The sequence below is a fragment of the Miscanthus floridulus genome, chromosome 6 (genome assembly GCF_019320115.1).
Source record: "Miscanthus floridulus cultivar M001 chromosome 6, ASM1932011v1, whole genome shotgun sequence".
In the NCBI taxonomy this organism is placed as follows: Eukaryota; Viridiplantae; Streptophyta; class Magnoliopsida; order Poales; family Poaceae; genus Miscanthus; species Miscanthus floridulus.
In genome coordinates this window covers 143228823-143297118 of record NC_089585.1, presented here as the reverse complement: position 1 = coordinate 143297118, position 68296 = coordinate 143228823, and the positions used below count along the sequence as shown (strand labels likewise).

At 45.5% G+C, this 68296-nt stretch overlaps 3 protein-coding genes, 4 long non-coding RNA genes and 1 pseudogene across 16 annotated transcripts; 2 read left to right on the top strand and 6 right to left on the bottom strand.

Annotated features, from left to right (window-relative positions):
* Nucleotides 1–11057: 11057 nt before the first annotated feature.
* LOC136460024 (uncharacterized) lies at nucleotides 11058–17135 on the bottom strand. Its single transcript, XM_066459868.1, has 8 exons — nucleotides 16883–17135; nucleotides 15686–15770; nucleotides 15535–15603; nucleotides 15005–15117; nucleotides 14210–14321; nucleotides 13961–14104; nucleotides 11525–11699; nucleotides 11058–11439 (listed from the first exon to the last, which is right to left on the bottom strand). The coding sequence occupies exons 1-8, from the start codon at nucleotides 16932–16934 to the stop codon at nucleotides 11290–11292; spliced, it is 900 nt and encodes a 299-aa protein (XP_066315965.1). The 5' UTR covers nucleotides 16935–17135; the 3' UTR covers nucleotides 11058–11289.
* A 4228-nt stretch (nucleotides 17136–21363) lies between these two features.
* LOC136460023 (uncharacterized) lies at nucleotides 21364–23313 on the top strand. Of its 3 annotated transcripts, none has more exons than XR_010760306.1 (4): nucleotides 21364–21587; nucleotides 22095–22308; nucleotides 22403–22625; nucleotides 22707–23313. It is a non-coding gene; the product is annotated as an uncharacterized lncRNA (long non-coding RNA). The 3 variants fall into 3 exon arrangements; XR_010760308.1 differs by having other exon boundaries at nucleotides 21861–22308; XR_010760307.1 differs by having other exon boundaries at nucleotides 21696–22308.
* A 5304-nt stretch (nucleotides 23314–28617) lies between these two features.
* LOC136457216 (PH, RCC1 and FYVE domains-containing protein 1-like) lies at nucleotides 28618–36772 on the top strand. Its single transcript, XM_066457271.1, has 9 exons — nucleotides 28618–29005; nucleotides 30832–30918; nucleotides 31016–31105; nucleotides 31519–31599; nucleotides 31731–31925; nucleotides 32312–34435; nucleotides 34864–35010; nucleotides 35771–36126; nucleotides 36263–36772. The coding sequence occupies exons 1-9, from the start codon at nucleotides 28940–28942 to the stop codon at nucleotides 36393–36395; spliced, it is 3279 nt and encodes a 1092-aa protein (XP_066313368.1). The 5' UTR covers nucleotides 28618–28939; the 3' UTR covers nucleotides 36396–36772.
* Nucleotides 36773–37250: 478 nt separating this feature from the next.
* LOC136457215 (F-box protein At3g54460-like) lies at nucleotides 37251–44546 on the bottom strand (annotated as a pseudogene).
* Nucleotides 44547–55287: 10741 nt separating this feature from the next.
* Nucleotides 55288–56425, bottom strand: LOC136460022 (germin-like protein 1-4). Its single transcript, XM_066459867.1, has 2 exons — nucleotides 56157–56425; nucleotides 55288–56069 (listed from the first exon to the last, which is right to left on the bottom strand). The coding sequence occupies exons 1-2, from the start codon at nucleotides 56311–56313 to the stop codon at nucleotides 55498–55500; spliced, it is 729 nt and encodes a 242-aa protein (XP_066315964.1). The 5' UTR covers nucleotides 56314–56425; the 3' UTR covers nucleotides 55288–55497.
* Nucleotides 56426–58745: 2320 nt separating this feature from the next.
* LOC136460021 (uncharacterized) lies at nucleotides 58746–59837 on the bottom strand. Of its 6 annotated transcripts, none has more exons than XR_010760305.1 (5): nucleotides 59742–59837; nucleotides 59538–59616; nucleotides 59205–59474; nucleotides 58872–59071; nucleotides 58746–58780 (listed from the first exon to the last, which is right to left on the bottom strand). It is a non-coding gene; the product is annotated as an uncharacterized lncRNA (long non-coding RNA). The 6 variants fall into 6 exon arrangements; XR_010760304.1 differs by having other exon boundaries at nucleotides 58775–58789; XR_010760302.1 differs by lacking the exon at nucleotides 58746–58780 and having other exon boundaries at nucleotides 58787–59071; nucleotides 59530–59616.
* A 749-nt stretch (nucleotides 59838–60586) lies between these two features.
* Nucleotides 60587–62767, bottom strand: LOC136460020 (uncharacterized). 2 transcript variants are annotated; one of them, XR_010760298.1, is made up of 3 exons: nucleotides 62655–62767; nucleotides 62393–62566; nucleotides 60587–61150 (listed from the first exon to the last, which is right to left on the bottom strand). It is a non-coding gene; the product is annotated as an uncharacterized lncRNA (long non-coding RNA). The 2 variants fall into 2 exon arrangements; XR_010760299.1 differs by having other exon boundaries at nucleotides 62393–62559.
* Nucleotides 62768–63564: 797 nt separating this feature from the next.
* Nucleotides 63565–64305, bottom strand: LOC136460019 (uncharacterized). Of its 2 annotated transcripts, none has more exons than XR_010760297.1 (3): nucleotides 64023–64305; nucleotides 63748–63951; nucleotides 63565–63667 (listed from the first exon to the last, which is right to left on the bottom strand). It is a non-coding gene; the product is annotated as an uncharacterized lncRNA (long non-coding RNA). The 2 variants fall into 2 exon arrangements; XR_010760296.1 differs by having other exon boundaries at nucleotides 64127–64305.
* Between the last annotated feature and the right edge of the window lie 3991 nt (nucleotides 64306–68296).

Below are 68296 nucleotides of genomic sequence, written 5' to 3'. Positions count from 1 at the left end.
ATCGGAGGTGGCCTAGCACTCAATGACACATAGTTTATACTGGTTCAGGCAACATGTCATACGTCCAGTTTAAGTCGGTCGGTGACTTTATTCCTGAGCATAGGTGCTCAAAGTTTACAGTAGGGTTACAAACGAGAAGGAGAAAGATAGAGTGTATAAGAGGTTCGGTCGGCTCCGGTCGAAAGGGCCCAGGGTGACAGGAACTCCGCTATGAGCTAAGTGTTTAAGCGTGTGCTTAAGGTCCGAACCTGACGATTCTGTGGTTGTGAACTAGTGAACTTGATCGATCTGGGTTAACTTGAATCCACTTGAATTAACTGTCTTTCTTAGGAGAGAGCGCATCCCCTTTTATAGATGAAGGGGGTGGCCTTACAAGTGAGAGGGAGAGAGTTCGTATGCTTCTAAGTCTTGTTGCCCACGTCGGTGGGTATAGGATGATGGTAGACGTCCACAACACCGTTGGATGTCAGATGCACATGGAAGGTTACGTCGTCTTTGTTCGGGTATGGTAGATGTTGGTACCTGCAAATACCGTTGATGCGCAGAGGCATGTGAGGAGTTTCACCATGTCCGCTCGGTACGGTAAATCCCGGCGCCCACAACACTGTCGATGTTCAGAGGCATGTGGGGGCCTTACCGTATGGGAGTTAATCGACGCCCATAATACTGTAGAGGAAAATATCAGCGCCTGCAACACTGTTTGTGTCAGGGCGGTTGTAGAGTACTGTTCCTGCAGGTGGGTACGGTCCCTGATATCATGGTTTGATTTGAGCGCCTTGCCTTGCTTTCTCTGTTCGTTCCCTGATCCTTTTCGGGCGGGCGTCCCCGGTCGGTTGGTCCTAGTCGACTTTGGTTGCGCCAGTCGAAAAAGAGCGGTGAGCAGGGCTTCTGCGTACCCCGGTCAGAGACGCGGGGTCAAAGTCGGAAGTAGTGCTTTGGCCAGGCCTTGGTCGGAGAGGCTGTCCGGAGGCGGCTGGAGTCGAGCGAGCGCTCTGGTCGGTGAGGTGGGTCAGAGGCGGAAAACGGGTGCCGCTCCTCCTCGGCCAGACCTTCCGGTCGATGATTGGATCATCCTCCTGGCCTGTTTGTTCAGATACTTGGGCCGGCCCATGAGTTGCTCGCTGTCTGCTTGGGCCGGACCTTTTGTTGGGAAGCCGGTCTATGAGGGACCCCGGGTTTATGAACCTGACAGGAGCCCCCGAGCCCCCATGCGGTTTGGACAGAACCGTCTGGGGGGTTTTCGTGTTGTCAGCGTGAGAGATTTTCGTTTCGTTGGTGGGTGCACGTAAGCGCACCCGCGGGTGTAGCCCCCGAGCCCTCGAGCGGTTCGGACAGATCCGTCTGGGGAGTGTTTGTTAGCGATCGTGTGTGCGTGTTTTTCAGTTGAGATGGAGTTGTTTAACCAAGGCTTAAAGGATCAAGATGCTTAAGAGGAGGTGAATTGTGGTAATTATAAATTTCTTTCAATAATTAAATTCTATTGTTAGCCCAATTAACCCCTTATGCCTAGAAAGTGTTTCTAAAGTTCTATCGCACAAAAAGTCTTGCAACCTAAGTTCCAATCCTACTCTAGCATGACAATTCTATGAATATAAAGACAAGTATTAAATTTCTTAAAGTAAATACTCAAAGTAAAGAAAGAAGGAGAAATGCGGTGATATTTTGCCGAGATATCGGAGAGTCGCCACTACCCACTAGTCCTCGTTGAAGCACCCGCGCAAGGGTGTAGCTCCCCCTTGATCCGCGCAAGGATCAAGTGCTCTCTACGGGTTAATTCTTCGACACTCTATCGCGGTGAATCACCCACAACCGCTCACAACTCGAGTTGGGTCATCCACAAGCTCCGTCGGATGATCACCAAGCTCTCAATCACCACCAAACCGTCTAGGTGATGGCGACCACCAAGAGTAATAAGCACGAACTCTCACTTGACCACAACAAGCCTAATGAGAAGGGTGGATGCATACTTTGCTACTCTTGATTTTACTAATGAGGGTTCTCTTTGGAATTCTTAAATCTCAATCACCTCACTAGGATCTTGCTCTTCTTGACACTCTCAAAGGTGTTTTTTAGCTGTTGAAATGAGCAAAAGTACCCTCACACACAAATGGAGAAAGTATTTATAACATGGGCTGAAAAATAAACCGTTATATGCCTCTGCGGGGTGACCGGACGCTCCGGTCATGCTGACCGGACGCGCCGATCAGTTCACCCTGAACTCCAGTGTTTAAAGCATGATCGGACGCGTCCAGTCGAGATTTTCCTTCTCTAGAACCTTACTGGAGTCGACTGGATGCTAGCCCTCAGCGTCCGATCACTTCACCTCTCAGCATCCGGTCACTTCCAGACGACTTCACCTTGATCAAATAAACTGACCAGACTCTACGTCAGCATCCAGTCACACCAAAGCCAGCGTCTGGTCAATATTATATCCTTCATTCACTTCCAACTTTCGAACGTACGTGAATGAAGTTTGCTCCAATGTATCTAAAAGCTTTTTAGGAGCTACCTAGTGCTAGGTTTAGCAAGTGTGCACCACACCTAACCCATTAGACTCACCTAGGTCAAGCTACCCGTCTATACCCTCTTAATAGTACGATCAAAGGAAAAATAAAGTCCTAAACTACTCTAAGTGTCTCTTCAACACCAAACGACACTTAGAACTAGTCCATCATTAATCTTGTCGTCCATCCTTTAAAAATCGAAACGATTTCCATAATAGAGGCATGACCACCATGATAGCTCAATCGTTCTCTATTACCATGACCTAACTTAATTGCCTCTACAAAATACACGTTAGTCATAGTAATCATATATTATCATTAATCATCGAAACCTAACTAGGGGCCTAGATGCTTTTAATCGCCCCTTTTTTGGTGATTGATGACAATACCACCTCGAGTATGTGAAAGAGTTAAGATTTTTAATATGCTTGGTTCATATAAGGTTTTGACAATAAGAACAAGAGAGTTAGGGAAGCTTATATGACCCAAGCCAACATGATGTACTCAAAAGATATGAAATAAGCATGAGTACAAGTAATAAAGCTCATTTGCATCGGAGTGAAACACGAAAGCAAAGCAAATGAGCATAGCACAAGTGATATGATATATAAATAATTCAAAGTAGAGAGCACACATGTCATATAGCACGATTACATAGATATCACTATCACATAGATATAATTTGATGCATAAAAGTAAATACATGAATGCATAATAATGTATCACACATAAAATTCTAAATGTAATAGATAATCTAATAGATAAACTAAGCTCTCCCTAAATATGTCACTCCCCCTAAGATTAACATACTCGATCCCTCTCCCTCTTTGACGTCAAACACCAAAACCTAAGGGTCGATCGGTGGGACTGCAGCGGACGAGTCAGGCGTTAAGGTACGAGGAGCAAGCTGGAACTGAGTGCCATCATCAACTAACCCAGAGCTCTGAGCTGTCTGGCCCTCTATAGCTAGAAGGGATGCTGAAGCGGTCTAGATCAGATCAACAACTAGAACTGTTGTAGACTGTGCAGGTATGACAGGAGCAGCCGGCTCTGACGATGCCACTGAGGAAGGGAGCATCTCTATAGTCACGGTAATAGGTGTAGCTATAGAAGGACCTGGGACATGTAAATATGGTGGAGTAGGCTATCCTGTCAACTCACTGAAAGTCACTCCAAGACTCCTAGAGACTGAAGTGTCTAGCACTAGTAGCAAGGAAGTCTGAGCCGGTGTGAAGCCCGTCTAGAGAGGTGTGAACTGTGGAGCTAACATAGGTGAAGCAAACCACTGGGACACTTGCTCTGTAGGTGAAGCAAACTATGCTGGTGGCTGTCCCTGACTCTGAAGCCCACTAGACTGTAACTCTGGAGTCATAGAAGTGGTGGTAGTCTGACCAAGCTAGGGTGAAGGCTATGGCGGTTGGTCCCAGTCAGCTCTGGTTGCGCTAGTCGGAGAAGAGCGGTGAGCAGGGCTTCTGCGTACCCTGGTCGGAGACGTGGGGTCGAAGTCAGAAGTAGTGCTTTGGCCAGACCTTCCGGTCGGAGAGGCTGTCCAGAGGCGACCGGAGTCGGAGCGAGCGCTCCGGTCGGTGAGGTGGCCCGAAGACAGAAAACGGGTGCCGCACCTCCTCGACCAGACCTTCCGGTCGGTGATTGGATCGCCCTCCTGGCCTGTTTGTTCAGATACTTGGGTCGGCCCATGAGTTGCTCGTTGTCTACTTGAGCCGAGCCTTTTGTTGGAAAACCGGTCTGCGAGGGACCCCGAGTTTATGAATCCGACACACGCGCTCGAGCAAGCTCGAACCATGACCGGTGGCCTCCACTCCTGGAGAGCTCACCAATCGAGCTACGGTTCGGTCCTCAAGTTCGTTCCGCGTGGTTGTTCCAAGACAGTGTGTCTAAAATGATTTTTTTTCAAAAAAAATGTTATGTGCACCATTATTGCATCTTTTTTTTAATTTTTCTTCTCCTTTTCCCATTGGGGCCGGCCAAGGGATTAATTCTGAAAGAGAAGATATCGTTGTTAACTCCATTATATTCTTCAAAGGCTGCCCTGCCTCTACACAACTTATTCGTCAAAGGAGACCTTTTCTCTTGAGCAAATGATGTGCCTTTGGGAGACGAAGATGATGGCGAGAAGGAATGTGTTATCGAGAACCTTAAAAAGTCAGGGTCAGCACTAATCCTCGGTATCATTTTTCTGGCCTACTAGACCAGATTCCCCTGCCTGCATTTTCGCCGGTTATTTAATTGCTCACATCAATGTGATTGTGATTTGTGAAGGTGTTTAGAGGAGCAAAACTGCAAAGCGACGAGGTGAAGGCCAGACATGGTTGATGCAAAGTAAGAGGCTTGGTGCCCTGTAACCATCATCCAGGGTGCCTAATGAACTGGGTTGTTTACTTTCACTCATCAAAAATGATATAGCGCATGTTTATGAGTTATGCATGGTTAATTGTTAGCTTCGACTTTAAATTAAGTACCTCCCTCCGTCCTAAATATAGTGCATTTTAGAGGTTTTATGATATTTTTGAGAATATAAAAGATGTATATGCCCTCACTTTATTTTCTAATAAGACGCTATCATCATTAATATGATTAATAGAGGTTGTTTGATAAATGACTACCAAGTTTGTGCAACTATTTAGTACATTACATAATTGTTTTATGTCTCCTAAAATTCCTTATATTTGGGTATATTTTTTTTATTATTTATATGCACTATGTTATAGGATGAAGAGAGTAATTAGCTACTCCCTCCGTCTTGATCCAAGTTTGTCCTAAAACAAACTATGTTAACTTTGGCCAAAATTATAGAAAAAATATGGTTACAATGAACATCAAACTAGTATCATTGGACACATTATGAAATATATTTTTATAGTTTACATTTGATGTAATAACTATATATAGTTTGCTCTAAGATAATTACGATTTATGAAAATTTATAAGTTTGACTTTTAGAAAAGAGCAAGTTTGGTTAAAATCCTGATTTCACGCATGGATGTGCGTACATGTGTTTGGCCAACCATGCTTATATAAGTTACAAGTTGTGGCCTATCTGTCCGTTTTAGACTTTTAGGTCAACTGCTATGGTTCATTGGCTTTATTATTTTTATGTGTCGGGTCAATTATCTAATAGGTACTACACCAAATTCCCTTCCGTAGCCAAATTGGATTTTGAGGTGGAGTTTTGTTTTTTGAGTCTGTTGATGCTTGAGCAGCTAGCGTCCGATGTATAGGTCACTTACATAAGTGTGGACTAATTCTTCTTATATTTAATTAATTATTAAAGAGGACGAAGCACAGGAACCCTGCATATTTTCTTCATCATCTGCTAGCATATGTATTCAGAATTCAGTAAATGTAAGTGGATGGAATTTTAAGTCAAAACCACCGTGGTGGTTTGACTTTGGGGTGTGGTAGTAACCTAAAACAGTTGCTTAGCTGCTAGTGCTGACGATCCCTGATGGGTATGATCGATCCCACACTTGCTCCAAGGACAAGCTTGTTCCTAGTTATGTATCCTCCAGTGGATGCCTGCATGGATGTGATTGAACTAGTTTATGTTCCTGTAGCAGTGGCCGGCCCTTGGTTTTTTTTTTTCCGAAAGGACGGCAAAAACTTTGCCGTGATTTCTATTAGATGATGAAAGAAAAAAAAAAGTCAAATGTCTACCTAGTTTTTTTAGCGAAAACTAGGTCAAAAAAAACCATACAACTCAGAAGAGTGCTCCACTCGTCCTAGCAACTTTGGTACAACAACTAAGCAACTATTACAACTCACACCACTACTTCATCCGACTTGGTCAGAACAACGCAGCTAGACAACTCAACTAGAGTAATATATGTAAGAGCACTCGCTAGTGGATGTGGCCTTTATGTGTGTAGTGTACTAGGTAGGTTGTGTTCTGCTTATCTTCTTCAGCTGTTCGCCAGTGTACTAGGTAGGTTGTGTTCTGCTTATCTTCTTCAGCTGTTCGCCACCACATGCATCCGTGATCTGCTTACGCAGATGGGCGATACGGACGGGATACACACATCCATCTAGATCGAGGCAGCACCGAATCGCAGGCAGCCGCGTTTGCACCGCACCGCACATGCAGGCTCCTATGATCTCCATCGGGAAACGCCATTAAAAAACGAAAACGGGGAAAGCAAGATTTGCGACGTGACCATCAGGGAACTGTGGCGGGATTCGACCGAGACGGAATTGGGATCGGATGGAGACGGTAGAGGAGGGCGAAAACAAAACCAAATCTGCCATGGCATACGTACGGAATTACTCCATCCACATCCACCCGTCCTATCTTTACTCATATGAACGAGCTCCATACTTTACCCAACACGTGACACGCGTTAACAAGTTGGGCGTATCCTCTGAAGATTCAAATCAGATTCACCCCTGATCGAGGTCCTGTTTGTATGTTCTAGTATTAAGATACCATGGCATTAATAAACCGTAGTTTCAGAACCTACTATAGATACGCAAAATCATGATTTAAAGAAAACGGGTCGAGAATGAACTTTTTAAAACTAAAACTAAAAAAAACAGCTCAGCAGTATTATGGTTTCCAAAGTCGTAAATTTGTAGTATCCAAACGCTTCATGGCACTTTAAATCAATGGATTTTACAAAACCATGGTTTTTTTCTTTCTTTCTAAAACTCAAAAAATAAACAGAGCCCAAACCCAAACTGAAAGGCTCTGAAAGAGCCCAGGCCCATCTGAATTACTACAACTCTACTTGCAAGGTCCAGTCCGGTTCAGCCCAGCCCTGACCCGTCATCTCGTCACCCACAGGAGCTCTGAAAATTCCACTGCAGTAGCAGGCAGGAAGGATCTGCCTGTCCCAATCGCCAATCCCCAATCCCCAATCCCCAATCCCAAGTCCCAGCGGCGAGCGCTGAGAATTTCCGGGAGCAGCATTATCAGGCTAGGACGCCGAGCGTAGACCAAATCATCAGGGTCACCAACTGAATCTCGTACGGCCGATTTGAGGATTTCCCTACTGTTCAAAGATGCTCTTCTCTCGGAGGAAAAGGGTACCGGAGAAGGAAGGAAAGACGCACTGTACCTTCAGCAGATGGCCACTAGGACATGCATGCCTGCCGCCCTTGCTGCTTGTGCCGCTGAGCTGAGTTGACACCTGGTCAGATTCCTGGGACTGAGAGGGGTTACATGCCTAATCGGAGAACCTTTTGAGTTTGAGCCGTGCTAATACAGAAGCTTATTTCACCCGTATGCTGAAATTTGACTTAGGCTGGTGCTTATGCTGAAATGTTGTAAGAGAAAAATATTGTTTCATTACTGAAAAGTAGCTTAAGTGAATAGGAAAACAATTGCTACACGCCTGCTGCACGCACAGGGGACCGCCCGCACCCGCGTCTAGGCCATTGCACGCACAGGCGAGGACTGCCCGCGCTCAATCCCTCCGCTTCCCACACGCATGCACAGGGCCCAGCAGCTGCAGCAGGCGATTGCAGCAGGTGGGTCCCACTATAACATGTGCAACATGCGATCTACTTTTGCATCGTTTTCAGCTAAAACACCTGCAACATACGCATGAAAACAGCTGGAACACTTGCAACATACGTCCGAAACACCAGGAAAACACGTGTATAACCATTGCAAAAATATATGCAACATCCAGATGAAACACCTGCGAACATACGTTTTAAGCAACTGAAAACACTTGAAACATACGTTTACTATATGCATGTATGTGCAACATTTAGATCTACTTTTGAAACATCCAGATGAAACACTTGCAACATACGTCTGAAACAGATGAAATGGTTAGAACATACACTTGAATCATACATGTATAACCATTGTAACATGTGCAACATCCCGATCTACTTTTGCAACACCGATATAAAATACTTGCAACATACCTCTGAAACATCTGAAACATACATCCGCAACATGCGCTTTCAACGCAATATCTCATTGTTGCTTAGGAATGGAGGCTTGTCAGCGTGTGGAGTTCATCAGTGCAGAGCTCGCCGCTCCGGTGGAAACTGTCATGGAGAGAGCATGCGATGAGGCAGTCGTGGAGAGGGAGAGGCGAAGGTATCAGCTACTGGCACGAGCTGCCACTAAAAACGGGCGAAACCTGGCAGGCAACCAGAGGCTAGGGTTGGGGTAGGCTGGGCGGCGCGATCGAGCGGCCACGGTGGCCGGATGTCGTGGTGCAGGCAGGCCATGCGGTGGAGGCAGAGTGGGGAAGGCGGGTGGCGCGATGGAGCAGCAGCGACGGCCGGATGCCGGTGGAGTTGGCTACGGGGACAAGATGCGGCAGTGGAGCGAACGCGTGGCCCGGATGCGGCAGTGGAGCTGATGCGTGTCAGTTTGGGCGTTCGGTTAACCAAAACCGATTGGTTCGGTTCTTTGGTTCTTCAGCTAATTCGGTTACCTAAAAAGAAGGGACCGATCGGTTATTTTGAAAATGCGGAACCGATGAATTTTAGTTTCGGTTAATTCGGTTCGGTTCTAACCGATGGAACCGAATTTTCCTAGAACCAAGAAACAACACATTCAATTGCAAAATTCAGCAGCATTTTACCTGATTTTCATGCAGTCAAAAGGGACAATTTAAACAGCAATACAACATAAAACAACAATACAACACATATATGTTATTGTTCTCTCAAATATTCAAGCATAGAGCAATATTCAAGCTTACAGTAAAAAGAACAAGAGGTTCAACAGCTTAGTTCTGTTATTTCAGGTCTATTCGGTTAACCGAGTGCTGTAACCGAATTAACCGTAATAATTTCGGTTCCTGGGAACCTGTAACCGAACCTGGGACTGAATATTTCGGTTTCGGTTACTTAGGTTTCGGTTCCGGTTAATTCGATTCGGTTCTCGGTTTTCGATTTTTCGTGCCCAGGCATAGATGCGTGGCCAGGATGCGACGGTGAAGTCAGCCGCCATGGTCGGTTGAGGAAACGACGATTTCGTCTTTTTTTTTTTGAGATACGGCCAGTGGAGATGAGTGGTCGGTTGCCTGGGACGGTCCACGTACAAGCCCAACAATCTAAGTGTCTGGGTGGACGGAGACAGACGGACGCCCTATCCTCAGCATTATCGATATAGAAATACTGTTTAACGTTTGACATACTTCCAATGTGCTTAAAAAAAGCCACGAAGAATTTCATGGAGGTCTACCTTTTTCTAAATTTGACTAGATTTGTAAAAAATATTAGCAACATTTATAGCTACAAATAAGCTTTTAATAAAAACACATTCAACGTCTAATATGCACCATAAATATTATTAATTTTTTATATATATGGTCAAAGTTAAAAATATTTAACTTCTTGGCAAGTGAAAGTGACACCCTTTACGAAATTGAAGGAGTATACAAGATTGGTATTGATTTAAGGTATGAGTCTATTTTTAGATCACCAAAGTCCAATTTGGCTACTAAACTTAAAAACATTTTTTTTGCCACCGTACTATTGAAATCGGATAACTTTGCCGCTCGAGGTGGTTCGCGTAGTTTTCTAAATATAAAAGAATATGGTTAGATCTCTAAAGATTCATAACTAAATTAATCTAAATAAAAAATATGAAACTGGTATCGTTTTTTCTAAAAGTATAATATTTCTATCTGCTCTTGTTGTTGCTAGTGTTTTATAGGTCAGAGTCGCAATCGCTATTAATTTAAACTGCTATTTTGCGTTCTATTAGATGGTCTACCAAAAGGATCCAATGGATTGCAAGTATCATGGAAGATCTCAAAGGTAACGCCAACCTCGCAGATGTCATCTCCACCACATATAGATTCTATTTAGTCATGGCATGCTAGTGCTTTCCTTTATTTTGATCACTTGACTAGATAACATGTTTCAAATAAGGCAGTGGTTCAAATATCATGCAAACAACATGAAGTAACGCACAAAACAACAGTTCAAATAAATTACGACTGCAACTAAGAGCAATAAAACACTACCAATATGAATAAGTAATCTAAATAACTCCGGATAGAGCACCAACGGATAGGTTATGTTTCTTTTTTAAAAAACTGGTATAAATTTTGTATTTTCTAATTTAAGATGAGTTAGCTATGATTTTTTCTATTTAACTATATTTTTTATTTTAGAGAAATATATACATAGCCAAAACCATCTTTTAAAACTACCTGAGGGCCAGTGTTGTCTGATTTTGATATTTTGATGGCCAAGGATAGTTTAGAGTTTGATGACTAAAACCAAACTCAGGACGGGTCAAAATTAGATTTCTAATGAATGATATAAAATGCTTCCAAGTACCTACATGGCTACATCTATGAGGAACAAAATCGAATAGGCTAAATAAACTTCAAGAATGGAATTGAAAAGTACGGCTGTGCACTAGAGAATGCCCAGTGTTTGATTAAGTTGCTCAATAAGCGAATAACAACAGAAACAGACTACAATGTCTAAGAAAATAATAAGGGTGGAGCAATATTTTCAGAAATTTTCCCTTTTTGTGTTAGGGGTCTAATTCAAGGGCTCAATAGTAGAGGCAGTGCCTCATGCAGCTCAAAAAGTCGAGGTAGACAAACAGAGTGGCAGAACACATCCCAGATAACAGTTTTATTGATTGTCTGGTTTCCCAGTGTTTCCGGATATAATCGGCATTCAACCAGGGCCTGTTTATCACAAACTGGCATCGAGCCAATGCTATAAAGTTTGATAGACAGGTCCCGGTGCAAACCAATTGCATGTTTTTTTATGGGAAACCAATCACACATGTTGCACCAAGGTTTTTGGCGGCTATATCAAACAAGCCGTAGCTCGCTCAATCTTGTTTCTCTTCTTCCCCTGATGCATCAACCTTTGCTGCTGCGGATGCATAGCTCACACTGCTATCCCTCATGTTCTTGCACTGGCTCGACTGCTCGTAGCGAACAAAGCCAATCTTAATTTTTGTTGAGCAATGTTTCAACATCTGAAAAAAAAATTATGCAGTGAATGAAGACGTAGTAAAATGAAAGATACGCATTGACTAGGTTGTTGACAAGAAAGCCATTTACATGAAGGAAAACACTGATGGGGTGGCGTCCACATATGGTATTCTCATACTCCTGCAGGTATTCTTTGAACGCTACAGGATCACCAGTCTCTATGATCTCCATGCCCATACGGTCCAAGGCCTCAATAGACTTATGAATAGCACCATGTTTCTTTTCGTAGTATGTATAACTAAACCTGGTATGAGTATGGGATCAGTAAAATTATTTCCATTTACAAGATGATGAAACAAATCAGCAACAAAGAAATTTTCAGATGCAAAAATAGGCAAATAACAAGAGCATTATGCACTTATGTCTATATATTGATATAAGAAGCACCAATTGTCTTCTTTTCTATGTCCACCAACCTTTATGCGCACAGGTAAATTCTAGCCATGTTTATTTCTGTATGTATCTTGCCTTTCTTTAACGATTTAATAACACTAAACAATAGTGCTAATACTCAGACACAAGGAGTGCCTTTGTCTAAGATGAGACAAAATACTCACTAGTCTGGGCAATAAATTGTAGTTCAGCGTACCACCACTGGACCAACAGACAAGCTAAAGGGTTACAATTGACAATTGTTTGCTAAAGAGCTAATTTTGCCGCTATAGAGATCCTGGTGAGGTAGAGTTCTCGTGGCTATTCTTTGGTGTTAGTGTGGGGTATTTGTAAGGGTATCTTTTCCCTTTTTCTTCTTAATATAATGATATGCAGCTAACTTGTGTGTTCGAGCAAAAAAATGTTTTGTAGCAGCAGATTGTGGACAAGCTGCATCACAAGGGGAGGGCACTGTCATGCTAGGTGCAGCAAGAAACAAGTCTGCAGAGAATAAAGTAGGAGTGCTTTAAGTTTTTTCAACTCCTGTGCAGTGGGCATAGCCTTGGGGGACTTGGGGTTGTGCTATAGTGAGGCATGGTGTGGTACAAGAGTCATACCTTCTGAATTCAAATAGGGGAAGGTTGCAAGAGGAAAACACATCAAAGAAAAATGAAAAGACTTTCTTCCTCCCCATCCTATCTATATTCCGTAGTCTTATTCTCAGTCCTCTCAATTTCTATTTCCATTGAGAAATTATCCTAGTTCTACTTGTTGTCCTGATATCTTTACAACAAATTCTTGTAAGCTACATGCTGCAATAACATGAGTATTGGACTAATGGTCATGTAAATTAATTTAATCTGGCAATGGCATTTGAATGTTGGAATGGTCGGTGGAAAACTTTGTAATTTCATTGCTCATGTGAGTAATGAAATTTGGGTTTCGCCTAGCGTGAAAAAAGAAAACCATGTTGTTTGCTTAACAAATCCATGTATCCTGAAATTCAGATTTGCAATCGGTAAGAAGGTTGTATAGCCACTGAGCCGTATAATTTTTCTGTCATGTGGAGGGCACGGCTGAGGAAGGTTGCATGGCCAAGGTGTGACCGTGTCATGTGGAGGGGGACTAGAATATTTGGGGGAATTGGATTGATTGTTCTTTCTTCATTGCTTGATTGATCACCATTATTACAGGGAAATAAATAGGCTCTGGGCCTCTAAAACTTAGGAAAGAAACACCTAGAATTAAAGCCTAGATTGGCCAGCACCTCAGCCGTGCCCTTCAATTAGACACGGTCCTTGCGTGGACTGGCCATGCAGCCTTCCTTAGCCACGCCCTCCACATGACACGGTCACACCTTGGCCATGCAACCTTCCTCAGCCGCGCCCTCCACATGACATTTTCTTTAAGAAAACTGGTTTGGTCAGACACAACATTATTAAACGTGTCCGATGACTGGCATGTGAGCACCAAATTGCAATTGATCTCAAGGATCTCAAGTAAAAGCAACTATAGCAGCTCCGGTGAATTCTTCTTCTTGGAAAATATGCTGATTTCAAAGGAGGTCAAGGGCTCATGGCTAAGCGTAGGTACAGATGAAATTCTCTACCACCAACCACAGTACCATTTTGCAACTACATTTTAAAAGACATTTGGTATGTGCTTTGGGAGGTCTCATAGGTTTCACAGCCGAAGTATCCAATCCAATCCCTCCAGCCCCATGGTTCTCATTTCTTATAGGTTTCTTGCGAATTTCTAATCTAATCACTGGACATCAGTGCCCATGTAATCATATATTCATCTTGACATCACTATTCGAAGTGAGGCTGCCGGTCAGCCTCTCCTGGCCCTTATCTTCCTAATTGCTAACAATAATGAATCAAGAACCGACACTGGCAACTCCTCTCTCCTGACTCATCAGATATGAAATCTGGGGAATGGAGTATTGGAGTGGTAGTTTATGTTAAATAAGCAGTGCAGAGGGGCAAGTGAGATCGACCAGCAAGCCCCACATGCCGTATGCCAAAGACACGCATGCAATGCACTCAAAGATGTACAAAATTCATAATTTTTTACACTGATAATACAAGCAAGAGACATGAGTAAGCAGACACATAAAAGCTAATCGCTTACCGGGATCCCCAATGGCAGAAGTCTGACGACACAGAAAAAAAGTTTTTTGGGTCATCAACATATTTGGAGAGCAGCTGTCCATACATGGCTTCACTTTGGGAGCTAAGTGCACCAACAAGGATAGGGACGACTTTCACAGTATGTCTGTCAAATCAACACAGAAAGAGAAAAAATAAGTATGTGTAGAGACAAGAGTTTGGTTCCAAAAAGACTACTAAATGGATATAAACATATTAACAAAGGATTTACCCTTGAAATACTTTAGCAAGGTAGGGCAAATGCATTTCCATGCTATGTTCAGCTTCATCCACACTAAGATCCATAAATTCAAATTTTCCAGTAGCACTGAGTTCCTCGATGACTAGAATGGTGGAAATCAGTAGAGTAAAATAGAAATATATTAAATTCAAACTTTCATGCAGCGTTGGTTTCCTTGGTATCGGGAAAATAAGTATTATAATAATGCACTCCCTCCGTTCCAAATTATACGTCATTTTGACTTTTCTAAGTATATAATTTTTTTACTATGTATCTAGACATATTGTATATCTAGGTGCATAGCAAAAGCTATACATCTAGGAAAGCCAAAACAACCTATAATATGGGGTGGAGAGAGTATTAAAATATTCAGAAAGGGGAGGAATGGACCCATTTGAAAGGAAAACTCATCATGCCAAGTTCAATCAACAAAGTGGGCTAAACAAGACATTCCAGGTTGTCACAAGCTCACGCGAAACCTACTGGCCACAGATAAATATCTAGAAATGTCTCAGATGCAAATTTTACAATGGTGCATCCCAGATTACGTAGACAATGTAGTTTTACAATCCCTCTAATACTGAACATATTGCATTGCATCCATATTAGAACCAGATAGCAATACTGGTATAAAAAAGATATACAAATAAAAACTTACACAAGACACCATTAGCAAAAAAAATAGCATGCACTCTTATATTAAACTGGTTGATTGATTAACATGCACAGTACATATACAGAACTAGGCTAAAAAAATTCAACCATTCAGATTGAGTAGGCACCCACCTTCCTGGTCCACTGGCAAATCCCCAATTGGGGTACAATAGACAGAAGCCCTGGTTAAAGCACATTTTGGAGTGTAGTAGTGATGAGAAGGGCCAAGCAGAAACACCCGAGAACTGAATTACATGCACAGAGGAAAAAAACAGCAGACCGTTAACATTGAGCATTTTGAGGAGAAATAGTTATAGTAACCAATTGAACGTAGCTAGAATGATATTATAGAGTGTACAATGAAGTGCATTTTTTGTGAGGGGCAGAATGAAGTACGTATATGGAAACAACATTGAAATAATGTATGAATAACCCTTCACTTAAAGTCTGTACCGGTTACAAAGTAATACATTAGATTTGAAATTTTAACAATGTAGAAACTTCATGTCTTGCATTGACTAAAGACTAGCTTTTCCAAGGAAATCAATGGTATAAGAAAACATCCATGATATTAAGTAGTCATAGAATTAACAAGAGCATTCATTTGTTATTACATCTGGAAATACTAGCAGAAAACTATAGCAACATGATAAATGACTCACATGTTAGTTGGATCAATGTTGCCAAAAGCATAAGCTGCACATCGGCCTGAGTATGAATAACCAGCGTGGCTGTAGAAGCAAGTAAAGCATGTCACAACAGAATAGCAGTACTCAGCATGCATCCAACATCCTACAATAAATACCAACTTACGGTGCAATTACTGCCCTAACATCAGGAGACTTGGTTAGACCAGCTGCCCCCAGCCAACCACTGAGTTCCTCGTCCAGCTTCCTGGCTAATTGTAAACATGGAGCAGTACTTAGACTTTAGGAGATGACAACCCAACCCAAATAGTAAACCAAAGACTTAAGCAAAAGGGGAAATAGGAAGCATCTTTTTATATCCCTTAAAAGTTTATTATCAGTTGAAACTCTGCATTTGTTCACTGCATCGAAAGGATACTGGGTGCAGATGCTGCAGTGATGAAATTCACTTCATTACAAATACGTTTACTGCTGGAGGACTCGTACTGCCCCGCCTGCTCAGGCATCATCGCGACTGGTGACCACATCTTTGCTTCCTGTCCAAGAGCGCGGAGAATCTGGCGATGCCTGCATGTGACGGTTCCTGAAGGTCTTCAGTGTCAGCCATGGCGCATTGGTCATGAGCTGGACCTCCCTGCCAAGGTCAGGATCGACGTTATGTTCATCTCTCTCTGGCACATTTGGAAAGCTCGGAATGCCATGATTTTCGACAACGAGGACGTCCCGTCCATTGCCGTTCTCCGCGGGGTCATCAAAGATCTTGACCGCTGGGGCTGCCGATACAGAAGAGATAGGATCACGATCGATGCCTGGAAAATGTATATCCAAGATTGTCTTGTTCTCCTGTAGTTAAAAACCCCTCTCCCTCCCCTGTATTTCTCTCTCACTCTCATGTATCCCGTCCCTGGTATGCCGGGGCAATGATTGTAAAGTCGAGCCTGTCTTATGGCCCCTTCGTTCAATAAAGTAAGTGGAGCGCCGCTCCCCTGAATTGATCGAAAAAAAAAAACAAATACGTTTACTGAACAGGAAAAGACAAGGCAGTGCATGCATCAATAATTGATGTCCTGGGAGTTTACAAAATCAGTGGCCTGGTACTCAATGTGTCACCCACTGAGTAGCAATTCTGCAGTACAATTAGGCCGATTACGCGGCCTCAGCAGTAATACAGTAACAGTTAGAGGCAGCAATACATCACTCCACTCCAAACAAACAAACTAGCAGGAAACTAAGGTTAGCGATGACAAGTGAAACTACACCAACAGTGTCAATTAATAGGCTATGCCTCGAACAAGACAGAACAAGTGAAGCAAACCGCACCTGAAAATCAACATGACAGGAGAATTGTGAAATTACGAAGTACCATTGTTCGTGTACCAAGACCCGGCGTGCGAAGCCCTCCTCACGCGCTCCATCGATCGATTCAGAGTTCCTACCCCAGCCTGTGCCTGCTGCAGTGCAGACCTGCCGTGTGCTACGTGCCGCCTCCGGCCCCCCTGCCTGCCGTGCCTGTGCGCCGCGCCTCCCTGCCCGCGGCGCTGCTAGGGATTGCGAGTCGGGTGGGCGGGTGCGGGATTGGGGATGGATGCTGATCGAGCCGGCCGTGCCGTGCGTGGCGTGAGTGCGCCGCTTGTGTAACCAACTGCAAGCAGCAAGCTGCTTAGCTGATCGCCATCTGTCAGGTTTGGGCTGGGCCGCGCCTGCTCGACACGAGATGGCACTGGTGGAAAGATGGCCCACGGCCTTGTGAGAGAGTAGCTCCGGACGTCCGTTCCGCAAGATGGGCCGCTGACAAAATGTAGGCCCGAAACGGGTCCATCGGCCTGGGCTGGGCTGGTACATTCAGTGATCCTGGTGACAAAATCACACTCTGCCAAATGTGCCATCAAAAGAGTTTGAACCGCGAATGGACTTACAGTCCAGTGGTAGTGCTGTGCAGCGAGATGCTACCCACCATGGTCCAACCTCTACTGAATCGCACCTTTTTCTAGATTTTTTTTAGAAATTTTAGGGTACACCCATGTGTGCGCGTTCGGTGGTACTGCGCATTTCCCGTGCACCGGAGGCGACGTGTCTCACAATCTCTTCTTTACGTGTATACGGAGAGTCAGAGCCACTTTACCCAGACGAGTACGATGATTACCGCCATGATTAGGAATGAAAACGAACGGAAACGATTGATAGAAGGCCAAATCAATTTCATTTTCACATTTTTTTTCTCAAAAACAAAATTGATATGATATTGTCGAAAACAAATACGACACTGATATTCCGGTAATTTCGAAAACGAAAGTAGTCGATCGGAAAATATATCGATAATGACCGGAATCCATGAGAACGATATCTAAAAAATGATAAACACGCCAAACCGTAGAACATGAGAAGAGCCATATAACTCGACTTATCTCACATGACAATAATAAATAAAACCACAATTGACAAGACCACAAACTAGAACCACATAGTTCACACCATCTTAGATCTCAAATAGTGGCAAACCAGGTAACAGTACGACAATTCTTGACAAAAACAAATAAATGATCAAGTTCTAAGTTGACCTGACATAGCATAGTGATAAAAACATAAATTACTAGAATTCCTTGTCCAGTGAACATGATTCAATCAGCCAACGCTGATTGGCTAGAGTCACGGTGATTAGCTGATTGTCTCATTGCCTTCTTGATGAAATACTTGCTATATAGTTCATTTTCAAAAAAAAATATTTGCCTTATATGCTTGCGTGTCCATAAATAAATTAGGATTCATTGATTCAAGGCCTTTGAATCGGTAACTACCGACGGTAAATTACCGGCTAAATACGGTAATCTTCGAAAACGATCGAAAGACGACAAAATCATTTTCGCTTTTGTTTCCGATTATTTTTACCGTTATCGTTTTTGTTTTTTCGATTACCGCTACCGCTTTCGTTTAGGCCTGAAAATCGAAAAAAAAAAACTCGAAAACGATTTCCGAAAATCGGAAATTATCATTTTCGTTTTCATCCCTAGCCATGACGGTGGATGGGGCATGGCCAGCGACAGCTTGGGTGTGTCTGTGCTGCTGCTACATGGAGCGCGACCGTGCGAGCGGTACTGCCGGCCGGCCGTCCAGTCTCAGCTGTCTCCGCCGTGGCGCCGTCCATCGGTTTTACTCCACCGGCTGGACGGACGGCTGGTGCACTCCCTTATCCCTACTACTCTCCCTCTCGCGGTCTCAGTCTCGTCAGCAACAATGAAGTCAAAGATGAGATGGAGACTGTAGACCCGGTCGTCCGGAAGCGAGGGTCTGTTCGTTTGAATTTATCAGCCGGTTTATCAGTTAGAATCTACAGTATTTTTCTCTTACAATAAATTAGCCAAGACCGACTTATCAGCCGGCTTTAATATCAGCCGATCCAGTTACGGCTCTGGTGTACGTGAGCCTCACGATCCTAACCGTGTGTCAATGTCACTCGCCACGTAGGTGTACGTGAGCCTATTCAGTGGATCCCAAGTAAGTGCAATTCTAAGACATCTTAGGCAAATTAGTGTTAACAAGAGGATGATGCACGTCAGCATGAGCCCTTTGCACATTAGAAAAATTAAAAAAAAGTAGCTAAACCTTGTACTTATAGGTGGGCCAAGAATTAGAATCGCACTTATTGCAAGATAAATTTTGAACTCTAGTATTTTAGAACGCAGTGAGTAACTAAAGAGTCATGCCCCCATCCCCTCTAAATTTTGCATTCCTGGACGAATATAATAGATATGTACAAGGTCAAATTGCTACTTGAGGTTGAAATGCACTCTCTCATTTTCTTGTGTTATTTGTTCTTTATCGTGGGTTGGCTCCTCCTAAAATCGTGTTCAAACTCCGCCACTGTCGCTCCCCCTTCTAGTCTACTCTCTCCATTCTTAAAGGGAATACAATTGTGACTCTGCGAGGAGTCATACGATTTCAGGTTTAACTACATCTATAAAAACAATGCTATAAAATATGGTTTTATAGCAAATCTATTAGTATAAATTCAAACAAATTTTAAAAATTCGAGTTGTGTTTTAAATTTAGAATTACAATTTATTCGATGGAGGGAGTACAACGTTTCTGGTCTTCCATAGCTCTATGCGTGAACCTTGCAAGTATCTGTCTTCTCGCAGGGCCAACTGAAGGCAACATATCAGGTGCAAACCAACCAACCTATGCAAACTTAAAAACTATCTATCAAGATCACTAGATGTTGATCCAATGGATGGGGTTAGGGAGCTTAAGCGTAAAAAAAAGCCGGCGGGTGGAGGGTTTAAGCGTAAAAAATTCCCACCTCTCACCCCATTCATTGGATCAACATCTAGTAATTCTGATCGGTAGTTTTTAAGTTTACACAGGTTAGTTGGTTAGTTCAGCGGCCGGATCTGAACTTGTCTCTGTCCTTTAAATTAAAAAAAAAATTGTTTCTGGCAACCAACACAACGTGGCCTCCCGTAGGCCGTAGTCCCGTCCCATCCCGTTGCGGCGTTGCCCATTCATGTCATGTTTCGGCCGCGGCGTATATGAATGTACGGCCTACGGCGCCTTTGCTGGCTGCTGCCCTGTCTGATTGTGATTTGTACTACTCCTGTCTCCTGCTACGTACAGTATGTACGCATGCTGCAGCATGCGAGGCAGTACGTACGTATCCGCGCTGGATTGGATGTCGCATGTCCGTTTTGTACGTATATGTACACATGCTTCAGCATGCAGAGGCCAGTACGTACGTATCCGCTGGATTGGATCATTGGATGTCGTCGTCGTCGTGTTGGTGTCCTTGAGTTTTGTCATTTTTGCCTCCGGGTCCGTGTCGCGTCGGAGGCGAAGCATCATTAATCGGCCTGCCTGCCTGCCCTGCCCCGCCCCGACGGTACGTATGGTATCGATGCTTCGTCTGCGTGCGTGCTGCTGCCTGCTGATCGCTTCCGCGAGGAGGAATCGGGAACATGTGTGCCATGCTAGGATGCGGGGCCGGAGAGTGGCACTGGCACTAGCAGGCCCCAAAACACAGTTACCCAGATGCCAGATGAGGTGCTGCTGCCACGCCGCAGTCTGCAGCGCAGCGTGGCAGCGACGCGAGCCAAACTGCTGCCCCCTCCCCGCTCTTCCAGTGCCAGCCTAGTAGTACATGGCCATCATCTTCTCTCTTCATGTCACGTGGGAGCGGAAGGTGGCGGGCGCCAACAGGCTAACTTTATGGTTATGGACTATGGATGGCGAGCCCCATCGGTGTCCCTCCCAACGTAATAGACACAGGTGAAGTGAAGTAATCGCTTAGGCAATCAAATCTTGAGAAAATCCCCTGTATGCCATCAAAATTTCTAAGCATCCCTTACTTGCCATCATAAATTATGTAATCCCTTCAGAGCCATCAATATAGATTTATGATCCCTTATTTGCCACTAAATTGACTAATGACTGAGATTCAGGAACAACCGTTATAACGCCGTCAATTTAGATCCTTTTCTACCCCTCTTCAGTCCTCACGGACACCTCCAGTCCAGGCCAGCCTCATCAGCTGCCGCAACACGCATGGCCTCATCAAAGTGCCGATAAAAAAAACACGGCCTCATCCAAACAGAGAAACCCTAGATCGACTCGAGGCGATTCCTGGCGGTGGGCGCCGATCTCCCGGGCGAGAGCCCCACGTCTCGCTCCGCCTCCTCGGCTCTGCTTCGTGAGGACGAGGCGCCAACCTCCAGGTCGTGCCGCCCCCAACAGCCTGGTCGCGCCACCCCCATGCCTGACTGCGCCGCCCTCATCAGTTGGCCGCGCGCGCCTCCACCGCTTGCGTGCGCGCGCCTCCTGCCTCGTTGCCGGGCTACTCCCCCACCTGCCGTGACCGCGGCGCGCCCCCACAGACTGCGCGCGCCACCGACCGTGATCGCATCGCCCCCACCGTCGTGACTGCGTTGCGTGGCTCCTGTTCTTCATCGGTTTTCGGCTTTCGTCCGCCTCGCAGAAGGAGAGACACCAAGCAGGGCAGCTCATGATCTGAAGATGAGTAGCCGAAGAGGCATGGTGATGCCTTCACAAGGCCGTGACACTTCTTGGCTTCCTAAAGGGTAAGAACTGTTCTTATACTTTTCCTTCTACATTTGTCTGATTGCAATTAGGGAAAATAATTGAAATTGTTGTAGAATATATAGTTTTGATGGTCCGTTCATTCATAGGATGGACCCAAAGTCAAGTTACTTACTGGAAATCAGACTCGTTGGCAATCTAAAAAAGCGTAGGAAGGAGTTCTCATGCTTTAGATGCAGTAAGGTCGTGAATTCTGATTGATGTAATTTTACGGACCTTCACAATGCTTTAGAGGAGTGGGGACATTCTTGCAGATGTGTCAGTGAAGGGTGGCAGTGGCTTCAAATTTGTTGTCAACCTAGCTGAAAGAACTTGTCTATGTAGAAGATGGCAAATCTCAGGCATTCCTTGTAGACATGCCATTGCATTCATCACTCATCTTAGGGAACCATTAGAGAAATATGTTGACATGTACTATTCAGTTGAGAAGTTTAGAGCTGCATATGAGACCCTTATCCCAGCTATGCCTGACAAGTCACAATGGCCAGAATCAAACCATGGTTTCTTCATGTATCCACCACTCCTTAAAGCGACCGGTGGTAGAAGACATACCCAGAGGTTCAAAGGATCTACAGAGGCAGGGAGCATCACAACAAGAAAGAAAGGTTCACATCAATGCCCCATTTGCAAGGGATATGGCCATCGCTGGTATAATTGCAAAAATGGTGACCCTGAAGATATAGCAGCAATGCAAGGTGTGAAGTAAGCATTCTGATTTGTTCTCACAATTGCACTTTTACCAATTTCCAACTGAATAGGTAGCTCATATTATTTTCATGTTGTTAATGAAACATAGGGGTCCTCCAAAGAAAAGAAAGAAACTCATTCAACCATCAAGTGAGAGCAGCATTGTCCCTGTAGACCCAGCACCTAAAAAAATGCTTTTTCCTGCTAGGTATGAATTTGTACACTTACATTCTCTATTTTTTGGTATGATTACATTCTGATATTTTTGTGAAAACCTGCATTCTTTTCTATTACAATCAAGGTACCTCATTTAGCTCAGGAAACTCTATAAGGTATTTTCGTTTTAGTGCTTACATATTATTTTTCAACATCAATCTTGTTATTATCCTAAAGTGCTTACAGCTCTTGGGCAGGTCTGGAAAGGGCTCAAACCAACCTGAGCCACTTTCCCTTGAGTTCTCCTTGTTGTCTTCAGGTGAAACTGCAACCACCTCCTACCACCTAGATGGCTACATAAAAGAAAAAGGCTAAAGGGAAGGTCAAGGCAGTGGAGAAGAAAAAGAACAAGGAAGCAGGGAAGAAAAAGAAGAAAGAAGTTCCAGCCCCACCTGAAAGTCCAGCTATGTGTACTAGAAGCAAAACCCCTCAAAGGAGTAGCCCTGCCGCACATATCAGGAGCAAGAGAAAGCTTCCAGACCTCAATTTGTAGCTGATGCAGTTCATTTTCTTTGGGGCACTTCTTATTTTGCTTGGTCTTTGTGAAACTCTCCTGTTATTTTGCTTGGCCTATGTGGGCTACTATCTGCTATCAGCTGCTTATATTGCTATTTGGATGCTTGAAAATGATGCTATAATGGACATCAATGCTTACTTGTATGGACAACAATGGCTGCATGGAGATATGCTTGTATGGACGGCAATGGCTGCTTAAAAACGATGCTTGAATGCAAATCAAATGTTGCTGTTATTTTGTGTTCAATTATACATGTCTCCTTTAAAAAATGATGCATTCCGTTTGTATATAGAGATCTCTTGTATATACTGTTGATTATTATTAGTGCAATGGCATGTAAGGGATGAGACTATAGAATTAATAGGGGTATAATTGTCTTTTCATCATATCACTTAACAGTAACCTAACTATTGTATGACGGTAATGGCGTATGAGGGATCACAAATCTATATTGATGGCTCTTAAGGGATTGCATAATTTATGATGGCAAGTAAGGGATGCTTATAAGTTTTGATGGCATACAGGGGATTTTCTCTCAAATCTTTGCTTCTTCCATGACGCCAGCACATGGCCTCGTGGAGGTAGAGCCGGCCGGGTTCCTTGGTCCTGGCCTCCACAGCTCCAATCGGGCGCGTGCGTGCGGGTCCTTGTTCCTTTCTTTCTCCCTTTGTCCGTGGCCACTTTTGCCGCGGCACGGCAGCGATGCCCAGTCCGTGCCATTGTTGCTTATTAATTACGGGCTGGTCTCCGCATGTGGTGGTGCTTAATTAGCTTAGCTATCTCATTCTCCTGCATGCATGCTTCATTACGCCTTTCAATATTAATAAAAATCTAGGGGCTCTAAATTTAGTGATGCCCGATTGGGCATCATCAGTGAGTCAGCCAGTCGACGAGCCCGTGCCAGCCTTAACCTGCCCAGTTGTCCATCCGTGGTTGGAACGAGGGTCCGTCGATAACGACAATCCACGCGACAGACCTGGATTCATTCCCACTCAGATCTCGCTCCGTCACCCTCGATCGATCTGGTTCAGGCTCTAGCTCGCATCTACTAGCGCTGTGCTATCCTCTAGCGACTAGCAGCACGTTGTTTCTCATCTAATCATATCTAAACAGAGTCTGGATTGGACAACCGGATCGATCGGATCATCCAGCTGAACTGACAGTACCCCGGCCGGTTCTAGTTCTAGGCTGAGCTTACTTTATTTATTAGTAGGAGAGAAGAAGAGACAGGACATGTTGTACAATTGAATTGATCTCGATGATGATGCATGCACACTCATTGTATCTGCACGTTAATTAGTTTTTTTTTAATATAGATCACGACAAGGGTCTATGCTGGTGTTTAGTATTTATATGGTCCCTCCACTCCACGACGAGGCGGTCGCCAAGTTTGGCGAGTTCAGTTGCGAGCCCGATAACGATGTTTTTTTGATAAAAGCCCTTGGGCAAGCTTTATTGATCAAATGCGGTTGTTATAATAACACTTATTACTACCCGAATACGACACTTGCACTGCATCAGTAGGACTGCTGTGTATGTAGGAGGAGTAGCTGAGAAGAAGTGGGTGTCAGCGGTAGCCGGCCCACCGGGGAATTCTACGTACTCCACCCCATGTCTCCATGTCCAACAGAAAGGGAGCACGCGGCACGTGCTGTCGAACGACTGGTCCGCGGATGCACGGTCGGGGCAGGGCAGCGCAGGCAGCGAGTGGTACGAGGCGGCGTACCGCTACCACACGAATGGAATGGTTGGGATGCTTTGGTTCGTTGTGTGCTAGTGCAAGGACACTTAACGGGAGCGTTGACGGAACGAATTCTTCGTAACGGGAAAAGAACGTTCCGGCGATATCCGATGGGTATATCCCGTTGCCATTTTTAAGAACATCTCCAAGAGTCTTTCTAAATCTCACTCTCTAAATCATCATTTGAAGAGCAATTTGCATAAAAATCGCTTTCTATATCTTTTTAATCTCCAACAGTTTTTCTATATCTCATGCGCACTCTAGAGAGCCATTCTCGTCTTCTATTTTTAGCTAGCAAAAAAATCCAAAATAAAAAATAACTATATTTAGATGATCATTTAGAAGAACGGTTGAAGGATAGTTTTTCAACAAAATCTCTATCGCTAACGTCTAGAAAGAACATAGATAGGTACGACCCCACCGACGACGGCCGAGGCCCGAGGGGAGAGGGATCAGAGGAGTCACGGAGCCACGCAGAGAGCTTTCTCCCGTTCCCAATTCCCATTCCCAATCCACACCGCATCGCAGCGCGGAAAGCCAGGCCGTGGTCCGTGGATGTCAGCATCGTCATGACTCATGATATAAAAAAGAACATCTCCAGTAGTTTAAAAATAAATAAATCAATAAATCTTCCAAGTAAACAAAGTTGTTAGGTTTCTTCCACCATTTCCAAAATGTCGCTTCTAATCATATAAAAAAAAATTGGTCTCACAACAAGGATGCGACGAGTCAATCTTTTTCATGCCTAAAAAAATACTAAGATGGAGAGTGAGTTATGTAAACTACTCCTTCCATTTCATATTTCAACGTGTAAGTTATTCTGTCTCTTTTAGGTACGTAGCTTTTCTTATGCATCTAAATATATATTATGGGCGTGTTTGGCCAGGCTCCCGCTGGCTCTGGCTCCCACACTGTAACGCACTGTAGCGCGCAGGAGCTGGAGCCGGAGGAGAAAAAAAACGAGCTTCTCTGGCTTTGGCGCTGTCAGTGAGAGAGGAAAGGATGAGAGAAAAAAACGACTTCGGTAAACAGTGTCGCTACAGGAGATGAACAGGGAAGGAGTTAGAGGAGCCGGAGCCGCTCGGAGCCCGGCCAAATGGGCTCTATGTCTAGGTACTCTCCCTCCGTATAGCTTTTAGATGTCGTCTTGCGCAAATCCGTTAGTTGGGCAAAGGAAGTCGTTGCTGGCTTGCATGCGTTTGTTTTTGACTGCAATGCCCCTGCTGCTTCGCACGCCACGCCGCCCGTTAATTGGGAACGCAGCAAAAAAAAAAGCGCTCACGAGGACTCAAAATTGAGACCTCTAGTCTCGGCTGCCTCGAGAGAGGCTGCAACAACCAATTGAGGCGAATTCTTTTCGTGTCCACATACACCCGCAACCCTATTTAATAGGGAAAATTGGTTCTATAGCATTGAAAGATCGCGAAAATCGAAAAATACCACCGAAAAAACTCCATTATGTAAAATACCAGCGAAAGATAGAACTGTTACTAAAATAGCATTCCGTCATGTATTGAGGTAACAGCGTCGGCACGGTTGCTAGACGTGGACCTCGCCGGCCATCGTGCTCACACTGTCCAACAGCCGTTCAGGTTCCAGAACAGCGTGTTCAGCAACAGCTTCCAGTCCTTATCTCCGGCGGTGGCCCCCCACCGCCGCGGGCGGACCTTGGGTAGCAGTGCGGCGCTGACCATCAGCAGGAACGGCGACAGCGCCGTGAGGCCCAGCGCCACGGCCGTCCAGCCGACAACGCTCAGCCCCGTGTAGTTGAGCAGCATCAGGGCGATGTTGAACGTGACGATCGTCGTGACCCTGGCGCCGCCGCGGGACACGGCGGGCGCCACGCGCGTGAGTTAGTCGGAGCACAGCGCCGGGAAGGCCGCGGTGCCGATGGCACTGCAGACATACTTCCACGTGCCCATCAGGAACCCCACGAACGGGCCGAACGCGCGGTCCACCCACACCACGTACCTGCCGTTGCCAGGCATCGCCGTCGATAGCTCGACGGTGACGAGGGACTCCGGGACGGCCCACACGAATGGGAACACGAAGAATCCGATGAGTGCGAGGAGGGGCCCGCCGACCTGCACCGCCGGCTCAGCGCCGTATGGCCCGCCGGCGGCCTCAAAGAAGATGAGGAAGATGAGGGGGGAAAAGGGTCAGCTTGTTCCGACCCCTCGCATGGCCGCTGCCGCTGCCGGTGCCGGTGCCAGCCACGCCAGTGATTGGGAGGTGGGTTGGGTCACCGTCGGGGAGGGTTACAGATTTGCCGGCAGACACCTTGGAGTGTAGTGGTGAGGTGTTGTCGCTTCCATGGATCCCATGCTTCATCGTCGTTGGAAATTCATTGTAGGAGCAGAGCCCAGCAGGTCTGGTTCCCTGTGCTGTGCCGATGGTTTACTTGCAGAACGAATAGCAAAGTGCCCGTACAACACATGCACATGGCGACTAGTGGGCCTGGCTTTAGTTGTACCACTCAAGTGCAGCACAGCTCCGGCGACGGCGGCATTCGGCGAACCGGGGCAAGCGCGGCTCGAGTGGCGTAGCGCGTCGGCGCTAGAGTGCTCGGCACCGGGCTTGAGCTCCGAGGCCTGCCCAGGTTGATGCAACGTACAGGTTATTCTCCACGTCCTCCCATGGCGTTTTAGCCAAGTGGAGTCCTCGGACGGATGCCAGCAGACGGCGTTGACAGCAAAAGTAACAGAGTGCTAGATCGCGAAACAGATACTCACTTTCAATGGTATTTTACGATACGATGAACTTTCGATGGTATTTTTCGAATCTCACGTTCTTTTGATGCTATGAAACCAATTTTCCCTATTTAATAAGGGTAAACAGGGAAAACTTCACCCTAATTAATCACTCCTTGGTATGCACAATCATGTACTAAACGACATCTAAAAGCTATACAGAGGGAGTATATAGGAAAAATCATGTATCTAGAAAAGCTAAAATGCTCTAAGGGACTGACCAAAACAAAATACTATCTTCCACAAAAAAATATAAAATCTTGATATTTAAGAAGTACATTAATCAAGATTCACGAGGTTTATAAAAAAATCATATCAAGATATGTATCTTCAAATAAATTTATTGTAAAATTACATTCCAAGATCAGGCTATATCATACATATTGGGTTTTTTTTACTCCTCTCGTCCCAAGTGAATCAACTTATAAAGCTTTCCTTGTTTTTATTGAAAAGCTTGATCACATTAGGAAAATAATATTTGTGATGTCAAATCAGTAACCTAGATACTCCATTCGTTCTAAAATATAAAATATAAGTCGTTGCGGCTTTTCTACTCCAGTAGTCTAGGTACATAACTTGTACCATGTATCTCGACACAGCGTAGTACTCCCTCTATTTCAAATTATTATACATTTTGGCATTTCTAATCTAAGACATAACTTATATCTAGATACGTAGCAAAAAAAACATAAATATAGAAAAGTCAAAACGTCTTATAATTTGAAACAGAGAAAGTATATAAATGCATAATAAAAACTATTTATCTTGACAAGACAAAATGGCTTATAATTCAACATATAGTACAACATTAGATATATTTACATATTATGTTTCTCTGCCATATATATGAATACTCTTTTATAGAAACTGATGAACTTTAAAAAGGTAACTTTGGATAATTTGAGAGGTTAATTTATTTAGAGATAGAGCAAATTTCAATTTAATTAAAAAAGAGATTTACGTCCTTCTGGGACTGAAGCAGTCCCCATTAATAACAGAAAAAATAAATAATTATAAAATAAACACAGAAAAAAGGTAAAAAGCTCCATTCCCCTCCTTCCACAGCCTCCTCCCCCCCTCTCTCTCCTGACTCCTCCGCGTCGCCATCTCTCTCCCCTCCCCTGCCCCTCCCACCTCCCCGCACTGCCAAACCCCTCGCCCCCGCCGCCTCCTCTTGCCTCCGCCGCCGCCGCGCTCCGATCCGGTCTCCCGCGGCCCCGCGGCGCGCCCCGAGCTCGTCGCCCCGCGCGCACGCAAGCTGCCCTGCCCACCTGGACCCGCGCCGGCGAGCGAGCCCCCCATTGCGGCGCGCCGCCTCCCACGCACGCGGCAGCAGGGCGCGGGGAGCGAGGCCGGCGGTCCGCGCGCGCCTGGTCGTTATGGGGCGTTGCCGGCGCCGGGGCTGATGCGGAGGCCGCTGCCATGTCGGACGTCTCGTCGGATCTCGGCGGCATCCGGGCGGGGCCCGTGGAGCGTGACATCGAGCAGGTGCGTGCTGCTAACCCTTCTCTGGGTGGATCTATTTCCCCTCCCCCCGTCCCTGGTTCTACTGCGGGTGCAACTGAGATGTGGATGGGTAGATCATCATCTATCGCCTACCGCTTACGTGCTCTCCTTCTGCGTGTCGCGGATAGATTTCCCCTCCCCCCGTCCCTGGTTCTACTGCGGATGCAACTGTGGTATGGATGGACAGATCATCGTCTATCGCCTACGTGCTCTCCGCCCACGTGGCGCGGAACTTCAGGCCAGCTCGCGCTCTTTGTGCGCCGACGTGAAATGGTGCCTGATTCCGGCGGAATTCATGGGCGTTGATGCTGTAGTTTGCTGTTTTCTTCTTCTTCTGTGCTACAATGAAGCTCAGATTGGATATTCCAGGTAGCTGTTCCCCTCCCTCTGCTGAAATTCCGGTAGCTAGGAAGGTCATTGACTTATTGGGCGTCCAACCACTGATTCAAGTGTTTGGAGGTCAAGCTAGGACTATTATGCTTCTCATTCCCTGTTTTCTGGAGCTGAGGGGATCAGTCATCAGTGGATGCTTTGGTGAACATAAGATTCATTCTGGGAGCAAGGACCATTAGTTGATAGTTTAGTTCTTTCACTTGCATGCTCGTGCCTTTTCCTCTCGCTGTGTTGGCCTTGGTGCTGTGCTTGCCCATTCTGTTGTAGCTGCTACATGGCACTGAAGTCGAGCGGGATTTGACGGATGTCGCATTGGGTTTCGTGGATTTGTGAAGAATTGTTTGGGGATGGTTGCTAGTGGCTTTGTGGTTTTGTGGATTCCAACTCCTGTGAGTTTTGAGAGGCATGTCCGACCATACACACAAATGGACAGTTTAAGCTGATTCTACTACTGTAGTCCTATACTCCTATTTTTGGCACCAAGGAGGGTGTTGCAGTGCGGGGGGCTTTGGAATCAAGCGATGAATGATTTGTTTTTTTCTTTATGTACAATATATGTCCAACATTCTGTTCGTGGCAAACTTATTAGACAGAGACTGAAGATAAGGCTGGATTAGGATACTTGAATACAACCAGCATGCTTCAACTGATTATTCTGACAAGTGATAAAATGGCATTTTCATTTGTTCGTACTCAATAATGCATTTCACGTTTTTTGCTATTAAGGGACCGCATTTGTCATACCAGATAATGTGCAACATAAGAGCTGCTGGGGGCACTGATCAAAACCCTGTTTCAGTTTTATAGTGAGATGCTTCATAAGCTTCCTTCCAAGTGCATCTGACAAGATGCTAATAATACAAAGTAGTAAAACAAAGGCAATACAGGAAAAGGTCATGCATTAACTGAAAATATCACAATCATTGATATATTCTTATCAAATCAGCAAGCTTATTAGTGGCTGTAGTTGCACTCACCACTAGAACTTGACTAGTGTGATAGGGGTTATTTTGGTTTTATTCTTTGTTGTGAATAAAGGAAATCATAAAAGAAGGGCACACATATCAGTCTGATGCTTAGTGAAAAAGGTCAATATGAAGAATGAGCTGTATGACATCAGTAACAAAGCAAAAGTAGTAAAAAAGCAAAGGAAAAGTAGTAAAAAAAACTGTTTCATATTGTATATTGAACCATTAGCATCTTATGGCACTTGCCTTTGTACGTGTCTAGTGTTATGTTCCATTATTATTATTATTTCATTAATACTATAAAACCAGTGATTTACCTCAGGTCTGTTTTATATCTTCAAAATGTGAAGTATGGAAGTTGCATGCTCCTGGTTGCTTGTTTTTTTCCCCATATATTGATGACTTGGTAAGTTGATATTTAAGGCTTGACAGCATCCTTCTTTGCAGGCCATCACTGCTCTCAAGAAAGGAGCATACTTGCTGAAGTATGGGCGTAGAGGAAAGCCCAAGTTTTGTCCATTTAGGTTATCCAATGTGAGCCTTATTTGGACTCTCCAACTTAACAGTGTTTCTGTGCCTTCACAATCCTTTGGCTTATATGGTGTATTTTATACTTTTTTGACTCCTTCAGGATGAATCTGTACTGATATGGTTCTCAGGGAAAGAAGAGAAACATCTAAGGTTGAGCCATGTATCCAGGATAATTCCTGGGCAACGGACTGTAAGTTAATGTTCTTAGGAGGCCTAGACTCATTTTCAAGAAGAATATCCTGTCTAGCAATTTCTCCCTAATAATAAGTTGCTTTGGTCAACAAGCTTCATATTAAAAATGTCTTGATTTTCTGGTGATGTTTGCTTGCCAACCCATATGGATGAACTTAATAGCATTTCCAAAGTGCTTATTTTTCACGTTAGCATGGATAAATAATTTTGTGAAATTAAAAATAACTAGAGCAACTCTTCTATATGTATATATGTCTTGCTACTTTTGATGCCTATACTAAGGAGTTTAGAATTCGTGTCCATTGTTAATGAACAAAAACCATACGTTTTCTTAGAAGTATTTCCATTTTCCATTTGTGGTGAACTTGGTTGTCTGACTTTACTAACTAGACCCTTTTTTGGATAATTCAGGCAATTTTTCAGAGATATCCACGGCCTGAGAAGGAATGCCAGTCTTTTTCTCTAATTTCACATGATAGGTCATTGGATATAGTAAGTTGTCCCTGGTTCATATTTTATATGTTTTGTCTTTGTTGCCTCTGTTGCTACAACACACCCCTCCCCTCTTACTCTTAGTTTTGTATTCACACGGTGACATGATTTGTTTTGTTCATTAATATCAGATATGCAAAGATAAAGATGAAGCTGAAGTATGGTTTGCTGGGCTGAAAACACTGATTTCACGTTGTCACCAAAGAAAATGGAGAACTGAATCTAGAAGTGATATCCTTTCCTCTGGTGCAACTAGTCCGAGGACTTGCACACGACGGAGTTCTCCTTTGAGTTCACCTTTCAGCAGCAATGACAGCATCCACAAGGTATTACTGTCTCCATTGTATTAAAATCCTACCTAGATGTCTAGAAGACTAGAATAAACATTCAATTTTCAACCCTTAATTGTGCGGGGATGGCTCTTCATAGTTAGAAGCCATCCTGTTTTCATGTTGCGGGTTTAATCATCAATTTCTCCACTCAAATCATTGTGGAAGCACTTGTTTTCACTGATGTGTTCAATTAGAGCCGGAAGCCTTGCCAGAAATTTGATGACACTAGAGTGCAAAAGGCTAGAAAGGAAAGATCTTTTTGTGTCAAATTGCTAGTGTTCTTAATTACTTTTAATGATTTCTCCTTCCCTTCACATTACATTATATGTCCTCTTTTGTGATAATTGCCATTTATTTTTTAAAATGATGTCTTATATCAGGATGGCAGTGACAATTACCGACTCCGTACTCCATATGGGAGCCCACCAAAGAATGGATTGGAGAAGGCATTTTCTGATGTCATGTTGTATGCAGTTCCTCCCAGGGGTTTCTTTCCATCAGATTCTAATGCTGGATCAGTCCATTCTATGTCTTCTGGACACTCGGATAACACAAATGGGCACCCCAGAGGCGTCCCAATGGATGCTTTCCGAGTCAGTTATTCAAGTGCCGTTAGTTCATCTAGTCATGGTTCTGGTTATGATGATGGTGATGCTTTAGGCGATGTTTTCATATGGGGAGAAGGAACCGGGGAAGGAATTCTTGGCGGTGGTGGTTCAAGAGTTGGAAGCTCCTCAGGTGCAAAAATGGACTGCCTTGTACCAAAACCATTAGAATTTGCCGTGCGACTTGATGTGCAGAACATATCTTGTGGAGGAAGGCATGCTGCACTTGTTACTAAACAAGGTGAGATATACTCATGGGGTGAGGAATCAGGGGGACGGCTTGGTCATGGTGTTGATTGTGATGTGTCACAGCCAAAACTTATTGATGCTCTTTCTCATATGAACATTGAGCTTGTAGCATGTGGCGAATACCACACTTGTGCTGTTACACTATCTGGAGATCTTTACACATGGGGGGATGGCACATTTAAATTTGGGCTTTTGGGTCATGGAAATGATGTCAGTCACTGGGTACCAAAGCACGTGAATGGACCATTAGAGGGTATACATGTTTCATCAATTTCATGTGGACCTTGGCATACAGCCCTAGTAACTTCCGCTGGACAGCTTTTCACATTTGGTGATGGATCATTTGGGGTTCTGGGCCATGGAGATCGTGAGAGTATCTCGGTCCCCAGGGAAGTTGAATCTCTCAAAGGGCTACGCACGGTGCGGGCAGCTTGTGGTGTTTGGCACACTGCTGCAGTTGTAGAAGTCATGGCTGGGAATTCAAGTTCTAGCAATTGTTCTTCTGGTAAGATATTTACATGGGGTGATGGTGATAAAGGTCGCTTAGGTCATGGTGACAAGGAACCAAAACTTGTCCCAACTTGTGTGTCTGCTTTGGTGGAGCCCAATTTTTGTCAGGTTGCTTGTGGGCATTGCTTGACAGTAGCCCTAACAACTTCTGGGCATGTGTATACAATGGGCAGTGCTGTCTATGGTCAACTTGGGAATGCACAAGCTGATGGTATGCTTCCTGTGCGTGTTGAAGGGAAGCTACACAAAAACTTTGTGGAGGAGATTTCATGTGGTGCTTATCATGTGGCTGTATTGACTTCTAGGACTGAGGTATACACATGGGGAAAAGGTGCAAATGGCCGGTTAGGTCATGGCGATACTGATGATAGGAATACTCCTACATTGGTTGAAGCACTGAAAGATAAGCAAGTCAGAAGTGTTGTTTGTGGAATTAATTTCACTGCAGCAATATGCATTCACAAATGGGTATCTGGAGTTGATCAATCAATGTGCTCAGGTTGCCGTCAGCCATTCAACTTGAGGAGAAAACGTCATAATTGCTACAACTGTGCTCTAGTATTTTGTCATTCCTGCAGCAGTAAAAAATCTCTGAAGGCTTCATTAGCACCTAATACAAACAAGCCTTACCGTGTCTGCGATACCTGCTACAGCAAACTGACAAAGGGTCTTGAGACAGATATGCATTCTTCAGCGAAGCGGGCTGCTACTGTACCGGGATTCAGTGATACAATCGAGGAGGATCTGGAAACAAGGTCAAATGCTCAACTATCAAGGTTGTCGTCAATGGAATCTTTTAAGCATTTAGATAGCAGATATTCCAAGAAAAATAAGAAGTTTGAATTTAATAGCACCCGTGTTTCCCCTGTGCCTAATGGGAGTTCACATTGGAGTGGACTAAACATTTCAAGATCTTTCAATCCTGTATTTGGATCTTCAAAGAAGTTTTTCTCAGCATCAGTTCCTGGATCTAGAATTGTTTCTAGGGCAACATCACCTATTTCAAGAAGAGCAAGCCCTCCACGATCTACAACACCAACACCTACTCTGGGTGGTCTAACATCTCCAAGAGTTGTTCCCAACGATGGCAAGCCAACAAATGATGCATTAAGCCAAGAGGTTCTGAATTTGAGGTCTCAGGTACACATTTTGCTCCACATTTTTAATGCTATTTGATTGATATGGTGATATTTGTATTTTGCTTTCAGTAGTTGACAATTTAAATCTAGTGGAGTTTTAGTTGACACCGGGCTCGATAGAGAGCAGTGCTTTTTGTGTTGTTATACTGAACTTTTGATTCTAAATTCTAAAAGATAGGTTACACATTTTTACGCTCCTGCAACCTTGCACTGTAGACATATATACCCTTTTGTTCTGTAAGAGTAACAGAGTATGGAGAATGGAAGTTCATTAAATTTTAGCAGATTGTTACCTGCCTACTTGATACTAATATGGACAGAACATATTGTCCTTTGGAGTTTCAAGATTTGAACCTCCCTTTTCCTTAAAGCCAAGTATCATCAGAACGAGCGGACTTGCTGCTCATGTAGTTAGCTCTTGACTTACAGGTGGAGAGTCTTACCAGGAAGTCTCAACTCCTAGAAGTGGAGCTGGAAAGAACTACCAAACAATTGAAGGAAGCTATTTCCATTGCCGGTGAGGAAACTGCAAAGTGCAAGGCAGCAAAGGAAGTAATCAAGTCACTCACTACACAGGTAAAGTCTGCTTACTGTATGGGCTTGCAATTTTGTCTCTTTTTTATGCCCACATGTAATTTACCGTTCAGCTAGGATGTATATCCCGAAGGGCGGGCCTGGTGCAAGCGGTAGAGTCTTACCGCTTTGACCGGAAGGTCCCGGGTTCGAGTCGTGGTCTCCTCGCATTGCACAGGCGAGGGTAAGGCTTGCCACTGATACCCTTCCCCAGACCCCGCACAGAGCGGGAGCTCTCTACACTGGGTACGCCCTAGGATGTATATCCCATATTAAATAGCTCCATGTTAGTATGTTACAACCAGGATACGAAACTTGAATAAAGCAGTTTGTTTTAATGGAAAATTGAAGGCTTGAACAATTTCGAAATCAATTATTGGCTATAAGATTCCACATTTAAATGTGGCCCTGTTGTCCATGGCTAATGGCTAATAATAATGGGCTCTTGTGTTCTTGCCCCAACTTTGATGTGAAATTGTGATTTTGCCCTCGTTTTTCTAACTTTGTGATTTTGCCCTTAACTGTTCACAAGTCAACGCGATTTTGCTCTTGGTCAACGGTAAAAACAGGGGCAAATTCGCGTTGACTTGTGAACAGTTAAGGGCAAAATCACAAAGTTAGAAAAACGAGGGTAAAATCACTAATTACACATCTGTGTAAGGGGCAAGAACACCATTTTCCCTTAAGGGGGAAAAGAGCTTTGTAACTCGTGCCACTTATGACAGCTATCATCTGATGGCCAACTCCATTCTTTATGTAACAGTTGAAGGGGATGGCAGAGAGATTACCTGGAGGAGCAGCCAAGAACACTAAGTTCCCACCTCTTCCTGGAATTTCCATTCCAAGTGACATTTCGTCTATGGCTACGGAGAGTGTGGGCAGCCCAAGCAGCTCTGGAGAACAAATCATAAATGGTCATAATGGATTGCTTGCTTCTAATGGACCAAGTTCTGTTAGGAATAAGACGAGCCATCAAGAAGTAGGCAAGAATGGAAGTAGGCCGCCTGATGCTGAATCTTGCCATGATGCTGAATGGGTAGAGCAAGATGAACCAGGTGTTTACATTACTCTCACCGCGTTGCCTGGAGGCGCCAGAGATCTCAAGCGGGTTCGGTTCAGGTAGATGCATTTGAATCCTGCTCAGCAGGCAACTTCTATTGCTAGTGTCCAACTTACATTACATCGTGTTCCTGTTTAATTCTCATGTGGTTCAGCTCGTGACTTGTCATTTCTTCTTTTTTTTCTTAAAATATAGCCGGAAGAGATTCAGTGAGACACAAGCAGAACAGTGGTGGCAGGAGAACCGGGCGAGGGTATACCAGCAGTACAATGTCCGCGTGGTTGACAAATCAACCGCCAGTGTCGACAATGACATTGCGGCTAACTGACACTAGATTGACCTGGAGAAACATACTTGATTACAAGCGGAGCTGAGGCCATGTACCCTACCTACGTGAAGGCTCTCTCGTCAGTCAAGCTGGGTTGCTAACGTGGCTACCATTTTACCTAGCCCCTTGAGAAGAGGTGGTTTCCGCTCTCAGGAAAACAGGAAGGATTTTTTATCTTCAGTTTTACATAATTCTTTACTCTTACCCCCCTTCTCTTTTCTCCTTGTGTGAAAAGTAGAGTGCTTGAGCAGAGGTAATGTAAATGCTTAGTAGAAGCAGGCTAATCTATCTTGTAAATGCATAAGCAAGCATCGATTTTAGAATGTCTTGGAAATTTTCCGATATGATTGCAAATGCAAATGGCAAATCTGGGCTAAGTGGTGATGTCTCTGACGTTTGTAGTAGACCTGCAGCTCAGAGATTCTGTACGCATAAATCTGAAGCAAACGTCTCGAGGGGTTAACACTGGAAGTAGGAAGTCCCAACTGATTGGCTTAACCAGACGAGAGCAAAATGGGGGTGGACCCGTAGATGTGTGAAAGTATAAAACAAGGTGTCTGCTGAACCAGACTCCAGACATTAGCTTCAACTTAAATTGTTCATAAGGTTATAGTACTAAACAACAACATGCGCGATACGCGATACACCGATCATAAGTTCAGTCAAGGCCGTGAGCAGAATTTGAGCCCACACGGCTGTGAGCAGGATTCGAGTCCAAATTCCGGCTAATATGACTCGGCTGACACAGAAGTTCTTCCACGGTTTAAAAACTAAGTCTCGCAGCTGACACAGAAGTTCTGGCTAATATGACGCAGCTGATAGAGATTTCATCACAGATAATGCTCGGAACATGGCTTCTTGAACTAGGAACACATCGTTTAACAAAAGGAATTGGAGTTATTTACACGAAAGAATCCCGATCAACACTTGTTTGGAATCGAGAACCAACTGACTTCCAAGCAATTTTTATTACTATTGCAAAGGGAATGATCAAAGAAGAAACAGAAAAATCAAGAATTTAGTTAGTGCTACCAACAACCAAAATGGGCTGCTGCTTTAGATCCTGTCTACACAAAGCTGAGTTGCAACAGATAGCTGCTTTCAGCAAAATCATGGAGGCTCCGATGAGACCGGCCTCCTTCATTGTCAGTGCTGCCTGTTCCTTTATTCACTATTTTTCTGCAGGCGCTAGAATCCTGCAGACAAATAAAGCACTCAACCACATGTAAAATTTGACAATAATTTGGCATCAAAATGTCATGAACATGTCATGCACACAAACCTGCAGAAGCTTAAGCATTTGCTCTTCAACAGTACCACGCATAGCCAAAGTTTCGACATGTATTGGACGCGTAGCCCCCATTCGATGTGCCCGACTAATAACCTGTTCCTCCATACTGATCAGAACAAAGAAAGTGCAAGCGTCAGTTACAGATGATACATGATAATGACAGTGATAGCAAATATCCTTTTCAGAAGTATGACAAAATGACAAGGGCACAGCATTGGCCAATAAATTCACACTTCACATTATATTTACCCTATGGAACCATAATGATTGGTAAATACAATGGAACTAATGCAGCTGCATTTTAGTTATATTTACCTCCTATCCCATATTGGTTCCATGAGAAAAACATGAGTCACAAAACTCAAATCAAGCCCCAGTGCAGCAGTTCCATCCATGACTAAAGCCATACACGTTGGGTCCTCCTGGAACTTCATTAGTGCACTTCTCTGCAAAGAATTGCAGCAACATCGAGATAAACCTTAAAATATGTTTCAGATATTTGCCAAGGAGAGTTTACTTGTATTTTTGCCAATTAGGAAGGTAGTTTTGTACTCCATTCCAAATTATAAGACATTTTGGCTTTTCTTGAACATTGCTTTTAGACAGTGTATATCTAAGTGCATAACAAAAGCTACGTATCTAGAAAAGCCAAAACGTCTTATAATTTGGAATGGACGGAGTAACATGTGAAGGAGTAGTGGGAACTAGGAGGCAATTGAGATACTAGAGTGGTAGAGATCAGAAATTTAGAGATCAGCAATTGAGATACCTTACTAGCTAGAGGCATCGGACTATACATTCCCGCATATATTATTCCAGCAATAGTCAGCTGTGCAGAAAGCAGATCAATCGTCTACTAATTTCATATAATTATAAAGAAAGACCAAGAGTATAAGCATTTCAAACTAACCTGCTGTTCAATCACGTGAATATGCTCTAGAAACTGAGAAAAAATTATGACTTTGTCAAACATTGCCTGTGGTTGATAAGATGGTGTATTAGCATGACCAACACTATTGGTTATGTTATTCCCAGTTTCTCGCAGACTTCTTAGCTTCTCAATCAAATAAGCAACTTTACTGCTAGATGTTGATTGCCAATCGGGATCCCAATCATCCTAAAAATTACAAAATTACAGAAACTTATTTTCAAGAGCACGCAAAGTGGATAAAAATGGACAATATAGCACAAGCACGGACCTGCTTATATGAAGGCTGCAACTCGATTAGATCCTTAGGCACTGGCCACTTTGGGTTTGGATTTTCTGGCCTTGCACGAGTCTCAGGAGACTGCATCTCATAATGATTACCACAACCAGGTAATGTGCATTTTTCACTATCAAGAGCTACACAGTCAAGGCACAAAAGATGTCGACAGGGTGTGATAACAGGCAAGCGACACCAAACTCTACACCTGAAAGCAATATGAATATTTGAATAATGGAAATACTGTGATTGATACATATATGATCTTATTACAAAAGCTCCTGTACCTGACACAACTGGCACCGTTTAAAAGAGAATATCTTATCAACTGATATTCATCTGAAGAAGGATCAAGGCCATGCTGCACCAATTCATCCATTGTTTCCTGTATATCCTGACCTGCCTCGGCTACTTTGATGTGCCCGGCAACACAGCAAGATAAACGGACATTCTTCAAAGTAGTAGCACGGAATTTCCACTGCTTGGGGTTAAGAAGGGATTCTACATGAGAAGGGTCATTCCAATCAGCCATCAGTATATTTCGGCGTATAGTAACTACCAGTTCATTGTAACTTTTTGCATGCCCCTCATTGAAGTCTAGGTAGGTTATCTTCTTTATGCAAGGAGGAATATTTTTCAGGTCTGCTTTTCTTGCACTAATCATAGTCCTCTGAAGCAGCTGCACAAGACGAACACGTCCCTCTTCCATTTGTGCCTCAAAAGGCCTATGGATCCCAGAGTCCCATGACTGGTAGTTCTCACCATAAGTTTCATCATGAAGAAACTTAAGCATGGGGTGAAGATGAGCAACCTGACTAGTTGGTGTATTTGGTGTAGGTGTACCAGTTAATATCCACCTATTTGATGCAACCAAAGAGACAGCCATCTGTAACTTGTTTGTCAGGGCAAGGCTGGAACCTAGTGTGTGCCCTTCATCCAGTATAACCCTGAACCAATGGATCTGCTTTAGTGGGCTTCTCTTCTTTGGACCCCATTCTGCACTTAGTCTGCTGAATGTGGTTATGACAATGTCATAGCCCCAAGCAAGGTTGTGAGCAGATGGCTTCTTGTGGTCTCCCCACACAAAAACATTAAGGGTATCCAATGACACATGACGTTGTATCTGTGTCGTCCAGTGATCAATTAAGTTAGCAGGCACCACTATCAATGTGGCTGTAGATAAATAAAATCTAGTTGAATCCAGAGGTTTTTCAAGAGCAGCTCCAAGTGCCGCCGAATCAAAAGATAAATCATCAAGCATAGAGGGATAGTACCAGCGAGTCACACCTTTCTCAATCTTTCTCACAAGGCCAAATGCTTGGAATATCTTGTAATATGGACGAGCACCCTTGCCAGTAGTTGCACGTGTATCTAGAACTGGTCGAGTCAAACCAACAAATTCCATCTCAAGAAGTTTTGTGGGAGAAAGTTTTGCTAACCATAACAAAGCCTTCTTGGTTTCTGAATTGATCATAGTAACATTATCTTTCAATATGTTTGTGAAAAATGTCACGTTTTCTTCATTTCCAGGCAAAGAATTTTTCTTGTAAAATCCTGGCAAATAGGTTATCTTTCTCTTAAAATCCCAGGATTCCTCCGGGGCAGTGCATTTCTGTCGTGTAGGATCAGTGTTCAAAGTGCAAAACCACACTGTGGTAGAATCAAGACTTGTTCCATCGGATAACCTTCGCCACTTTCTGCAAGCATCACACTGAACCCAGGTCTCACTTAGCTCAGAGCTGGTGCCAATCTTCCTTTTATTGCCAACTGAAACGTCGCTGTATGCATCCATGAGGTCTTTCCTAACTTGTCTCGAGTTTTTAGTGAACTTCAGTGTATGCGTAGCTGGCATTGAATGCACTTTGCTGTGTGATGATGATGGGGAATTATCGATCGCAGCATGCAACATTACCTTAGTTGGATCAGGGCTCAGTAACCTACCTCTCTTTCTTGAAGGATCTGGTACTGCAGACAGAATCATCTGGACTTTGATAATCTGTTATCACATCCTCCCCCAAAAGCTTTTTTGACACAGACGAAGAGCTGTTTCTATTAGAAGGGCAGCTGGCACTTAATTCATAGTAACCACATTTTTTATCTGGCTTATGCATGCACCAACTCACATCCACCCCTTGTGGAGGGTACGCCATTGTTCCTTGGGTTTTCAGAATCAGAGAGAGTGTGGTTACTGTCTTCCCTAACCCAGGTTCATCACAAAACATACCTCCACAGAAATCATTTATGGTTGGAGCATCACCGGTAGATATTTCAGCAGAGATAACATTTATGTAGAATGGGAAACCATCCTCAGTGCAGAATTCCTTGTACAAAGGATGTGCTAGGACATGCACGTTCTGCTCTCTCTTCAACATCCATTCGACAGCAGCCTCTTGATGGGGGAAGAGCTTAAGCTTCATGCAAGGCATAACAGAGGCAGCAAGAGTCCTAAGATGATGACAGGTTGCTGCCACTCTTATCAAATCTCTGGGTTTAAGTAGAATTAGTACTTTATGCAATACATCATCAGGGACAGACCAAATACCCAGTTCCAGTGCTCCTGCATCTGGTATTATTCTTGCTACCTGCATGTTCTTCTCCATCCTAACACCAGGGAGCGTCTTGAAGATTTCATGCAGGTCAAATGACTTCTCTTTATTTGATATTGATGCTATCTTATGGTCCTCGCAACCAAGCACGTGACAATCGGTGCAGCTCCAAATGGATCGGTCGTCACAGTGTGTATTGTCATGAGAAGTCCAGTCAAAATCAAGCAAAGGTTTCCTAGCATCCCAGTTGCAACTGCCAGTCAAAAAAAGGGGGTTAAACTCAGAGGAAGGTTGACAACAACACAGGAAATATTACTGACATAATGAATAGTTGTCGCATTGCCCAACTCTCAGGATTGACATATCTTAGGTCTCTGAAACTACATTTTTGGAAATAACGAATTAAAAAATTAACAAACTCTATAATTGCAGTTTTGCTCAAATTCACATAATATGCATGGCCGGATGGAAAATTTGAATAGGGACTTCATATGGAAAAAAATAGCCATATCTATTTGTGGCAGAGGTACTGGCATTAACAAATCAGGTAGTGGAAACACCACAACATGTGGAACCTATTACAATTTACAAGGTCTCATCACATAGTCAGAAGGGAAGCAACTAATAGCCATTTACAAGATCTCAAGAATCAGGGGACAGGAAATACCATTAAAAAAATTATAATGCTTGGGAATAACTTACTAATATCCCATGTACTCCCTCCCTTTTTTTTGGTTTGATGCCGGTTAGTTGAAATTTGGAAATTGAACTAACCAGCTTCATACATATATGAGAATGGAGGTAGTAGCACGGATATGTGTATCAGTATTGGATGGATACAGATACACCAATGTTCCAAAAAAAAACTCTAATATGCTGATACATTTTAATATATCATTGAAAATAAATAATGTATGGCACAGACATATGTAAAAGAGAGTATATCCACAATAGGGAATACGAGGAAAGTACGAGCACTAATAGGCCACAATACTACTAGCAGCCAGCCCACTAATTCAGTAGAGCCCAATCAACTCAATAGCCCATAAAGCAACCCCCTCCCCTCTCTCCTCAACCCCTAATCTACCGTCCTCACTAGATGCCTCCTCCTCCTTCCCAACTCCACTGAGACGGAGCAGCGAATTGGGCACCGGTGCCACCCCTTCCATATAGAGGTCTACTTGTATGTGGATCGAGTTCCGGTGCTGCCCCCTTCTAGATCAAGCTATACAGTTGAACGGTGAAGAAAGCTGTGATGCCACAGGTGCCAGAGCTGACGGGGATGGGAGCAAGGGTAGGTGAGGCCTTGCGTTCTCCTCCTGCTCTTCCTCTCTCCCCTCCTTCCCTCCATGATAGTGAATTTCCTTGGATGCGTGGATAAGTATGGTCACGTATGGAATTATCTCATATTTATTTCCCCACCAATAATCGGCGGATACATATCCAGCGAAACGTGTCCGATACGGGATAACCAGATACGAGGTCACCGCCACGTACACGTGTAGCATAACCAATGTCCCAGAATATTTTTGCCCAGGCATATGCCCCAGAAACTGCTTATCTTTTCTTTTCCTGACCTGTGATGGCTCGTGTTGGGTTTCAGCTCAGCCTACCCCAACTTGCTTGGGACTAAAAAGCTTTGTTGTTTTTGTTGTTGGAAAAGACCAGAAAGTGACCATAGCAGTCCAAACTCCAAATAGGAAAAAGAATAATAATAACCAGCATCGTTCCTGAAACAGCGTATTATATCAAAAGCCTTCCTTTGCAAGGTTTCACGCATATCGGGAATGCTTGAAACGGTTGAAAGGACAGATACATTATGATTTGAAGTTTTTCCCCTCTGAATATTCCATCTGAATATCTGATTATACACACAATAAACAATAAGTCCTACATACTAGCTGGCCTAATCCATTGAGAACCCATGCCCTCCTGGCCTCATCTCAATTGCTAACGTCCCCCACTCTTACCAGCCGATGGCCCTTGCATCCCTAACTTCTGCTGTTGCCTTCGCTGAGGACAGGGACATGCAGGATCGTCACCATGTCATCTAGTGAGGAAGATGCCTGTATTCTAGGAACGCCAACCACTAGTTAGTAGTATTCAATTGTCACGTCATGTATAAGCTCATGCTTTTATCATGTTTTGTTCATATTCAGAGCCTCAGAGGTGAGCATTTAATGGTGCAATTTTATTTATTCAGATTTCCTAGGACCAGCTCTCCAGATTTCAACTGTTAGTTGTTTTGAAAAGCTTTGAAAACACATGCCCACAACTCTAGATCAGTAAATCCTTTGCCACCGACAGGCACTTGGCTAGTAGTAATTACGTTATACAGAAAGTCCCAGAAAGGAACATATATAATACAATCGAGAAGGACCCAGAATTAAATTTAAGAGACATGTAACCTTGATAAATTTGGGTGCACAATGCAGGGCACATGACGCCCCGCCCACAGATAGACACAGACGGAGGAGACGCACCTAACATGCTTGAAGACGGCGGCGGCAGCGGAGCGCGAGCGCGGGAACTGCCACCCGGACCACGCGGCGACGGGCAAGTAGACGTCGATCAGCAGGACGGCCCTGGCCTCCACCTCGGCGCCGTCCCCTTTCCCTTCCCCGGCCCTCCTGGTCACGACCCGCAGCAGCGTGCCCTCCACCTCCACGCAGCGGTTCGCCACGAGCGTCCTGAGCAGGCGCACGACGCCGGGCGCGCGCCACCTGGGCCGCCGCGGCTGGGTCCCCACGTCGTCGGGGAGCGGCGCTAGGGCCACGGCCCCGCACGCGGAGAGAGTGCACGGGGACAGCGGCGGGATCGACGCCGCCGCCGCGACGTCCCCGCTGGGGACGGACACCACGGCGCGTAGGTAGCCGCTGAGCTTTCGGCGCTCCGCCGCCGCGGTCATTGTGAGGTGAGGATAAGGTAGGGTTAGGTATCTTGCACCACCATGGAGCGAGGTGGGTGCTGGCCGTGGCCTCGAAGCCCGCTGGAATGCGGTGGCGGGCTCGGCTTCCGGGCGGTGGGGACTGGAGCGGAGATTACGACGAGGAGAAGAAGGGAGGGGAGGGGAGGCGAGGCGGCGACGAGGAGGAAGGGAACGGGCGGGGTCAAGCCTCAAGCCTCAAGCGTAACGGGCGGGATGTGTGGGGTCGGCTGTAGTCCGCGGTTAACGGATCGGATCTGACCTGGGTGGGGATCGGAACTTTGGGCTTCGATCGAATCGAATCCTTTTTTTTATTTTGGGCCGGCAGCTACTGTGGGCCGTTTTCGAATTACGTGGGCCACGCACGACGGATTACGGCACACGGGTACGGAACGAGTTCCATTCCACGGACGTTTGCAGTTTTTTTTTAATCCCACGGACGTCTGCAGTTGGCACGTCTCAAATTTCACACGGTGTCATCAAGGGCAAAATTACCGGATTGATCATCGATCACGGATGAGTTAATTGGATAAGAAATGCAGTACACAATGTCCATATACTCCCATTAGTCACTGACACATTTGTTTTTTGCAAGGACTCTACTCGCTAACAAATAATGTTAAGAGTGTTCTTGACGCCATATATTAGCACTATAGGAAACCGGGACTTTGCCCAGTGCTCAAATCTTTGTCGAGTGTCAAATATCGGGCACTCGGCAAATGCCACCTTTGCCGAGTGCCGTACTCGGCGAAACTTGGCACTCGGTAAATAGGGCTTTGCCGAGTGTCTGGCACTCGGCAAAATAAGGCACTCGGCAAAGCCAAACTTTGCCCAGTGCCAGACACTCGGCAAATTTGGGCACTCGGCAAAGAGGCGCCCGGGGATAACGGTACCCAACGCCGGCCTCTTTGCCGAGTGCCTTCTGTTTGGCACTCGGCAAAATATTGGCTTTGCCGAGTGCCTAGGGCTAGCACTCGGCAAAATATTCACTTTGCCGAGTGCCAAACCTTAGCACTCGGCAAAATATTTTTTTTTTGTTTTTTGCCACCAACTTTTTTTCTTAGATTTGTATTTGTACCATGAACAACATGTTCAAATTTGGCACAATTTCATTGCTGTTTGCTATATTTCTTCACTTTATTTCGTTTTCTTGCAATTTTTCGGAAAATGTAGGTTTGAACTGCAGGTGCATCGAATAATAGTTTTGATTCATTCCAAAAATGTTATTCTTGTTTGTTAGTGTCACTTTATGCTAAATCTAGGAACTGTCTCCAAATTTCGATCAACGTGCTCACGGGGCAACGTCGCGAACTTGCGTGCGAGTGGTTATTTAATTCTATAAAATTCAAACGAATCCCGAAAATCATGAAACTTGGCGAGATGTCGTGATATCACATGCATATACGGTGGTAAAAATTTGTGAACACCATATGTGATGACGTCCTCCAAACGTTTTCAAATTTTTACCACCGCATATGCATGTGATATCACGACATCTCGCCAAGTTTCATGATTTTCGGGATTCGTTTGAATTTTATAGAATTAAATAACCACTCGCACGTAAGTTCGCGACGTTGCCCCGTGAGCACGTTGATCGAAATTTGGAGACAGTTTCTTATCCTGGTTTGTGAACACCATACGTGATGACGTTCTCCAAACGTTTTCAAATTTTTACCACCGCATATGCATGTGATATCACGACATCTCGCCAAGTTTCATGATTTTCGGGATTCGTTTGAATTTTATAGAATTAAATAACCACTCGCACGCAAGTTCGCGACGTTGCCCCGTGAGCACGTTGATCGAAATTTGGAGACAGTTTCTAGATTTAGCATAAAGTGACACTAACAAACAAGAATAACATTTTTGGAATAGATCAAAACTATTATTCGATGCACCTGCAGTTCAAACCTATATTTTACGGAAAATTACAAGAAAACGAAATAAAGTGAAGAAATATAGCAAACAACAATGAAATTGTGCCAAATTTGAACATATTGTTCATGGTACAGATACAAATCTAAGAAAAAAAATTAGTGGCAAAAAACAAAAAAAAAAATTATTTTGCCGAGTGCCAAGGTTTGGCACTCGGCAAAGTGAATATTTTGCCGAGTGCTAGCCCTAGGCACTCGGCAAAGCCAGGATAGGATTTTTTTTAATTTTTTATTTCGCCGAGTGCCAGATCGGGGGCACTCGGCAAAATACTTTCTTTGCCGAGTGCCCCGGATCTGGCACTCGGCAAAGAGGTTTGAAATATAAAAAAAAACCCGGACACAACACACACCACGCAGACACTAGACACGCACACACACGCGCGTCGTAGCCGCCCCACCGCCGCGTCGTAGCCGCTGCGTCGCTGCCGCCGGAGCCGCCGGCTCCCCGCGCGCCCGCCTCGCCGGCTCCCCGGCCCGCGCGCCCGCGCGCCTCAGCCCCGCGCCCGCCGCGCCCGTGCGCCCACTGTAGGAAGGAGGAGGAGGTAGGAGGAAGAGGAGGAAGGAAAGCAGGAAGGAGAAGAAGGGGAGGAGGAAGAAGAAGAAAGAGAAGGGAGGAGAGAAGGAGAAGGGGAGAAGAGGAGAAGAGGAGAAGAAAGGTGCCGCCTCGGTTCGTCGACCCTCACGCCGTAGCGGTCGTCCCCGTTGTCGTCGCTGGCCCTCGGTCTTCGCATTCTCGCTGACAAGGTATGCCCTAATGTTAGTATTAGTTAGTAAGTAGTAGTGTTAGTAGTAGTAGTTAATTAGTAGTGCTAGTATTAGTTAGTAAGTCGTAGTGACAGTAGTAGTTGTAGTTGTTGTTCATAGTTTTAGTGTTAGTAGTAGTTATTGTTGTATGTATGTGGTTGATGGCCTTCGTGCCTATGTTTGGTATACATGTGGTTGTTGGCCTTCGTGCTAATGTTTTCTGCAGGTTTTGGGAACCTCTCTGTGCAGGGGAGGTGCTGCCGAAATTTTTAATGGAGTCTAACCATTTATCTTTTCTTTGCAGGACGAGGACTGTTGGGAGGCACTCGGTGACCCCGATCGTCTTCATTGGCGTTGCGGTTCTGCCTGCACCGCGTCGCCTCGCCACTGCAGTGACTCGCCACCGCCCCACTAGCCTGACCTCACCGACACCCTAGGTATAACCCATCTTGCATACTTGCATCTCGTGTGACCCCAGTTAGGCGTCTCCCGTCCGAAAGAGATACGGTCGTTGGTATGTAGATCTTTGCATACCAAATTCTATACCTGTTTCGGATTGTCTATGTTTTTTGGACAGCCCGCGGATACGTAGATGGGTTGGTTTCCGTGGCCCACTCCTGTTCGAGACAGAGTTTCGGCACCACCTCCTCGTTGTTCTCCTGATACACAATCTCCCTACCAGGACGTGTATCGAGAGAACAGCGGGGAGGTGCTACCGAAATTCTATCTTGGATAGGAGCGGACCATGGAAGCCAACCTCATCTACGCATCCTCGAGTGGGATTAGGACCTATCCTTCACCTATTAGATGTATAGTAGAAACGCCTTGTGGATTTACCTATAGTTTTTATTACTCGCTTACATATGCATGTGCCAGAGGATGGATAACCGTGAGTGGATGTACACGGGCCACGCAAGTATGACCCTAGAATGGATGACCAAGACCAATGCTTTCCTGGAGCATGCATTTGGTGAGGTTGCTAAAGGGTCAACCCGGATGCCGTGTCCATGCAGCAGATGTGGGAACAAGAAAAGAAAAATTAAGAGGCTCGTGGGGGAAGATCTTATCAAGTATGGATTCACGGCAAACTATACCCGCTGGATCCACCATGGTGAAGCCGATCGTATTAGAGAGGAGGTGGTGAGACAGCATCTTGATGATTATGATGGAGATGGCGGGGTAGCAGACTGGATGGATAACATTCAGCAGGCACGGTTCGGTGAAGGATTGGAGGAGAAGCCAGAGGAAAGCGCAAAGACGTTCTATTATATGCTGTCTTCAGCATAGAAGCCCTTGCACAAAAAGACAACGGTATCGCAGCTGGATGCAATTGGACGCATCATGGGGTTGAAGTCGTAGTTTAGCATGAGTCGGGACAACTTCGATGGTATGTTGGTAGTTTTTGGATCCCTGCTTCCGGAGGATCACATCCTGCCGAAGAACTTGTAGGAGTCACAGAAACTTCTTCGTGCACTTAAGATGCCGTATGAGCAGATCCATGCTTGTCCGAATGGATGCGTCCTTTTTAGGAAAGATCACGAGGGAGCAACGCACTGTCCAAAGTGCAAATCCTCTAGGTACCTGGAGGTCGACACTAGTGATGGCAAGAAGGAACAGCTGAGTATCCCTACGAAGGTCCTACGGTACCTTCCTTTCATACCAAGGATCCAACGACTGTACATGACAGAGGAGTCCGCGAAATAGATGACATGGCACAAAAATGGCAAAAGGTACAATCCGAACAAGATGGTACACCCATCGGATGGCGACGCTTGGACCCATTTCGATGGCATACATCGTGTTAAAGCTGAGGAGGCTCGCAATGTACGTGTAGCGTTGGCAACAGATGGGTTCAACCCATATGGATTGTCCGCGGCCCCATACACTTGTTGGCCCATGTTCGTGATACCCCTGAATCTCCCCCCGGTGTCATCTTTCAACCCAAGAACGTATTTTTGTCGCTGATAATTCCTGGACATCTGATGAACAATATGAGTGTGTTCATGGAGCCTGTGTTCGATGATTCGATCGATGCTTGGGAAAAGGGGGTACTGACATACGACCGAGCTACAAAGAGAAACTTCACAATGCATGTGTGGTACCACTACTCCCTGCATGACTTCCTGGCGTATGGCCTATTCTATGGGTGGTGTGTTCATGGGAAGTTCCCATGCCCAATATGCAAGGCAGGTGTGAGGTTCACTTGGCTGAAGAGTGGTGGTAAGTTTTCTTCATTCGACCAACATCGTCAGTTCCTCCCCCTTGACCATCCATTCAGACGAGACATCAAAAACTTCACAAAAGGTGTTGAAGTCACCGATCCTGCACCTCAGATGATGACTGCTGCCGAGATCCGCACTGAGATAGAGGCTCTCAAAGTTGATAAAGAGAAAGGTCGTTTTGATGGATATGGTCAGTACCACATGTGGACTCATAAATCGGGCTTGACTAGGCTTCCCTATTTCAATGATCTTCTTCTTCCACACAACATTGATTTAATGCACACAGAGAAGAATATCGCCGAGGCGCTTTGGGGAACACTCATGGACACAGAAAAGTCAAAGGACAATGTTAAGGCAAGAGTGGACCTGGTAGCACTGTGCGATAGACCAAAGCAAGTGATGAAGACTCCCGCGCCTGGCAAGAAATGGAAAAGGACTTCGGTCGATTTTGTTTTGAAGAAGGACCAAAGGAGGGAAGTATGTCAATGGGTTCAGTCGTTAATGTTTCCTGATGGGTATGCGGCGAATCTGAGGAGGGGAGTGAACGTGTCCACTTGCCGAGTGTTAGGGATGAAGAGTCATGACTTCCACATATGGATTGAGTGGCTCCTTCCAGCGATGACCAGAGGTTTCGTCCCCGAGCATGTGTGGCGTGTCCTGGTAGAGTTGAGCTATTTCTTCTGCCAGCTTTGTGCTAAGGAGCTATATCGGGCCGTGATTGATGACTTAGAGAAAGTGGCACCTGTGTTGCTCTGTAAGATGGAGAAGATCTTCCCACCCGGCTTCTTCCTCTCAATGCAGCATCTGATTTTGCACCTGCCTCACAAGGCACGAATGGGGGGGCCCGTGCAAGCCCGTTGGTGCTATCCAATCGAGAGATATCTAAAGGTTCTTCAGAAAAAAGTGTAGAAATAAAGCCAGAATTGAGGCATCCATGGCAGAGGCATTCATTCTTGAGGAGGTGTCAAACTTCACAATATCATACTATAAGGATAGCCTTCCCAGCGTGCACAATCCAATCCCTCGTTACAACACCAACGAGAGGTCATCAAATCTCAGCCTTTTCAAAGGTCAACTTGGCAGGGCAAGCGCTTCGAGCACCAAGACCTTACAGAATGATGAGTGGCGTACTATCATGTTGTATGTGTTGTTGAACCTTGATGAAGTGAACCCTTATGTGCAGTAAGTTCTCAATGAGCTTGTTACATACACCGTCACTATCGTCTATCTATCCAACCCCCTTGTCTCTTGCTTTTTTAGGGAATTTCTGAATACATACTGGATAGGAAATAGGGATCCTTCCCCTCAAGAACAAGATAGTCTTCTCAAAGGTGGTGTGCCCGATTTCATTTCATGGTTCGAAAAGAAGGTACCATCCAATTTACATCGTTCCATCTGTGACATCCCACTTTGCTCCTACGAGCGAGTAATAATCTATCCGCCCTCACCTTACAGGCACGCACGGATGTAGAAATGGATGAAGAGTTGAAACAGGTTGTCAAAGGCTTCCCCTATAGGGTCAAGTCATTCACCGTATATGATGTGAATGGCTATCGCTTCCACACAAGAAGCCACGAGCTCAGTCGGCCCAATCGAAAAACCATGAATACTAGAGTTCGTACGCCCGGCACCGATGACCGCAACTACTACGGCATAGTCGAAGAAATATACGAGCTCAACTTTGAGCTTTATGGAGGTCATAAGCTAGTCGTATTCAAATGCCATTGGTTCGATCCCAATGTCACGAGAAGAGCCCCTGAGATTGGACAAGTTGAAATTCGACAAGATTCCCTCTATCAAGGAGACGATGTCTATATTGTGGCTCAACAGGCCACGCAAGTTTATTATCTTCCATGGGCGTGCCAAAAAGATCCCACTCTTGAGGGTTGGTACCTTGCGCGGTTGGTATCACCGCATGGCAAAGTGCCTGTCCCAAACGATGAGGATTACAACTTTGACCCAAACACATATACAGGGGAGTTCTATCAACCCGAGGGGCTAGATGGCATGTTTCACATAGACATGTTTTCGCTAATGGGCATGGAAGTAGACAATGACATTGATGAGGATGATGGAGATGAGGACGATGGAGAAGAGGTGCAAAATGCCAAAGACTTAGCACTGCTTGAGCGATTACGGTTTGGCATTGCCATTAATGACAACGATGGAGATGAGGCGGAAATGTTAGACAATATTGTTAGTGATGACGACACTTATGATCCGGCCGCTGCCGATCCTGAAGATTATTTCTAATTCATGTAATACTATATTATTATTATTTTCTAGTTATGTTTCGTTCATTTTGCATCTCTATATTTGTCTATATTGTGCTAACTGGTTTACTCTTTGTATTTGCAGGCACTCGACAAAATGCCAGGCGGAAGGTGGACCCGGACCTACAACTCGCTCTACACGAGGACGACTCAGGAGGCGGAGGCGGAGGCGTCGGCGAGGAGCCGTCCAGCCCGCCGCCCCCACGGCCGTCCGAGGAGGGCGGTGCAGTCGTCAGCCGTCCCCCCGCCCGAGGAGGACCGGACGACGACCACTGACGACGAGGACCAGCAGCTGGCCCCTAGACAGGAGGGGGTGACACTTCCTCTGGGGGGTGGCGGGGGGTGACACTTCCTCTAGGGGGTGGCAGGGGGTTCCACTTCGAGCACCTCATCGGCACCGTACTTGCACGGGTCCTCGCAGCTCCCGACACGGCCGATCCCGTTTCAGAGGAGGCCGGTGATTCGTCCCAAGGGTGACAAGTAAGTATCCGTTCATTTTGCATCTCTTCTTGTTCATATGCTGAAAACCGAACTGCGGACTAACAATTCTTCTTACTGACTCCTGTAGGAACTAGGAACTTGTGTCCGGGGCGATCATCGGTAGTGCAATGGGATCCTCGGCAGCCTGATCCACCTGCACTACCCTGGTTTGGTCACCCACGCCCAGGTTGAGTCGCCTCCCTAGACGTGGGACCACTTCAACTCCGCCGTGACGCCGTGTATGGCACCGTACAGGAGCGGATCAGGCGTGAGTTCTGGGTGAGTCTACATCACACTACATTGCTCAATACTATGGAATCATTAGACGTTCTTGAAATAATGAAAGGACACATGATGTCTGTATGCAGGACTTCTTCACATTGGAGGAGGGGCATGACCCTGCCTGGGTGACGAAGGTGCAGGACAGGGCATGCAGGGGCCGAGTCACGGACCTGTACTACGAGGTGAGGCTATAGTGCCACATCAACCACTCGTGCGACGCCCTTGGTCGGTACCCAGGGAAGAGCGAGGCCAGGACCATGACACTCACCAGGGAGCAGTACCTCACAGTAAGTTATAAAACATTGTTACTGACTCATTCCATGAAGAATAGGTAGCCTTCATTTTATATTCTAACATTTCTAATACAATACTTGATGGCATGTAGATGTGTCCTTCTTGGTGCGCCAGGCACAGAGACTGTTGGGCGGCCATCGTGGACAAGTGGGTCTCCGATGAGTGGAGGGAGAGGCACGCCCTCCGTCGGGAGTGCCGCCTGCAGATGGGTCGGCCGGCGCACCACCAAGGCAACCGGCCCCTCAGTTCGTACGCCCAGGCCTGGGTACACGCTACGCACTTATTTATTTATTTGTTCTAACGCTCAATTCTCATTACTTCTAATCGTCTTTGTGTTTTCCTCGCAGTCCTAGTCGCATGATGGCCAGGAATGCAACGAGTTCATGGCGTACGCCATGGCACACAAGGGCAAGGCGACAACCCCGGACACCGTCTACAACCCGGAGGACGGGCCCGAGGCGTACAGCAACACGAGCGTCCACAGTAAGCTCACCGACTACGCCTCGGCGGCCCGCGAGCGGCATGGGGAGGACTTCGACCCCACCACCCAGCCCCTTGATACTGACCTCGTGATGAGGCTCGGAGGAGGGAAGCAGCACGGCCGGTACTGGATGGCCTCCAACATGGTCGACTCGACCTCTGTGCCCAACCTCATCCAGATCCAAGCACAGAGCACGAGCTCCTCCGTCCCCATTCGACCTCGGCAGGTGAGCACATTGCAGCAGATGGCGGCACTCCAGGTTAGTTCTATTTCATTCGCCGTTCATTACTTTTACACATGTACCTTGCATTTGCATTGTTTAAACGTTGGTGATTGAATATTGTAGGCCACTGTGGAGAGGATGGAGGCCGAGAGGGAGGCCGAGAGGGTCGAGAGGGAGAGGGAGAGGGCCCAGAGGGAGGCCGAGAGGGCCGAGTGGGAGGTCCTGAGGGCCTAGAGGGCGGCCGAGGCGCAGAGGATGCATGACATGTTCTCATTCATGTCGAGCCTCGACACCGCTCTCCCGGGTGTGGTGGTGCCCCAGTCGCTGCTCGCTCCAGTTGTGCCTCCTACTCCTTTGGCTCTAGGCACTCCGGTGAGTATATATATATGGTTGATCAAGTCCTTTAGCTTGTGTAGATACTAATGAATTCAATTCTCCTTTGTGCAACAGTCGTCGGGTTCGAATCCGACTCCTTCGCCTCAGCACACACACCCCGGCTGGACAGGTCCACCACCGCACGGAGGTGCCCCTTCAGGCTCCCATTGGGATCAGTGGCAGTAGGTGGTGCCCCTTCATGTTTTATTGACTTTTCTTGATCTAGGACTTGTGTTGGATGAAGACTTCTTATATGTTGCCATGGATTTGCACATTGGATGTGCGTGTGATGGATTATGCAGGAGGATGTGCTTGTGATGGATGTTGGATGTGCTTGTGATGTATTATGGATTATGTATGCGTTTTGTGTGATGTTAAATGCCTGTGTGCTGTCTCATGTATTATATATGAGTTTTGCGTGTTTGCTTTCGAAGGAAAGCAACAAACAAAAAAAATTGCAAATTTCCCAGCTTTGCTGAGTGCCAACACTCGGCAAAGAAGTCTTTGCCGAGTGCCAGGGCTGTGGCACTCGGCAAAGCTGGGAAAAAATGCTGCAAAAACAGCCACTTTCCCAGTTTTGCCGAGTGCCACAACCTGGCACTCGGCAAAGAGGTCAATTTTGCCGAGTGCCACAACCTGGCACTCGGCAACGAGGTCAATTTTGCCGAGTGCCAGATGGTACCACTCGGCAAAGACTATTTTTAAAAAGATTTTTTTTTAAAAAAAATTGTTTCTTTGCCGAGTGCTCAGCCCTGGCTCTCGGCAAACATTCAAATTTTGCCGAGTGCCAGTCCCTAGGCACTCGGCAAAGCCGGCGTCAAATGTTGACGGCAGTTATTTTTTTGCCGAGTGTGGGCTTGGTACTCGGCAAAGACTTTACCGAGTGTCGATTTTTGGCACTCGGCAAAGAAAATTTTGCCGACAAAATCTTTGCCGAGAGACCTTTGCCGAGTGCGGCACTCGGCAAAGCCTTTGCCGAGTGCTTGGCTGGCTTTGCCGAGTGCCCCCAGCACTCGGCAAAGAGGGCGTCTGCAGTTGTGTAGTGACAGGAAGGCATATCTTGGTACCGTCACCGACACACATATTATGGAAAATCATGCGAACTAGGTAGTAATATTGATCTAGAAGAATCTCAACTTACACTTGAAATAGCCATGAGGCTAATTTGAGTAGAGCCTAGGGTACACAAGAATTGGTTGGAGTGAACTATTTTTTCGGGTCCGTGGTGTTGAGCCAAGGACATGGATTTGGTTTACGCGTCTAAGGGTAAGTAACCTATACTATAGACGCATTTCAGACTTTTAGTGACACATCATAGACGTGTTTTCTTAATCCGCGTCCGTGATATATGTCTTTCGAAGACCTATTTTCTAGGAGCCAACATATCAGAGACGTGTTTTGGCTACACGTGTCTATGATCACATATCATAGATGTGCCTCGATTTTGATTTCGCATCACTAAGAGCCGGTGTCTGCTATTTGTTTTTTTTACATAGTGGAAGCTAGCTCGACGAGAGAAGATATGATACAAGTCGAGGTTGTGAATTGCAATCCCACATCCAATTGAAGATAAGTCAAAGGTTTTGTTGATTTACATATAGAAGAAGGGGGTTACATCACATTATATGATGGAGTACCAAAGCTGTCCAAGCACACCGTACACCAAATAAAGGGAAGCAAACCAGATAAAAAAGCGTCATCAGATTTAGCACGTCGGGTAAGGTAACCACACGTACGTGTCCTTGCAACAATGTAATCATCATCACTCGTTGCAATGATTACTAATTGGAGCCATGCATGTATGTACTAACCACTGTACGTGTGCCCTACTTGGGCGGGGAGAAGTTGGACTTGATGCCGTCCACGACCCCGGCGTCAGTCTGGAACGCCCGCGCCAGCACGTCGGTGGGCAGCGGTGGCGCGGCGCCGAACAGCGCGGCGGCGTCCGCCTGCGTGCCGGGCATCTGGCTGTCGAACGCGGAGATCGCCACGGCGGGCGCAGCGCCGACGCTGCGCTGGAAGTGCAGGACGCCGCGCGGGAAGACAAACACCTCGCCCCTGTTCAAGTTGCGGGTGAAGAGCCGCCCGCCGCCCCCCGCGCCCGCGGCGGTGGCCACGAAGCTCACCTCCAGGGTGCCCTCAGCGACGAAGAGGATCTCCGTGGCGCGCGGGTGCGCGTGCGGTGCGGACACGCCGCCCCACGGCGCGTAGTCGGTGCGCGCCATCGATACGCGCAGCGTGTTGAGCCCGGGGACCGCCGACACGTCCGCCGCCGTCACCGCCGACCCCGTCGGGTTGCCCGTGTACACGTCCGCCGCCGTTGCTAGACCGCCGAAGAAGAAGTCGTCCGCCGTCACGTTCGCCTCCGGCTTGCACGGAAACCCGTTCACACGCAGCACTGGATGTACATATATGCGAGACAGCGAGAGATCAGATGATCAATAAAGGAAAATTCTAGCAATGCATGCATGGGGTGGTCACTTACGCCCCTTGAGGGATTTGTAGTCGGCGACGCAGATGTCCTGGAGCATGTCGGGGTCGCCGGCGAGCACTGCAGGGGCGGCGATCACGAGGAGGCCGACGACGGCGAAGCAGGCGCCGAGGAGAAGGGCGGGGAGCTTGAGCTTCTTCATCAGAGCCATGTTTCTCGTGACGATGTTTTTTGTAGCTAGCTGAAGCTGGCACAGTTAGCTGTGTATACTACACGTGAGTTAGTGTGAGCTGTAGTAGCTGGAGTAGTTGTTAAGGGCGTAAGGAAACTTTAGGTTTTTGTTTTGATGGAAAAGAAGGGGTAGAGAGCTGCTATTTATGTATGCAACAGGCAGAGCGAGTTGGATTATGGCCCTGTTCGCTTGTCTAATACACTACCAGAAACTGGCACTTTGCCGAGTGCCGAAAGCTTTGCCGAGTGTATTTTATCGGGCACTCGGCAAAGACGGCTTTGTCGAGTGTTTTTTTCGGCACTCAGCAAAGATGGCTTTGCCGAGTGTTTTTTTCGGCACTCGGCAAAATGCGTCTTTACCGAGTGCCTTTTTTTTGGCACTCGGCAAAGATGTATTTTGCCGAGTGCCATTTTTTTGGCACTCGGTAAAATGCGTCTTTGCCGAGTGTCTTTTTTTGGCACTCGGCAAAGAGGTATTTTGCCGTGTGCATTTTTGTTGGCCCTCGGCAAATTATTTTTTCAAAGCAATTTTTGAGGCCCGAAATGAATTTAAATGAAAAACTTTTCAACTACAAAGTTGCATAACTTCTCAAGATCTACAAAGTTTATTTTGGTCATTTCTTCATTTGACAAAACGACAATAACGTTGTTCATAAAATCTACATCTCTCTCATATGTCTCATTAGTTTCATGAAAGTAGAAGAGAGATATATAAGATTTATGAATAATGTTACCACCACTATGTCAGATGAACAAATGACCAAAATAAAGTTTGTAGATCTTGAGAAGTTATGAAATTTTGTAGTTGGCAACATTTTGATTTGAAACCATCTTGTCATGCAAAAACGGCGTTTGAATTTAAAAATTTTAAATTTTGAATTTTTCAAAAGACCTCGGATGGAAAAACTTCATAAACGAAAATTGTAGATCTCCAAAAGTTATGAAACTATGTAGTTGACAACATTTTGATTTGAAATCATCTTATCATGCAAAACTACGTTTGAATCTCTCAAATTTAAAATTCGAATTTTTCAAATGACCTCGGATGAAAAAAACTTCCTAAATAAAAATTGTAGATCTCGAAAAGTTATGAAACTTTGTAGTTGACCACTTTTTGATTTAAATTCGTTTAGGGCCTCAAACAAGCAATTTACTGTCGATTTAGTATAATATATGAGGATAGATAACGGAATTTAGACAAGTGACAGTGTAGTGCAGTGGTAGAGTAGCAAACACGCGAGGGAGAGGTCGTGAGTTCGAATCCCACCGGCCGCGTTAGCCGCGGATTTTGCGCAAAAAATGCAGCGACTTCGATGGCCAGTGACGCTGGACGGACGGGTGTAGGCCGGTGGCGGCCTTCCCCGAATTTTTTTTTTCTATTATTTTTGGGTTTTTTTTTTCATATTTTTATTTTGCCGAGTGTAAATCTTTGCCGAGTGCTTTTTCGGCACTCGGCAAAGGCTTTGCTGAGTGCTTTTTCAGCACTCGGCAAAGGCTTTGCCGAGTGCCCGATAAAAAGCTCTCGGCAAAGGCTTCTTTACCGATTAATTCTTTGTCGAGTGCCCTTTGTCAAGTGCGGCACTCGGTAAAGCCTTTGTCGAGTGTATTTCGGGCTTTGCCAAGTGCCGCTGACACTCGGCAAAGTGCCAATTTCCCGTAGTGATAATACGTACTTTTCAACTTGTTTTTCAGCTGGAACTGTATTTTTCTCTCATAACAAATCAGTCGGAACAGTATTTCAGCTTATTTTTTCAGCAAAACAAACAGGCCTGCAGCTTAATAAACAGTACATACGTGACCACTTAATGGATCGAATGGAGTGCGCGCGACGACGACGACGGGTCCGTATATACGTACTCCTACGTACGTACAGTCGTACAGAGCTGGGCGCGCGCTAGGTGTGATGCACTAGTATGTTGCGCGCGCCATTGCGCGCGTCGGTTATCCAACCAAAGATGCAGCGCAGGATTAAACAATCATCTAATTTTTAGTAACCGACACGACAATTACTCATGGTCGTAGCATGAGGATGGTATGTACATATATTTTACATAGATGTGCTAAGCGTGGTAATGGTGCACCTTAGATGCACAGGTCCGGTCTGTAGAGCTAACATAACAGTTGATGACACTTGCAAGCTTTATACATTAGGGTTCATGACACATATTTTATAGACACGGTGACAATTTCAGGTAATTAAACATTGTAGGTCAAGCACTCGGTGATGACCTTGCTAGCATCTCGCTTCTCGGTCTCAGAGGTCACTATCTGTGGAGACAAAAGCTTCCTAGGTGGATGAATCTGTATGCAGATTTGGTTTTGTTAGCTCTCTGTGGTTTGTGAGGCATAAGGAGATTCAGTTTGACACTTCAGAAATTTACCAGGTCCTGGAGGCATATGTGCGCATTGAGAAGGCAAGTAAAAGCAGTCTAAAAACAGGCAGTAACCTGATATGGCTGAAGAGGTTAACTCGAGCATAAATAAATGTCACAGATGCATGAATCGAAATGTAAAATAAACTGTAAAAAAAAGACTCACCAAAACAACAGATCGTTTCGGAATCCTAGGTGATGATTGAATCGGTAGGAAATTACTATTTCATCGCTACATGGCAAGGCCAAATAAAATAGTCTCTACTAACTGGACATGCATAATTTGGACATCGGACTAAACAAAAGGAACAGGAGAGCTTACCAAGTTAGCCGGCTGCATTGGCGTTCACGTTGTACATGTGCAGGCTGAAAGTAAACCCAACAAGAGGTTTAGTGCAATACCAAGCAAACACAGCTATAATCGAGCAAACCATAATATAATACTAAAGGGGTCAAACAAAGAGGATGAGATGGCAAAGTGGATAGGGAGGTGTCTAACCTTTGCCTAGGCAATATCACAGCTACATGGTGTGGTATAGTATAAGCAAGACCCCAAACATGGACCTGGACCAGTACATCCTTGCAAAACAAATAAAAAGGAGATGTGGACAGGTAATGGGAATCAAGCAAACGGACCAAAGTAAGAAAGGGAAGTTAGAATATCGAGATGTTGCTACAGCAGCAATCGGTGAAATGGCAGCACACATGCTGATCTCTTCTTTTCTGGCAGGTGGTCCAGCAACTACATATCTACCGGCAGCCTACAGAACTTGAAGCAAAGGAATATCACATCAGTCATAAATGTAGGCAGATGGCAGTCTGACAGGGCAACCATGTTTAAGCCTTCATAGATTATATCCCATAGGATTGTATGCCTGAGTCTTTACAGACCATCACAATGCATAGACGATCTAAGCATCAGAAGCACCCCATAGCCAGGTAATCAGCAAAGAGAGAGAGAAACAAGAGTAAATTAGCAACATAAGAAGAACCAAGGCCTGTGCTAACTACCAATTACAAACATGACAAATTTTACCTGAGGGAAACAGTCTCTGTAACCAGCTAATGATGTGCAGAATCAGATTGAAGGAGAAATAGCACTATTAGTTGGGAAACAAAAATACACAGGCGCTGCCCGAGTCTGTTTAGGAAAAAAAAAACTTCAGAACATGTTTCAAAGTCTGCAAATCTTAATTAAAAGGCGATGTAGCTGGGTTTGAATGATCCAGATCAACAGGAAGCAGCAAGCGGCATCAGGTTGGCATGACAGCCATCCTAAACTCCACTACATGGCAATAGGTTTCGCTTTTTTTTTCGTGGATCAAAACACAGTTGGAGAAGCCTAGTCGATATTAAGTTGTCAACCTGCATAAACTCATAGTTCATTGCAGGTGCTAAGATTAAAAAAATTAATCCATGTTATACTATAATTTTATAGAATTCACATAGATGATGTATGATATATGTCAGTTGAAAGAAGCATAAGACCACAAATAAACTAAAGTTAGTTGAATAAGATCATTATTTGGGTCACTGACTATTTTTGTAGTACAGTCAAAACCTAAATCAACCTCCGAAAGATAGACGTGTCCACAGCATACAGTGAAAGGCTAGAAGCAGCCAATTCATGATTTTGGCTGTAGCTGTAGCATAGTAAACAAATAGGAGGCATCAGAGTCCGAAGCTTTGTCATATGTGCTATGTCAAACACCAATGCGAAAAACTGGGAACAAAGGGAAAATTATTAAAACAAAGATAGAAAGAAGGAACAACCTAACAATTGCGGTAGAAGGTTTGCAGACATTCTACTACTAACCACATAGGTGAGTTTTGTTTCCCAGACTTGACAACAGGAATGGCAATATATCTTAAGACCTCGGCAGAACGTAGAAAGAGCATGATCTGTTGTATACCAAACACAGAAGACTGCAAGGCAAAGGCCCGAGATCATAGGCAAAGAAGATCGCAAAGGAAACCTTTAAAAAATTTAGAGGCCTCAGAAATATATCAATCATCGCGTGATGAAGATCTTGGAGTATCTAGACATTAGAATAGATGAAAAATGTCGAGTCTCTCACAAGATCTTGATCATTGTCTTATATTGTAGATCATAAATGGGTACGAACGATTACATCATAGGCATAACAACAAATGGATCAGTAGGAAGGAACGATAATGGCGCCTAGATCGAAACCAGTTATCGATTTCTCTTAAACAAAATGACGAAAATCAAAGTAAAATCAATACAAAGGGCCAGATCATAGACTAAGAAGATTGCAAAGGGAAGCTCTAAAAATTTTAGAGGCCTAAAAAACACATGAATCATCATTTGTTCAAGGTCTTGGAGTATCAAGACATCAGAATCAGAACAGATGGAAAATGTCGAGCCTCTCACAAGACCTTGATCATAGCTGGGTAGTGCAGATCAGCATGGGTACGAAGAATCTGATCATAGGCATGAGAACAAATGGATCAGCAGGAAGGAATGGTGATGGTGGCCAGATTGAAGGATGGTTAACAACCAAAGTGGTTATTAGCAGGCTACAAAAACAGTAGGAAATACAAAGCACCTGAATGTTGCCTTTCATGAGCGAAGTTTAGACTAATAAAAGAAATCATGCTACAGGCTGTACAACAAAATTTTGAATTAGGCAACGGCCTATTAGTTACGTAACAAATGTAATCCGTAAGGTTTGAAAGGCAATAGTGCTCAACCCTAAACCGGTATGCTCAGTTTTTTTTTTTTTGTAAAAAAAAGCCACCACTACAATAAGAACCCCCCCAAAAAAACAGAATCAATGTCCACAAAGCCGATAAATGAGATACTCTGCAGATATAGATCATGTACAGGTCACATCCACAGGGAATACAATAGCAGGAGGAAAATTATATTATGATCTAGATATGACGGTCCCGCAAGTGACCCAACTCCATAATAATTTGCAAAGGGACAAGCTGTGTGACTTAAGAAGGTAAAAACTAATAAGTAGAGAAAACCTAGAATCTTCTCAAGAAAGGAACAAACATTATCAGGTAGATGTTACCAATGTATGGAAGTTACTTCTTTGCTGCCTAAACCCCTCAGCCACCCACAAAACACGAGAAAAATATTCAGGCCTAGTTCGTTCGGAACTCATAGCTTTTCTATGCTATAAAATTGAAATCCAGGAACAGATCGAACCTTGTGTAATAGTACGCAGCTTACATTTAATTTGAAGAATGCAGTAGTAAGTATACCAGCTAACTAATATACAAAGCTGATGGAAGGCATACATCAAACCACATATCATATGAAATCAGTATTAGTACAAACTATAAAATGCGAAAAATTATTTAGTTTGTCACATTCCAGGTCATACACGTTTCATTTAAGGATTTTCACTTTGCTACTGGGAAAACCTCCACCACCACCTTGTTTTCAAAAAGCTGGAACCTGATTTTGGTTTAGCCGCAAGGCACTAAAGGTAGTCATAGAATAATCTTTCAAGGATATGAAGTACCTGTTTTGTCATCTAGAATGAGAGTTTTTTTAGTAGCATGCACACTGTACTATGAAGCCCTCGTCAAAATATATCTTTGTATCGTCTATAAATTTAACACATACACCGAACCATGGGCACATATAAACAGAGAATGCCATATCGGTGCATATAGGAGCAGTAACAGAACTAAACAGAGTGTTATCACCTTTTGGCAGCCGGAGAAGCGAGACAGAGCAGAGGAGAAGCCAGCCGCTTCGAAGAGAATCCGGTCAGAAGCCGCTTCAAAAAAATCTGGCGGGGACAAGCTGAGCCATCGGTGGAGGAGATTGGACGGCTGGGACAATTTAGGGCGACGTGGATGGTGCTTCTACCCTAGAAGCTGACGCGGTTTACAGGAATAAATAAATTAGACCAGATTGGAAATAAACTTAAGATTAGATGAACTTCCAAAGCAAGAAAATAATGACCTTTGCTGTCCTTCTTCTTCAGGCACGCATGCACCCCACTTGAGTTCACATAACACCAGTGCAATAACTAAGATGTATCGAAAATTCGAAGGAACAGGAGAACCAAAATCTTGACTGATGTAATCATTGGGAATAGGGCATGTGCTCAGAGCCAACAACATATAACTTGACGTCAGAAAGCGACGATCACAAGCAAGGATCATAAGGCTAGAAAGACCAAGAATATATGTATCAGTTCACAGGCAGTAAATAACAGAAGCTCAGATTGCACAAATGTGTGTATCGACATGACAGACAATGATCATAAGCAAGCATGAGCGGAAAACGAAAGGCAATCATGAGCAGGCAGCGTTATCAGAAGCTGCGATTTCATAACTAAGAGATACTGGATAGGCACTAAAAATTACCCCTCACTGGTGTCTTCAAACAACACAAATTTGAACAGGTAGGAAGAGATGCATAAAAAAACAGGAACAACCACCATCGCCTCAATTACCACAGAATAGTATGTGACTCGATAGCCAATAAAAATTACCCCTCACTGGTGTCTCCAAACAACACAAATTCGAACAGGTAGGAAGAGATGCATAAAAAACAGGAACAACCACCGTGGCTTTAATCACCACGGAACAGCTGGCCAAAAAATAGAATTTTACAGCCCATGATCATTGCCTGAGTTATGGACATAGCAGAGAGATGTAAAACGAAGGAAGAATCATCATAGCCCATGAGCATAGCCTTATTAGTTATGAAAAAGAAGGAGGAGATGTAGACTATGGAAAGATAGCCCATGATCATTGCATCAAACACTACAATAATCATCACTGCAGTACCCCATTCCCTCAAAGTAAAACGTAGCAGGAAGAGAAAAGTGTATCCATCATTGAAGGTGACCAAAATGCAAACACTAAACCAGAAACCACCAGGACTACAGGGTAGAAGGTCACATGCTCAGATGTATGGCACAATAATTGCCCGCTCTCAAAATCCAACAGAACCGATCAGGCCACAGCCTACAGAACGCAAAACAATCGTTAGTAGCATGCAGCTTGGTAAGACAAGGAGACAACAATAGATCTAGGCTGAAAATGACCTTGCCTTGCTCATTTGTCTCCTTTGACCAAGATTCCCAGCTCCAAATGTCACATGCAGCGAAAAATCATGCAAGAGGAGAGTTAAAGAGAGGGAACCTAGGGTTTGAGCTTGCCGGCGGCCGTCCTGTCGCGGCGGGGCCCGCGCGCCGCGCTGGGGCATGGCCGGTCTGCCTCCACCGCCGCCTCAGTCGGCCGCGCAGAACCTGCAAGAAACAAATCGAGGTACATCTTAAAAAAAAACAGGCATAAATTCGAAATACAGCCATATGAGGACCTCAGCTAGCTGCACACGCCATAGGGAGAGAAAGGAGCCGGGGGCGGGTTCGGCGTGCGAGAGAGAGGAGTCGGGCGCGGGGTTCGGCGCTAGGAGCTCCCGACCTAGGGTTTCCTGTAGCACACGAACGGCCGCGGGCTAGAGGAGGATGCGGCGCCGGGGGGCAGCCACCGGCAGGGCCCGGTCACGCTGCCCCGTGGGCGGGGACAGCCACCGCCGCCGGCTACGCGCGGTGCCGCGGCAGAGGCCGGGGAGCGGCAGCGCGGCCTGGCAACGCGGCGAGCCAGCGGCACTTGGCCGGGCGGCACGTCGTGGGGAGGTGGAGGAGGAGGACGAGGGCGACCGCAGCCTCGCCGCGCTGCTGCCGCCGGTGGCCGCCCTGGCCGCGCGTCGGGAGAGATCGGGAGAGGGAGGGAGCGGACGAGAGAGAGCGAGGAAGGGGGATCGGGAGAGGGAGGGAGCGGACGAGAGAGAGCGAGGAAGGGGAAGACGAAGCAGAAGTTTGGGGAAGGGAAATCCGAAGCTGGGTATTATATTCGTTTCGCTGGATTCTGAGAAGAAGCCGTATAAGGTAAATAAGAGCGCGAAGAATTCGAATAAGGTGGAGAGGACGACGGGAAGCTGCTCCGGACGAGAATCAGCTTCAAGAGATCTGAGCCACACGATCGCGGATCGGACGGCCAAAAAAAATCGGGCGACGTGGACGGCGTCTCCTTCTTGGAGTCATGTCCGGCTTGTTTGGGTTAATATGTGAGAGTCGAGAGAGATATATAGCCGCAAAAGACGTTGCTTGTCACGTCAAGTTTCGATGAGAATGCAATCGTACGACGTACGTACGTGTGTGATCGTCCCGGCCGGTCGTTTTTATGCGAATTTAATTTTGATTGACACGTATATGCGTGGATCCCCGGCTTAATCCCCGGTTCTAATTAATAACTCGAAGTTTTTGTATAACAGTAACTTGCACGTTACTATATACTCGCAAATATGAACGTGCTACACGCACGTGTTTCTAAAAGCTATTTTAAATATAATGGAAATTTTAATTGGATTATCAGTGTACAATAAAGGTAGAGGGCAAGTGGTCGTTCGATTTGATCGGGTCGTGTAGAATAAGGTTTAAATCGTTTGTTCGCTAGGATGCCTCAGCTGTATATATCGGTGCACCTTGACTTGACACCTTTTAAAACAGCTCGTGTTGCCCCTATCTTATCCTATTTGCATAGTTGTGTCAGTCCACCCTCCTCGTATGGATGAAGAATAAAATAATTATGATTTAAATAATAATGTAGCATTAATTTATTTTACAGATCCATCTAAACATAACTTAATGTTTTTTTCTTTTTTGCCCATAAACAACCTAACTTTATGTTTTTCCTTTTTGGTTTTCCTTTTTGGCCATATAAAGTAGAGGATAAAGTACATGTACATGATCTTTTTTTCCCATTATTTCTTACAAACATGTTTAGATTTTAGTTTTTCACCTTTTTTTGTCATACATTATTTGGATTTAGGGGATTTTCTGTCCCTCACGTGTGAATTATGTTATTTTGCGTGCCTTAATTTTATTTCCACCTCCACTGCTGTTCATTCATAATATGATAAAGTAATGCAAGGCGTAGAAGGACCGGTGCTCTTTTAGGCTACCTAACGTGACTGGCCATCTTCCTCACGTGTTATTTTTTCTCTTCCTTTTTTGTCATATAACAAACAAAATAACGTGCGTTAAGATTTTTATTATTTTTCTTTTAATTGCTAATACATACACAGGGCTAGACTTTAAGCTTAGAGCATCTCCAACCGTTTCTAATATTTTTTTTTCTAAAACCATGATGTTTTCCATCTTCTAAAAAAGAATCGGGAGAAATAAATAAGATCATCTCCAACGGTTTCCAAAAAATTAATTCCTAAAATATCGTTCTTTTGCATTTTCGTAATTACCGTCATCTTCCTCCTAAGAAGAAGAATCACGTACACAAAAGCTTGGTGACTTCACGTTTCTGCACACCAAAACCGCAGCATTACCTTCTCTGTTTTTCCGCCGTCGCAGTTCGGATCTGCCGTACTTGCTAGTCCGCCGCGGGAGCCCTAGATCTGTAGCCTCCGCTCCTCCACCGCCACCTTCGCTTCTCCGTAGCCACCTCCATCCTCCATGGATTCATGGCATCGCTCCAATGTTACCTATGCGCATATGGAGGGCCTCGTCAAGCATGGTCTTCTTCGCGAGAGGATCGATGCGGCGGAGTGGCTTGTGCCCGGCCGCAAGGAGAGGCCGGCGCCGCCCGACGGCTACATCGTCTCCTTCGTGCTCTTCCATGAGCGCGGACTCACGGTTCCTCCTCACCTGTTCTTCCAAGGTCTACTGCACCATTATCAGATCGAGCTACAGCACTTGAACCCCAACGGAATCCAGCACATCACGGCCTTCATCATGATGTGCGAGGGGTATCTGGGGATCGAGCCCCACTTAGAGCTCTGGAGATATTTCTTCTCCATCTCCTTGATGAAGAAGAAGGAGAGAGGCCGGGAGACCCTGGTGTCGATGGGATGCGCGGGCATCCACCTCTGGGGGTAGCAGGCGACTGAGTACATGCCCTGCCAGCTCTCTAGATCCAACAAGGGGTGGCACTCGCACTGGTTCTATCTGAAGGACAACCCTACCGCACCCTTGTCTATCTTCTCTGGGCGTTTGATCGAGGAGGTTCCGCAGTCATGGCCATGGGGACCACCCGTCAAGGACTAGAAGAGGATGCGTGATCTTCTCGAGGCCATCGCATTCCTGAAGAACCATGACCTCCATGGAGCCGATGTCATGGGGGGTATCACGCGAGAAGGGTGGCATCCCTAATGGCGCGTGTTCTCCCGCAGTATGGGATGACGCCCAGCGCGTAGCTCGTTAGGACGACGCTCGCCTAGGGGCCACTCTAAGATAGTGAGGTCACGCAGCACATGAAGGAGGCCACGAGGGAGGCCAATGCCGTGTTCCTAACCACGAGGCATCCTATGATGCGGCCGGACACTGGCTTCGTCGAGCTGCCGGCGGGGTTAGTCTTTAAGGACTCCATCGTGCCACTACCAGAGCACACGGTCGTGTGGGTAATGAACTGTGCCATGGATGAACAATGGAAGAAGAAGAAGGACGATGAGGAGAAGAAACAGCGGGCGAAGCAGCGAGCGAAGCTACATCGAGGGAAGCGGCGTCAAGGCTCGTCAGAAGAAGAAGAGGAAGAAGAAGAAGATAAAGATGACGTCTCCATGTCACCCATCCTGTGGGATGATCTGGCCGCCGGAGATGAGGACCCGCCTTCGCCACAGGAGGGGGAGGGCGCGCCCCCGGAGTCGGCAGAAACGAACCGCCCCACCGTGTTTGAACCTTCGACGGTGGCCTTAGAACCGGTGGAGCTAGGCTGCCTCGGCTTGTCCGGGCCTTCGACGGTGGCCCCAAAGCCAACAGAAATAGGTCGCCCTACTCCGTCTGAGCCCTCGACAATGCCTCCAGAGTCGGCGAGGGCTGGCCATCTTGATTTGTTTGAGCCCTCCGAGTCGAGGGAGGGCTCGAAGCGGCAACATGCTGACGAGGAGCAGCCAGGGTCGGGCAAGCCAGCCCCAAAATGTCCTCATATGATGGCATCAAGGTGAGTCAAGAGTTCCTTCATCCTTTTGTATTAACGGATTTTTGCCACAATCTGACCGTCATGTCCCTTGCAGCATCGGAGGGCGTGGGACTCTCCTGTGGCTTGCTCCGAAGAAGATTCTCCTCTGGCAAACATGCCAGGAGCCAGCTGGTGCCACACTGGTGGTGAATGTGAGTCACGTTGGGGTGACCACGGCATCAACCGGGGAGGCGCAGCCGATGGCTGCGTCCATGGGAGAGCAGGCGAAGAAGGGCGCATCTAGGGTGCCCGTGGTGGGCACAGTGCGGCCAATCGTGTCCTCAACGTCGTAGGTAGAGGAGGCATGGCTAGAGCCGTCGTCTATGCAGGTGGCCGTGTCCACGGCAGGGCAGGCGAAACAGGGCGCACCTAAGGCATCCTTCACGGATGTGGTGACATGGCAGGCCTCTGTGTCCGCATTACCCGCCCCCTCTGTCGCTAGAGGAGCCGCTCTAGAAGAGCTACCACCGCCAGAGAGGTCGGCGCTGCTTGAGGTCGGCGCGAGGACATCTCAGTCTCTAGTCCGGGTGGCTGCCCTTGATGAAGCGACAGAGGAGAGGGAATGGGGGAGCATCCACACAGAGGTTGGGGACGTGGTTTGCGCCCTAACCATCATGCTGG

What these genes read in the sequence shown, in the direction of transcription:
- LOC136460024 (XM_066459868.1), bottom strand. Translation starts at nt 16,934, where the DNA reads ATGGAGCGCGTGAGGAGGGCTTCGCACGCCGGGTCTTGGTACACGAAC. An exon ending in TTTGCCAGTGGACCAGGAAG is followed by an intron (nt 14,322 to 15,004) that starts GTGGGTGCCTAC and finishes CCACCATTCTAG; the next exon opens with TCATCGAGGAACTCAGTGCT. An exon ending in CTTGCTAAAGTATTTCAAGG is followed by an intron (nt 14,105 to 14,209) that starts GTAAATCCTTTG and finishes TTGATTTGACAG; the next exon opens with ACATACTGTGAAAGTCGTCC.
- LOC136457216 (XM_066457271.1), top strand. Translation starts at nt 28,940, where the DNA reads ATGTCGGACGTCTCGTCGGATCTCGGCGGCATCCGGGCGGGGCCCGTG. An exon ending in TGGAGCGTGACATCGAGCAG is followed by an intron (nt 29,006 to 30,831) that starts GTGCGTGCTGCT and finishes CCTTCTTTGCAG; the next exon opens with GCCATCACTGCTCTCAAGAA. An exon ending in TCAAGTCACTCACTACACAG is followed by an intron (nt 35,011 to 35,770) that starts GTAAAGTCTGCT and finishes TTTATGTAACAG; the next exon opens with TTGAAGGGGATGGCAGAGAG.
- LOC136460022 (XM_066459867.1), bottom strand. Translation starts at nt 56,313, where the DNA reads ATGGCTCTGATGAAGAAGCTCAAGCTCCCCGCCCTTCTCCTCGGCGCC. An exon ending in CTACAAATCCCTCAAGGGGC is followed by an intron (nt 56,070 to 56,156) that starts GTAAGTGACCAC and finishes ATGTACATCCAG; the next exon opens with TGCTGCGTGTGAACGGGTTT.